General features: G+C 36.0%; 5 protein-coding genes across 7 annotated transcripts; 3 read left to right on the forward strand and 2 right to left on the reverse strand.

Moving 5' to 3' along the window:
• Positions 1-2,823: 2,823 nt before the first annotated feature.
• On the forward strand, positions 2,824-6,542 carry LOC110616011 (probable xyloglucan glycosyltransferase 12). Its single transcript, XM_021758308.2, has 5 exons — positions 2,824-4,224; positions 4,370-4,678; positions 4,836-5,126; positions 5,238-5,351; positions 5,449-6,542. Exons 1-5 carry the CDS (start codon positions 3,454-3,456, stop codon positions 6,067-6,069), a joined length of 2,106 nt encoding a protein of 701 aa, XP_021614000.1. The 5' UTR covers positions 2,824-3,453; the 3' UTR covers positions 6,070-6,542.
• A 7,427-nt stretch (positions 6,543-13,969) lies between these two features.
• On the forward strand, positions 13,970-17,563 carry LOC110615435 (CSC1-like protein RXW8). The gene is made up of 11 exons (XM_021757275.1): positions 13,970-14,250; positions 14,326-14,472; positions 14,663-14,726; positions 14,910-15,119; positions 15,384-15,560; positions 15,686-15,984; positions 16,079-16,355; positions 16,465-16,743; positions 16,856-17,089; positions 17,174-17,336; positions 17,451-17,563. Exons 1-11 carry the CDS (start codon positions 13,970-13,972, stop codon positions 17,561-17,563), a joined length of 2,244 nt encoding a protein of 747 aa, XP_021612967.1.
• Positions 17,564-20,312: 2,749 nt separating this feature from the next.
• LOC110615436 lies at positions 20,313-23,042 on the forward strand. Its single transcript, XM_043956441.1, has 3 exons — positions 20,313-20,605; positions 20,688-20,765; positions 20,895-23,042. Exons 1-3 carry the CDS (start codon positions 20,522-20,524, stop codon positions 23,040-23,042), a joined length of 2,310 nt encoding a protein of 769 aa, XP_043812376.1. The 5' UTR covers positions 20,313-20,521.
• Positions 23,043-23,132: 90 nt separating this feature from the next.
• On the reverse strand, positions 23,133-25,953 carry LOC110614661 (branched-chain-amino-acid aminotransferase 2, chloroplastic). 3 transcript variants are annotated; one of them, XM_021756270.2, is made up of 10 exons: positions 25,649-25,953; positions 25,295-25,368; positions 24,997-25,177; positions 24,683-24,859; positions 24,453-24,584; positions 24,262-24,360; positions 24,070-24,186; positions 23,893-23,988; positions 23,676-23,788; positions 23,133-23,591 (listed from the first exon to the last, which is right to left on the reverse strand). In XM_021756270.2, the coding sequence occupies exons 1-10, from the start codon at positions 25,712-25,714 to the stop codon at positions 23,456-23,458; spliced, it is 1,191 nt and encodes a 396-aa protein (XP_021611962.1). In that variant the 5' UTR covers positions 25,715-25,953; the 3' UTR covers positions 23,133-23,455. The 3 variants fall into 3 exon arrangements, with proteins under 3 accessions (XP_021611962.1, XP_021611963.1, XP_043812375.1); XM_021756271.2 differs by having other exon boundaries at positions 23,133-23,567; positions 25,649-25,930; XM_043956440.1 differs by lacking the exon at positions 24,262-24,360 and having other exon boundaries at positions 25,649-25,937.
• A 9,898-nt stretch (positions 25,954-35,851) lies between these two features.
• LOC110614665 (branched-chain-amino-acid aminotransferase 2, chloroplastic) lies at positions 35,852-38,437 on the reverse strand. Its single transcript, XM_021756275.2, has 10 exons — positions 38,221-38,437; positions 37,873-37,946; positions 37,601-37,772; positions 37,336-37,512; positions 37,104-37,235; positions 36,861-36,959; positions 36,674-36,790; positions 36,499-36,594; positions 36,315-36,427; positions 35,852-36,160 (listed from the first exon to the last, which is right to left on the reverse strand). The coding sequence occupies exons 1-10, from the start codon at positions 38,287-38,289 to the stop codon at positions 36,046-36,048; spliced, it is 1,164 nt and encodes a 387-aa protein (XP_021611967.1). The 5' UTR covers positions 38,290-38,437; the 3' UTR covers positions 35,852-36,045.
• Positions 38,438-71,432: the final 32,995 nt, after the last annotated feature.

Consider the following 71,432-nt stretch of genomic DNA (forward strand, 5'->3'; position numbering starts at 1 on the left):
ATCGTATTAAATTATTAGACACTATATTTTAGATTTTTAATTAATGATTATTTTTTAGTTTAAATGACTATTATAATATTTAATTTTTATCTGTTTAACTCGATACTCTCACCTTTTTATCTTTTTTAAATTTAATTTTTTCTTTTCTCTTTTGCATGAAAGATGATATGCCTCAATTGACTATCAATGAAGAAAATGTTGAGATTTATGCGGCAATCATCGAACAATTATACTATCCAATCAATTTTTAGAATATGCATATCTTTTTGACAGATTTATTACGGCAATTATCGAACAATTATTGTATTGAAATATTTGATTTATAGTTACAAGTTGGACATTTTATTTTTTATGGAAACAAAAGTTTTTAATTTTCATATAGAATTTTTTTATAATTTTTTATATTTTGATTGTTGTTTCTCAGTTAATAGATAATGATTGAAAGAAAACATTTTGTTAATATGAAATAGTCATGAGTCTGTTTCTGTGGTTGACTTTTATTTAAATTTTATTAATTCAGTTGTTTTAGAAGGTAATGGTCAATGGAAGTTTACTAATTATTATGAGTTTCTAAAATTACAACGACGATATCAGTTTTGAAACTTTATTCGAGTTTTATCTCATAGAAGTTCTTTTCTGTGATTTTGTTTGGGAGACTTTAATGATTTATGCTTGAAAGATAAGAAAGAATGAGGAGTATGTTTATCAAATTATTTTATGCAGGGATTTAGACAGACACGTAAGGAGATTTTTTGCAAATTATCTTATATGGAGATTTGATTTTAAATGATTGTAATAGATTGATTCATCTACTCTAACTGCTCATACTTTGATCATATAATTTATCAGATATAATCGGTTTGAGATGATATATCTCTTATTAATACAATAAGTAGTTTTGTTTTAAAAAATAAATTAATAATTATTTTTAACATAAAATTTAATTAATTGAATTAATTTATTGAGCTTTAAAATATAAATTAATAAGTGATTTAATATTTTAAACATATATAAAAAATTTAAATGTTATTGAACATGGCAAGAATAATTTAAATCAAGCAAGGAATAATTAAAATAAAGAAAGCTACAACAAATAAAAAAAATCAGATCGGTATTTTAAGGAAAATATTATCCTAAAAATAAAATTATTCAATTCTAATTTTATTTCAAAAGGAATCACTCCAATCAACCTATCTATTCTTTCTCCCTCTTATACCTCCTTTATTTTTAATTAATTAATTAATATTTATAAATAATATATTAATTTATTTTAATAAATATTGTGAAGCATTACCTAAAATTCTAATTTTTTTAGGTAGTACTTGTATTTCAATTTTTTTTTTTACAGTTTAAAGTTTATATAGCTAAAATTAAGGAGCTAATTATTAATCTATTTATTATAATTTTTTTGATAATTAACTATAAAATAATAAAAAACTACTATTTTTAATTAAAATAATTTTAGATATTCAATCCATAACTACTGTTTTTAAAGTAAAAATTATAAAAATTAATTATTAAGAAATTATTTTTCTCTTAAATAAAATTTTAATTTAATAAATTTATTAATTTTTCATAAGATTTAAGTTTTTGTTTTTGTTTTTCTATCAAAATTGAATTTAATACTTCTAATCGCGTAACAACAACGCTCCCCTCCCAGCGCATGATAAAACGCGCCGTTTTATAATTGAGAGATAATTAACGGCTCTCAACACTAGTAACACGGGGATCGGTGATCGTTGTTTCCGGTTAAAACCTTCCTGAACCAACCCAAACGGACCCAACCCCTCCATTTATTATCTAAACAATATTCTTAACAATAATAACGTATTTATAATATATTTCCTAAAATTATTTTTAATAATTTAAGTTCTACAATTTTAATATTAACATTATAATTTTTAATGATTAATTTAATAAAAAATATTTTATTGATATAATAAATTTATTTTGTGGCCGATTAATGATTAGTTTAAAATTTATGAAAAAATTTTATAAGTTGTTTTTTTAATTTTTAAAAATTTATTAAAATATTTTTAAAATTAAAAAATTAAATAATAATGATTTTTTATATATTAAATAATAAATATTTAAAGATTAAATTTTCATAAATTTATTAAGTACATCCTAAAATATTTTGCAAAACGCAGTATTCGGTTCAAACTAAAAAAACCGATCGAACCGAATCGATTTGAAAATTTGATTCGATTTTTTATATATTTCGATTCGGTTCGGTTTTTAATTTTAAAAATTTTGATTATTTCGGTTCGATTCAATTTTGATCAGAAAAAAATTAAAAAAACCGAACCGAATCGATTAGTGATAATAATATATTTTTTCAATAATATGGAGGAATTAAATCATATTAAAATAAAAATATTTTAATTAAATTTTAAAGTATTAAAAATAAAGTGTAAAAAATAAAATAATTATTAAAAATTGAAACCGATTAAACCGAACCGAAGCGAACCGAATCAGACCGGTTCGGTTCGATTCGGTTTCTGACCAAAATCGGTTCGATTCGATTTTCATAAACACTAAAATTTCGGTTTTCGGTTTATTCGGTTCGGTTCGGTTTTGAACCGAACCGACCGAATGCTCACCCGCTCTATATTAGGGGGGGGCTGAATAATAATTTTTTATAATTTTCGTTTTATTAAAAACGTAGATTGAATTGTATTTTTGTAACTGGCCTGTCTCTAACAAATATTTTGTTTCAGAAAGAAAAATTAGAAAAAAAAAAAAGGAAAATGCAGCTGTATTTGAAAGGAGTTATCTCTCCATTTTTGTAATCAGACGAAATGTAAAACCCATTTTTGTAATCTCATGAGCTTTAGTTTCCATAAATCTTTTGACAGAAAAAACAAGTTTCCATAAATCTGTGGGAAAGTATATTTCTTTAAAAAATAAAGTCTGAAAATATGTTAATCAAATATCAAGAATAGACGTGTTGAGCTGTTAAATCTCTCTTTACAGCATTCCTCTCTATATCTCTTCAACTTCTCATCGTCTTCGTTTACATTCCTGTATTGCGAGCTGTAATGGAATGAGAGGTTTTTGGACTCATCTCTCTGTCGTTGCTACAGTTTTCTTTAACCCATCTCTCTCTCTCTCTTGGAGGAACAGATCTCTGTCGCATAAATCCTGTCCCCTATGTCACCTTTGATTTAGAGACGCTTTGCTTTGTTGCTTCTGCTTCATCCTCCACGCGTCTTCTTTTCCCTTCCATTTGTTTGTCTGTTTCTTGCAACAATGGTATCAAAGTTATAGCCTTTCAGCCTTGAGAGGAAGGAGGGGAAAGGAAAAGAAAAGAAAAGAAAAGAAGACGAAGGAAAGAGTTTTTTGTGGGTGGAGTGTTTGATTGCTTGTTTTGTTGTTTTTCACTCGCTTTTCTTTTTGTTTGAGTCTGGTTTATTTTTATAGATCAGACCCAAAAGACTAAATTTAACGACAATGGCACTCTCGTTCAATTGGTGGGCTAAGGAGGGGCATAGAGGCACACCTGTGGTGGTCAAAATGGAGAACCCCAACTGGTCAATGGTTGAGCTCGAGGGTCCATCCGACGAAGATTTCCTCATCGGCGACTCGCCATCTCGTCCCATAGACAAGTCTCGTAACAAGAACGCCAGACAGCTTACCTGGGTTCTTTTTCTTAAAGCCCACAAGGCTGCTGGTTATTTAACCTCCATTGCCTCATCAACGGTCTCCATTGGCTCTGTCATCAAGCGTCGTCTCCGCTCTGGCCGCACCGACACCGACCCTGAAGTCGATGGGGACGTCGGTCTGGAAAATGAGAACCCGACAGTCAAAAGCCGGTTCTACTTCTGCATTAAGGTGTTTCTGTGGCTCTCAGTTTTACTCTTAGGGTTCGAGATGGCCGCCTATTTTAAGGGCTGGCATTTTGGTTCTCCACATCTCCAATTGCAGTATCTATTAGCGACTCCATTTGGGTTTAAGGACATTTTCGATTCCTTGTATTCTCGTTGGGTATTGATTCGTGTGGAGTACCTTGCTCCTCCATTGCAATTCCTCGCCAATGTGTGTATTGTGCTCTTCCTTGTCCAGAGTTTGGATAGGCTAGTTCTCTGTTTGGGCTGTTTCTGGATCCGATTTAAGAAGATAAAACCCATTCCCAAACAAGACGCAATTGCCGATCTTGAATCCGGCGAAGATGGCTTCTTCCCTATGGTTCTCGTCCAGATCCCTATGTGCAACGAGAAAGAGGTAAAACTCATATTCACATTTTGAACTTCAATTTTCATCTACTGGGTCACTGTTCATTTTAAGCTTGGCTTGAATTTCTAGCTGGCTACTTGATTTTCTTTGAAGTTTTAACTGTTCTTGACTTTTGTTTTTAATGTGACTTAAGGTTTATCAACAATCAATTGCTGCTGCGTGTAATTTAGACTGGCCGAAATCCAAGATTCTAGTTCAAGTTCTTGATGATTCTGACGATCCAACCACACAATTGTTGATTAAAGAAGAGGTAAACAAATGGCAGCAAGAGGGTGCGCACATTGTGTATAGACATCGAGTAGTCAGACAAGGGTATAAAGCTGGTAATCTCAAGTCTGCAATGAATTGCAGCTATGTCAAAGACTATGAATTTGTTGCCATTTTCGACGCTGATTTCCAGCCTGCACCCGACTTTCTTAAAAGAACAGTCCCTCATTTTAAGGTATTTCAATGTGATTCATTGTTATTGCTTGGACTAGGAACTATATTTATTGAAACACCAGTTTGTTTAGTGTTTTTGTTAAGTATATGAGCGTAATAGTAAAAAGAAATGCAAGGGTTGGAGTTGAATGTGGCATTTGTGTATGATGGAACTACAGGATAACGAAGAGTTGGCTCTTGTTCAAGCAAGATGGTCATTTGTGAACAGAGAGGAGAATTTGTTAACAAGGTTGCAGAATATTAACTTAGCATTTCATTTCGAAGTAGAGCAGCAGGTGAATGGTGTCTTCATTAACTTCTTTGGGTTCAATGGGACGGCTGGTGTGTGGAGGATAAAGGCTCTAGAGGATGCTGGTGGGTGGCTAGAGAGAACTACTGTTGAGGATATGGATATTGCTGTTCGTGCTCATCTTCATGGCTGGAAATTCATTTTCCTAAATGATGTTGAGGTATAATAGACAATCGTTCTTCAGTTTTAATTTATCACAGTGATTGTTTTAATCATTATAGTAGTAGTTGATGATTTTATATAATAATAGCTATTTCCTTCATATGTTCAGTGCCAGTGTGAGTTGCCGGAATCATACGAGGCGTATAGAAAGCAACAGCACAGATGGCATTCTGGACCTATGCAGTTGTTTAGGCTCTGTTTGCCAGACATTATACGATCAAAGGTATATAATTCAAGAGCTTCTATTTTATCTGTGATTGTTGAATTCCTGAATTCTATTGGCTCCAATTGGTGATTCTGGTACTACATGATTCTTGCAGATTAGCATATGGAAGAAGTTCAATATGATCTTTCTCTTCTTTCTACTCAGAAAGCTGATCCTACCCTTTTATTCTTTCACCCTATTCTGCATAATTTTGCCGATGACAATGTTCATACCAGAGGCTGAGCTACCAGCATGGATTGTCTGTTACGTTCCAGCCACCATGTCATTTCTTAATATCCTCCCAGCTCCGAAATCCTTCCCCTTCATTGTCCCGTACCTTCTATTTGAGAACACTATGTCAGTTACCAAGTTCAATGCCATGATATCGGGTCTATTCCAGCTAGGAAGCGCTTATGAGTGGGTTGTTACTAAGAAGTCTGGTCGGTCATCTGAGGGTGATCTTGTCTCCTTGGCCGCAAAGGAGCCAAATAATCAAAGAGTGGCTTCAGTGCCAAATCTTGTAGAGATGAAAGCAGATATTCAGCAGGAGCAAAAAGCACGAAAAAAGAAGCATAACAGGATCTATACAAAGGAGTTGGCACTGGCTTTTCTTCTATTAGCAGCTTCAGCAAGGAGTCTCCTGTCTGCTCAAGGGATCCATTTCTACTTCTTGCTGTTTCAAGGAATCTCATTCCTGCTGGTTGGTTTTGATTTGATAGGGGAACAGGTCCAGTGAAGGATATATATGATGGATTGTAGAGCCTATACAGCTGATGTTGATGAAGGCAACACGCCGCACACCAAATATGAATATCGCGGAGCAGGAACTTATATGGGGAGGAGCTTATCAGTGGGCTGAGAGTGCTTCCTTTTCTCCACCGGCCTCCTTCCTCCAGAACACCAATACACGATTCTGCCCCCAAAATGTGAGAAGAAACTGAGTTTCAAGTAGACAGAAGAATGACTGCAGTTGGGATACAGAAAAAGATTACATAATATTGATGGTCTTGATTATTTGTATGGTTTTCTTTGTTTTTTCATTCTTTCGTTTTTGCTTCATTCTTTTGTAAGAAAAAAAAATGGTCATTACATCATAGAACAGGGATTTTAGTTACATTTTTAAGGGAGGATTGACAGAACTTCCCCTTGGTGCCATATTTGACTGTGATCACTCTGGACATGTTTATTCAAAAGCAGTCAGTTTGTCAATAATGTTGCAAAGAAGAAATCTTCTCTGGATCTGAATCTCAAATCAGTCATGTCTTGTCCAAATCCTGAAGGTTTTCTTTTCTTGTTTCTCCAAGTTGCTATTTTATGATCATTTAGCTTTTTTAAGTCATCACCGACACCAAATTATAGGAACTCTAGTGCCAACTACCAAGTTGATGTCGACGTTTCATTCAAAGTTTGTCTGAATTGCTACTCTGTGGCCCAGTTACCTCTGGCACATCACCGACACCAAATTGTAGGAACTCTAGATTACTTGTTAGCCATTTTACTTTAATGTCTAGAACAGAATATTAACTAAAAAAAATAGTATAAATATTAAAAAAAATATAATTAATTATTACCAAATACTAAATATTTAAATATAAATAAATAGTTATTAAAAAATAAATAACAAAAATAATCTAAATACTACCGCTAAACACTACCACTGTATATTGTCAAAGTGTGGGAGTTTGCAATTAGAAACATTTACTTAAGAGTTATGTTCAGTGTTTGGCTGCAGAGGAATGGATGTACAAGGTTAGGTTATTGAGTAGGTGAAGGTAATTCATTAGATACAGAAGTTGCTTTCAAAGACCACAGAAAAATGTCGAAATCTATATTGGGATGCACATGGACATGGGGCTGTGTCTTGTATGGTCTATATTATGTGGCCTCCTCTGGGACCACGCCCCATCAATATGGACCCCTGAAATCTCATACTACTTGCCAATTTCCAGATACTCTTTCAGAAATTATTCTCTTCCTCACCCTTTAAAACCACGAGGACAATGAAGAGCAAATGGATCAGACTTTTACAGTTTTGAGTTGTGATGAGATAGTCTATTTTATTTTACTGTTTAACTTATTTCTAAATTTTAGTAAATATATTGAATTTCAGTTAGTTAAATTTTCATGTGAAATTATGTTTTTTGAGTTTACAGGAATCCGATTTATATATAATTTTTTTATTGTAATAAAATTATTCTGAATATTATTTGGTCAGTTATTTTATTTCTCTTTATATCAGTTATAGCAATTTTATATGATAATATTTATTTTTGTAATTTTAAAAATTATTTATTATATTTATATTTTTTAAAATTTTTTTATGAAAATTAAAATATTATATTTTTGATGTTTTAAATTATAAAAATAATATTTTATTATTAAAAATATTATTATTAAAAAATAATATTATATTAAATTAGAACCTATTTAGCCCTTAAAAAACATACAAGAATTTAATGGATTCAAAATTTTAAATTGAATTTATTTGAAACTTGAGTAAAAATAAAAGAGATTATTATTTTTTTTAAAGCGAATCACTTACCAGTGGCGAAATAATAAAAATAATTTATTAATACTTATTTCGCATATAGAATTGGCAAATTTTGACTTCAAAGATAATTATAAAAAAAATAAATTATATTTTAATTTTTAAATTTTAACAGATTAATTTCTGTATTTTAAAATTAAATATTTAAATTTAGTCTGTTCAAATTAAAAATCTTTCCATTCATTTTCGTAGTTAAAAGTATAGAAATGTCTTTGTTACTTTTTTTAAATGGATAAATAATATAATTAATGGATCGATTTCTATATTTTTAAAATTGTACAATTAAATTTTTCTATGATCAATCAAGAGAATTTATTATAATTTAAATATTTTAATCATTTATTTTTTATTTGAAAGAACACTTAAATCTCTATTAACTTTTGCCTATAATATCTTATCTAACTAATTTCTTAACACATTTATTTTTCAATTTCTATTAATTAAAATACTTTAATACTTATAATTTCAAATGAAAGAAATTATATTTTAGAATAAATTTGACCATTCATTAGTTTTGAACTAATGTCTAATGATGGATGAAAAACTACAATTTTAAACGAATTAAATATAAATAAATTTAAGGATTTAATTTTAAAAATATAATGTTTGATCCGTCAATTATATTAAAATTTAGAAATCAAAGTATAGTTGACATAATATAAAATTTTTACTTATATTAAAAAGGATTTAAGTGTTTATTAGGGTATTTTAGGTATTTGAAATGTTTATTCTCTTTTTCACTGGTAACTAACAAAATTATGAACGGAAAGTTCTTCGATTTGAATAGATTAATTATATAGAGATTTAAGTATTCGATTTTAAAAATACAAGAATCGATTTATTAATTAGGTTAAAATTCAAAAGTTAAAATATAAATTATCAAAATTTTTTTTTTCAAAAGTAATAAGGCATTGCATTTCATGAATAAGACTTAGCCTAAGACATGTATAACTCACTTTATAGATTCAGATTCACAAAGTTCTAAGCTCCAAATAGGTAAAATCTATATTTAAGTCTAAAATTTAGAATTCAAAACTTGATTCGAATGGCTAAAAACATACATTGAAGCACAATGAGAGAAAAAAAAAAAACCATAAGCCTCAACATGGATAACAAGAAGATCATATATCCAAACTCGCGGGAATCCACTCCCACTGCCACCAAATGAATTGGTAGACAATCAAGAGTAAAAACAATATATCTAGCACTAGAATTAAGTAGCCCACCACATATCGAGAGAAACGTATACGAAGGTGAAAAGAGTGTATTTTTTGACAATTTATTTGAGTCTTTCGATTTTTTTTCTATAAGCCACCGCCATCGCTAGTTTTGAATTAAGCCAAAAGGAGTCATCGTTGAAAAATAAAAAATACTGCATATAAATAAAACACAATTCAAAGAAATATAAATAAAACACAATTTAAAGAGAAGATAAATAAAAGATCTTCTCTAAATCTCTATAAAGGATAAAATAAAGAAACAACTAAAATAAATAAACTAATTATTTAGAAACAGAGAGACTTCTATCTAAAAGAGATAGAAAATAACAATGACTAAAAAAAATACTCGCAGAAAATGACTTTTTTCAGGAAGATTTTTGAGAGAAGATTCACAATAACATAACTATTTAAACCTTATGAAAAACTATTGTTATAGTATATAGTTTTTATTAGATAAAATTACCTTAATTGAACATCTATTCTGTATTTTTTGTGGAAAAATTTTATGTACAACGCCCTCAGTACTAATTGGTCCCTGGAGTAAATAGGAGATCAACTGGTCACTGGAGTTTGTGTAATTTATCTATCAAAAAGCTTCTAGCGAAGCCCAAAAAATCAAGCCTTTTGCTTAATGGTTTAAAAACTATTAATTAAAATATCATAATTCTTTCTAAAAATAATAATTTAAAATATTAAATTGCCATCATTTTTCCAATATAATTAAATAAACTTACACATTATATTTATTCTTTTTTCCAAGATAATTAAATAAATTTAAACATTATATTTATTTATTATTAGTTAAAATATTTCTAAAAAAATAGTTTTTGGGATATATATATATAATATAATATTTTTTAATAAAATTTTATTAGAATTTCATAATAAGCTGTCTCTCTCTCTATATATATAAGTTGGAGAAACTATATAATTTATTTTTCTAGAAACCAAACTAATTTATTTATAAAATTTTACTTTTAATAATATATAAAATTTGAGATGGACATAAAATATTTTTATTTAACTTCCTAAAGTATTAACAAGAAAATACCCCTAATTTATAATTATTATTTTAATATTTTAATGCACTATAACAATAATGACAAAATATCTTGATTATTATTTTTTAAATTAATTTCTTATTTAAAAGTATTTCAAACCTTAATTGTGATTAATATATATATATGTATTGTATTGTTAGGGCCCAAATGCCCTATGGTTGTTGGAACATTCATGAATGGGTTCTAAGACGGCTTGCACATATAGCACAATTCGTTTGCTTTTGGATCAAGAAATTAAATCCAGTGGGGAAATTTGTTTTTTGTTCCTTTGATTCGCTTGAGCTTGAGAATTTTGTATCCGGGGTCTAATGACACGTGGAGATCATCTTTAAGATAATTTTATGTAAAATTTCTCATTTCTTCCTGGGTGACGAGATGAAAGTCTTTTTCTTTGTGGTGGCACTATATTATTTCCACTATTTTTCTTTTTTTTTTTGCACATGAATCAAGTATAATAATAAATATATGATAAAAAACTATATTATTCTTCATCTAAAACTTTTTTTTCTTTGGAATTTAGTTCCTTTTCTTTCGAGAATTGTCGGTGTTCATGCCTCTTGGAGGCTTCCCTTCATCCTCCAGGCGGTCGTGAGTCTCCTCCTACCATGTGGGTTTTTCCTTCCCACAATTGAGTGGAAAGTAAATAGTTCTTTTTGGTGGTTGGCAATGGAATGAGAGTTTCTTTTGGGCCGCTGTGCTTTCTTGAGAGCAATTTTTTAAATTATGTATAATATAAATTTTAAAATTATACAAGATCTGAAAATATTTTTAGATTTTATGTGTCAATACAGTGTATTCGGCAGTATGACTACCAAACACGCTAGTTCGACACCCATGGTGTCGAACAAATGAAAGTTTGACACCATGGGTGTCAAATTCGGGCTAATTCAACTTGTTCGGTACTCATAGTGCTGAACAAGCTGTTCATTGCCACGAGAGTAGTTAAAAACTGCATGCTACCACAACTGCTCCTATAGTAGCACGCGTAAAAGAAGAAAACTCTTTGACACTATAGTTGATTAAAAGTCTGCAGGGTTTGCTGGCTTGCACGGCCCTGCATGCATGTAGCCGATGGCCCTACAAACATGCACCTGCATTCATTGCATGCATGCATATGCATGGATGCACATAAAAAAATAAAATTTAATATTACAATATATTTATAAAAATTTAAATATAAAATAAAATTAATACTAATTAATTTTTATATTTTGATAATGTGTTTATGCATGTTGGAACCATGGGTGTACATTTGGTTCCTGAGTTCGAGTTCTTCTTGTTTTGGTTTAGCTGATGTTAGGAGTTGCAGTAAGGGTCTCCTTTTTGGCCTCAATATACGTTTTAAGCCATTTTTTTTTTCTTTTTTTTTTGGAGTCTTTATTGTTGCTCCTCTTTCACCGGCCGGCGTAACTATGCAAGAAGCAGCTCCGGTTTTGTCCGGATCTTCATCGGGTCAAGTTCTTGGGTTTGGGTCTAGGGGTTCAAGATGGGCTTCAGTTGGTTTTCTTTTTTCTTTTTTTTCTTAGGCCTAGATGTTTTCTGGTTGTATACTGTGCTTATAATATTCTCTCTTTTCTTTTAGCAATCAATAACTTTCTGATTAAGAAAATTTTTTTTTCATCTAAAATCTTTATATAAAGGGTTTTTCTTTTATCAATTAAAATTTAATATTTAAAATTATTTTAATTATATTTTACCATTATTTATCTAATTAAAAAATTAATGAAATTGTTATTTCTATTAATTAATTTTTCGTATTAAAGTTATTGTAGATATTTTTATATATTAAAATTTTTTTAAATTTTTTTATAATATTTAACTGCAAAAATTAATTAATAGAGAATTTAAAATATTTTAATGCATTTTTTAAAATAATTTTTTTATAATATTTAATAATTAAAATTAATGAAAAAATTAAGTAATTGACTATTTAAAATATTAGAAATATTTTAATATATTTTTTAAAATGAATAATTTATGATATTTTAAATAGAATATTAATTAATTTTTTAATATTTTAATATGCATTGCAGATGTGTGCTTTGCAAATATGTCACTTAAGGACTTTGCAGAATCCGTCACCTGCTTTAATAGGAACAGAAAGATCACTATATACCATCAGATGATCTGTGATCAAAGATCACTGATCAACAAGTGGGTTTCCAAATTATATTCACATGATTGTGAATCAGATCGTTAGACACGAATCTGCAAGATAGGGCCAAAATGAAGACAATTTTTACATATATGAATAAAAGTAAGTTATTTAGTTGAAAAATATAAATTATTTTTTAAATATAAATTATTTTTCATAAATAAATAAATTCTAATATTAAGCTGCTACTGATTTTATGATTTTCCTACGAAGAAAAAGTAAATAAATTGTTAAAACAAAACTGCTAATTTTCTACATATGTAGCATTGAAACTTTTAGCAATTTCCTAATATTATAATAATATCATATTCAAACTTAAGTAATTCATATTTAATTTTTATTATTTTAACTAAATTTTATATATTAATATATATACTTATTATTAAAAAGGAACAATTCAAGTTAATAAAAATTTCCAAATAAAAACATAAGGCCAGCTAAGCCAAATGGTATAATTTTATCTTATGGGACTTATTAATAGGAAATCAAAAAAAAATTGAATGGTGGTTATATTTTAATAGAAATTATTTATAGATAAGTGTATAATTTTATTGATTTTTTTTTTCATTTAATATAAGATTATATCTATATAGTATAATGAATATTTAATATAATAACACGAGTATTTATTCGGTACTTAAATTATTAATTAGAATGGAAAAGAAAAAATTAATTAAAAAAGTATTTATTTTTTTCTTCTATAAAATTATCTAAAATGTTGACAACTCAACATAATTTATCATTTTCTCCCAAAATACTAATATTAATTTATTATTTCAATTAAAAATCAAATATATAATTTTTTTTTCAACAGCATTGACTGCTTGGTCTCACGACAAGAACAATTTCATTAATTTAGCATAAAATTTTCCTTCTTGTCTGCCATGAGGCGCTCTCATCGCTTTCTCCTGAATTTCCAAAAAACTGACCCTTTTCTTCCTTCCTTCTTCATTTCCTTCCTTCCTTTTGCTTTTCCTTCCAATACTGCAAATTAAATCCATTATTTTAATTTCAACTTTGCATGCACTAACCATTTTTTCTTTCAAATAATTCAATTTTCTTGAGATTATTTCCCTTTTTTTATTTTAATCCTATATCTTTTGATTTTTTTTATTTCTTTTTCTGTTCTAAAATTTACAATTTCTCCTTCTCTTCTCTTTTTTGATTGTTGAAGTTTTCTGGGTTATTTACATTTTTAATTTTATTTCTATGGCTTTTGATTTTTTGTCTTTCTTTTTCTTCCAAAATTGACGATTCCTCCTTCCTTTCTCTTTATTTATTGGTTATTCATGTAAAGTTGATGAAATAACGTGTCAATGGTATATAAGCTATTGACACAATTTTAATTTTTAGTTTTTGTTCTTCCTTTTAAAATTTAATCCTCCATTCTTTACCTTTGATTTGTATTTTAATCTCTTTATCCTTTGCTAATTTCTTATACAGATTACAACGATTTTCATAGGTAGGGTTTCATAATCTTTTCATCCCTCCTTTTTTTTTGCAATAATATTAATTGGGTTTTATTTAAAAATGAATAATTTTTTAAAAAAATTATCAAGAAGGATGAAGTGATTAGAGTGGAGTTTTAGTTTTTCCTTTTTTTTGTTTTCATGTTTAAATTTTGTATTTTTTTTATTGCAGATAATTAAGTTATGGAATTTGGTGCATTTTTAACTTCAGCTGGGATTAATATAGGGTTATGCATGGTTCTTTTTTCTTTATATTCAATATTGAGAAAACAGCCAAGCAATAGAGTTGTGTATTTTGGGAGGAGATTAGCTTCAGTACGTATAAGAAATGATGATTTCTTCTTCATAGATAGATTTGTACCTTCTCCTAATTGGATAGTGAAAGCTTGGGAAACAACTGAAGAGGAAATAATAAAAATTGGTGGCCTTGATGCATTGGCTTTTCAAAGGATGCTCATTTTCAGGTGACTAAGTATTTTAATTGCAAGCTTAATTAGGTTAGAGATGCCCCGTATGGTTATTTACTCTTCCTTTTGTAGTATTCGAATTTTTGCCATTGCTGCAATTGTTTGTCTTCTTCTGGTGCTTCCAATGAATTATTATGGCAAAGAGATGCAGCACAAGCAGATCCCAGCTGAATCTTTGGATGTTTTTACAATAGGAAATGTCAAAGAAGGTTCCAAATGGTATATACTTTATTTTTTTTATTATTTATTAAATAATCTTCACTGAAAATGAGAAGATGAAAAAAAATATATTTATATATATATATTTTTCCTGATAGAACTTCAATTTCTGGTTCTCGAAAATTTTCTGTTTTACAAAATAAAATTCGATCATTAATTAATTGATATATTTTGTTTGGATCATTGACAGGCTTTGGGCACATTGTCTTTCTTTATATGTCATATCCTTTACAACCTGTATTCTCCTTTTCTTGGTAAGGATATAAACCACATATTTAGTCTTTAGTCTTTATTTTTTATTTTTTTTTAAAAAAAATAAAATTGAAAGTTGATAGAGTAAAATCTGAGACTTTTTAAATTTATTCAGATATATTTACTACCAGACTAAAACCGTAAATGTGAATGCAACCTTTAACCTGCAATATTTTTTTTTATAGGAGTATAAAAGCATTACTGAAATGAGACTAGCACATATAACGAAAGCTCCACTTAATCCAAGTCATTTTACAATTCTTGTTCGATCAATACCATGGACTCCACACGAATCATATAGTGATTCAGTGAAGAAATTCTTTACAAATTATTATGCATCCAGCTACTTGTCACACCAAATGGTCTATCAACGTGGCATTCTTCAGAAATTAATGGTGCACATCTCACTCTTTTACATCTATATCAACATAATATTTTTCAATTTATTGCTTTTTGGAGATATATATTAGGCTACATAATATTATAATTGCTATTAAAATCAGTTATTTAGTATAATAGAGTTGTGTTCGACACGTCATAAATTCGAATAAAAAATTATTTAAATCAGTTTTAATCGAGCTGTTATATGATTTTTAGATATTTTTAATTTTTTATAGTATATTTTATTTAAGAAATTTGGCAACTTTTTTTATTTGTAGTTGGATGCAGGGGAAATGTGCAAAATGATTATTCCTAATTCTATTAGCGGGAAAAGTTTAAGGCCTTATTGTGTTTGTGTAACGAATACAACTTCCTTTAAGATCCTTACTAGTGAACCAGAAATTGTGAAGGAACCCATCAGCTACGCTGATATTGATCTAGTTACAAGAGAAAATGTAAGATTCTTTCATCTATGTTATCGTCCTTTTCTCATTATTTTACAAAAAGATTTCGTAATAAATGGAAAAATTGAATTAATATGGAAAATACATTAACTGGAATTTTTCTTTTTTTAATACAGGAGTGTGCTGCTGCTTTTGTTTTCTTCAAGACTCGTTATACTGCTGTGGTTGCTGCACAGATGCTTCAATCTTCAAATCCTATGTTATGGGTAACAGAATTGGCTCCAGAGCCACATGATGTTTTCTGGTCAAATCTCTCTATATCGTACAGACAGCTTTGGTTGCGTAAGATAGCAACGTTATTGGCTGCTATAGTCTTCATGTTTTTGTTTCTTATTCCTGTCACATTTGTTCAAGGCTTGACTCAACTAGATAAGTTATCAAAAACATTTCCATTTTTGAGAGGACTCCTAAAAAAGTAAGTTAATCTTCTTATGCTGATTGTTTTATATGGAAAATAAAATATAGTTAGTTGGTGAAATCTAAAATATAGAAAATTATTTTGTATGCAGGGACTACATGAGACGTGTAATAACTGGGTACTTGCCAAGTGTCATTTTAATGCTGTTTCTATATACTGTTCCACCTATGATGATGTTATTCTCATCAATGGAAGGACATGTTTCTCGAAGTGAAAGGAAAAGGAGTGCTGGCTTAAAAATCTTATATTTCACAATTTGGAATGTTTTTTTCGTTAACGTTCTCTCAGGCTCTGTTATCCGTCAATTGAATGTCTTCACTAGTTTCAGGGACATACCAAAGGAACTTGCAAAAGCCATACCTAAGCAGGTAATATTTTTGTGATTATGAATATATTATTTTACGAGTAATTTTTTTCTAAACTCGGTCTATATTTTCAGGCAAAGTAAAAGTAATTTTTTTACTTTTATATTTACAGGCAAGCTTCTTCATGACTTATGTTTTAACATCAGGTTGGGCAAGTCTAGCTTGTGAAGTAATGCAGTTGTTTCCTTTTAGCTATAACATGTTCAAAAAATTCATATTAAGAATTCAAGAAGATTCGTCCGAGGATCTCATGTCCTTTCCTTACCATACAGAAGTTCCTAGGGTTTTAGTTTTTGGTCTTATTGGCTTCACCTGTGCGATCATGGCTCCCTTAATTTTGCCCTTTATGCTCGTTCACTTTTTCTTGGCTTATCTTGTCTACCGTAATCAGGTAATTTTCCACTTTCTTTGATTTCTCTTTTCATTTGTGTGCATGGCTTGGCTTGCCTTCATTGAATTAATTCGATTTTCTCACTTATTATTTTTTCACTTTCATCTTATAGATTCTCAATGTGTACATACCAAAATATGAAGGTGAAGGACGCTTTTGGCCTATTTTTCACAATACAACAATCTTTTCATTGGTGTTGTCACAAATTATAGCAATTGGAGTGTTTGGAATGAAAGAATCACCAATTGCATCAAGCTTCATGTTTCCACTAGTTATTTGCACTATTTTATTCAACGAGTATTGCAGGCACCGATTCTCCCCTATTTTCCAAAAGGATGCTGTGGAGGTAGTCATGGAAATTGAAAATTTCTTTTCTTCTTTCTCACTTTCTGTCTCTTCACTTTCTAAGTTTTTTTGTTTAATTGATTAGGTTCTTATAGATATGGATCGGCGTGACGAACAGTCAGGGAAAATGAATGAAATCTATCAACAGTTACATTCTGCATATTGTCAGATTCCAATAGCGACTCAAAATTTTTGTGAATCTGTACATAAGTGTAATACATTTAATGATATTGAGAGCATACAGTCAGGTTTGTTTTAAATTCTCATTCTATATGAAATTTTTTTACTCGTATCAAGGTGTAGAAACACTCAACCAATAGTAAGCAAAAGAAATGACTAATTTTTTCTCTTTCACTTTTCAGGATTAGAACACAGTGAAGTTAGTGAAGTTGGTGGAGTAAGCCAAGTTAGTGAAGGTAGTGAACCATGGGCTATTGTCAATCTTGAAAGAGAATCACCTATCATAAGAATTTAATTTATTCACTTTGTATGTAAACTAAAAATTTATTTCATGCATTAAACCATCATCTTTAGGATGAGGCTTCATATATATACATGTTCAAGTTCCATTGAAGACATAGTATTGGGATGTTTAACCCTTGAAAAGAAAATTCATCGTTATGTAAATAGGTATCAATTGAGGCTATCAACTTCTTTGAGTTGTTTTAGAGGGTGGGGATGCTTGTATTATATGTTATGTAATTGATGGAGGAAAAGCAATTTTAATTTTGTATTTTCACTTAACATTTTAATTTCAACATTATGATCATCACTATTAATGTAGAATGGGTCAGACCTTTCATTTTAATTATTTTTTCTTACTTTTTTAAAAGTTATTTAAGCCAGTTTAACCGGTTATTATAATTAGTATCAAAGCCATCTTAAGACATTGTAAAATGTTTTTGAAAAATATATTCAAAGCCGGCTATTATAATTAGTATCAAAGCCATTCTAAAATATTGCAAAATGTTTTGGAAAATGTATTCAGAAGTTATTTAGACCAATTTTAATACAAGATCTAAGTAAAATGCTATACCAGCTATCAAGTTAGATAGCTATAGCTTTTTTTATTGGTTGTTTAGCTTAGAGCAATTGAGAAGCAGTAACAATCCATTATCTTTTCATTCTCAACAATATTGTCTCTCTCCTTTCCTTCTGATAACAAATCGTTCATAGAATCAAAGTCTTTGGCCTAGTGACCTGTATACTAAGATCTAATGGAAGGAGTTGCTGAAGTAAGAATCAAAGCTCCAACCAAAATTGTAGCTGGAAGAAATAGCTAAGAACAGAAAAATTGATGGCATGGAATCAGCCAAATATAACATATTTTTTTATTTTAGTTCAAGAATTTTGTAGATAAAGTGCATGAGTGTCAATCTCACAAAAACTTATAAATTTATTTATTTTAAATAGCAAGTGAGAAAAAAAAAGAAAAAAAAATGAAATGAAAAGAGAAGATAAGAAAATTTCAATAGAGAATTTTGTTTAAAGAAAAATAAAGAGAAAAAATAATAAATAATGTTGAATAATAAAATGAAACAAAAAAAAAAATAATTATAAGAACTCAGTTAAAGATAATCAATGAGTTTATCAATTGATTATTGATTCTAAAAATAATTCATTTAATTTTTTATTATTTGGTTAAAGTGTTTAAACAAGCGAATTTCACTAATTTTTTTAATATTAAATTAATTTGTAAAGTGCTAAATTAATAATCACAGTAAGCGTGTAGTTTAATTAATTTATTGTATTAAAAAAATATAAAATTAAACTTGATTAATAATTACAAATGGATTATTTAAATCAAGTGATTCAATTTCTTAACATAAATAGATATATTAATAGCTATTTGTATTAGCCTGATTAAACAATTACATATTTAATTGAGTTAATTAGAAATATTGTCTAATTAGAATATTTAATAGATCTCTTGAATACCTAAAAAGATAATAATTGGTGTTTCTCCAAAAAAAAAAATGAAAATAGAAATAAAGGTGGTTCATTGCTCTGAAGGGACTGATCCCGAGCGTCAATCTCTATGTACACGCCCAACGGCTATCAAGGAAAGGTAGCAAACAAAGTTAAGAAGAGTAAAAATAAAAACATATTTAAGGAAAGCATATGACTTACCATGAGGAGCATCTCTCTCAGGCTCTCTCTTAGGTCCTCCCGAGACCGTGAACGGAAGGTGCTGTTTAGTAGAGCAGGCCAGATGGCTGGCGAGAGCAAGTAAGCGGGGATCAAAGACATCGAAGACCCCCCAAACATCTTCTCACGCAGCATCTTAGCCACAGAAGCCATCATAGACTCGGAAGTCACCTCGGCAACATTGAGGGACTTGTTGTCAGGGCCAGAAGATAGCAGCTCTGCAACCTTTTTTCCTTTATCAGCGGGGGGAGGTACGGTCTTAGCAGGATCTATGGCCCGAGCTTTTTTTGCAGCTCTAACTTTAGAAGTTGGCTTGGAGGTTCGCGCCCGCTTGCCGATGGTCCCTCCAATCACGACGGCGACTACAGTCTGAAGGGGTTGGATGTCCAGAGGAGCAATCTCAATACCTCCTTGGGGACCGCCTTCGGCGGATTTGCTGATGGCGATGGGCTCTTTAGAGGTATGCTTGGGGGCTGCCGAGGATTTGGCCGAGGTCGGCACCTTACTAAAAGCAGAAGCCTTTGAGGCTGCATAAAGAGAGCCCTCCGGCAACAAGTGTCAATGCCCGGGCGGAGGCAAAAGCAGGAGTCCAGCTTGCAGAAGCAGGGGAAATAACTTGGAAGATTTTGAGTTAAATTTATATCAATTTTAAAGTTTTGAATTAAATTGTAAAAATAGCTAAAAATTTTAAATTTTTTATATTAATAGTATTTATCTATGTGGTATATGGATATAATAAAATAATTCCAATCATCAAGCAAAGTACATTTTTTCCATTTTTTTAAATTTAAGTTTTAATTTAGAATATAATTGAAATAAATTTATAATTTTAAAATTTTACAAAATAATAAAAAATTTTAAAATTTTCAGGCAAATAATCTTATGAAATATGAGCAAAATTAATAAATTTAATTTATTAAATAATGTTAGTTATTATTAACTTGAAACTAAAAATGATCAATACTATATTGGAAAATATTATATTTATATTTAAAATAGTATAATATGGCACAATGAAAATATTAAAAACATATTTTTTCATATTATCAACATAGAATTAGCCAAAAAAAACCGCTCTTAGAGAATGTTAATAAATATAATGTTGCACTTGTTGCAAAAAAAAAAAAAAAAAATTATGGAGAATAGTTTAACGGCCAGGCCCAAGATTCAATCTTGAAATCTAACGGCTATAAACGAACCACTCTCCCTCAACTACACCAACTGCTGTCACTGCATTCAAACGCCGTGTACCCTCTTGCAGTGATCGATTACAGGAGAAACGGAAATGGAAGAAGACTTGGAGAAGGATCTGCTTGCCTTGAGAAAATTGTACGGCCTCCTTCAAACCACCGGAGATGTAACTCTAACGGTAACGTCAACCCATCTCATCAAATGACGCAAACTTGTCCATCTCATTTCTATATTCATTATCAAGATTGTTCTGTGAATAGATGGACGAGGGAATGCGACTTCTGTTGAAGAATCTGTTAGACTCTGCAAGAGACAACTTATTAAACACCAAATCCCAGGTTTTTTTTTCGTTCTTTCATTTGTCTAATGTATTATGCTTCTCTTCATGGAGTTTTCTTTCTGGGTATTATTCTCTGAGTTATAATTATGCTGCAAATTCACAGTTTTTGTTTCTGATGTGATCGCAGATCATAGCTTCAACACAATTGCACTCCATGCAGAAAGAGAACTCGACAAATTTCCAACCAAGTATATCACCAAATACATGCAAGGCTTCTACTCCTGCACTTCATTCAAATTTCTATATGCATGATTCAGGACAATTACATGACCAGTCCCTCGCTGAGAATTCGCCTGAGCCCTCGTCTTCGCCGGCAGTTTCAGAGCATTCTGGACACGGTATTTCCTCGCGTAGACCTCAAAACAGAAAGAAAATTTGCCGAGTTTGTCAGCGAACCAATCTCAAGCGGCAGAACTTAACTGACGCTTGCACAGATGAACTCTACTCAAATTTCCATATGCATGATTCAAGAAAATTATGTGAGCAATCATTTGCTGAGAATTCGGACTCTGGGTTTGCTATATCCTCACGTAAACCTCAAAACAGGAAAAAAGTCTGCCGATTTTGTCAGCGAAAGGATCTCAAGCAGCAGAACTCAACTAACACGCTCAAAGATGAACCGGGGTTGATTGGACACGCAATAGGATTTTCCGAGAAATTGGTGGAGCAAAAGAATAAGGGGCTAAAATCAAAGACCGGAAATGAAAAGCAAAGACAGAGAGGAAAGTCGGAAATGCCACAACTTTCAAGTCCAGCCAGTTGTTACTCGAGTTCTTGTAAGGGGATTCAGATTAAGAATCCAGAGGATACAGAAGGTGATTTCTCTAAACAAGTGTCTAACTCAATCAAACTTATTGAATCTAGAATTTCGACTTTGCGCCTTTCTCCTAGTTGTGTGAATCCAAAAAAAATTTTCGATCGTGTAGTGCAATCAAATGACGGAGCTATTACGAGTGGATTTAATCATAATGGTGAGTCTAGTAAAGAGGATTGGTGGGCTGAGCAGAAGGGAAAGCTTCAAACAATGGGGACTACTGATACTCGCGAACAAATGCGAATGAGCAATCGCAATGCCAAGGTTGACCAAGTGGTTGAGTCGCCATCCTCAGGCCACTGTCAGAACCTGAAGTACATTGCGCCGCTAGAAAGAGCCATGCCACTTAGTAATGTAGCAAATCAGGATAACGAATCTCCAATGTATCGGTATGTTCATGGGTTACGGATCCCTATGAGTGAAGATGGCCCCGAAAGTCACACTATGAGGATGAGGAAGAAGCTATCCAGACAGATAACCCAAGAAAATCCCCTTCATGATTCAATGACTCGTGTAAAGGAAGGCATTGGCAAGTTGGGGAGATCCAAATCATCTATGCAATCTAAGCTAGAGGCCTCCACAGCACACAGCAGTAATAAAAACCTGGTTCATCTACTTCACAAACCAACTCTGCTGGATTATGAGTCTCCAACTTCGCAAAATGATGATCGCCGGATGAGCAGGAAGAGAGGGATCAGCAAGAGGCCATTTGTGGGCCTGCAGAAACAAAAGACAGTTACATATGAACAAGAATCAGACCAGTCTGCCATGTCAAGCTATACATCTTCCTACAGCTGGACTAGTCTACCCAACACCGAAATAAGCACCAGCAGTAGTAACAAGTCAAGGAGCCTTGCAAATGTGACATCTGAAAGTAGTATAGAGGATAGTAACTCTTCCTCATGTGAAAGCTCAGCAAGTTACAAGGATGTAGATGGAGATCCACATAGGGATGGTCCTAGCAAAATGAACAGATCAAGTTCTAGCAAAGCAATTGGAAGGCTGAGGAGGTTCAAGCACAAGTTAGGACTCATATTTCATCACCATCATCATCACCACCACCACCATCATAAAGAGATTGACACTGACCGTGATGACAGTAACAGTAATCGCAAAGGGCAGGCACAGTCCAGATCAATGTGGAAGCATCTAAACACAATTTTTCACCACGAATCCAAACACAAGGTATATGAGAAAAAAGCCGACGGGAAATTGAGAAAATCAGCAGTCGGTAAGAATCAGGTTGGACAATTTCAGGCACTTGTGCATGGTACAATGAGGCATGTTAAGAATTCAAAGAAGCAAAAGCTGTCCGAGGATGCAATTAGGCATGGTCATGACAAGAGTTGGTGGGAAATGCTTCAGCGCAGCCATGGGGTAAAGCTGAACAATACAGGGCGTGCCAGGCTCCAATTTGTGAGTAAGAAACCACAGCTAAGAGCACCTAAGAAAATTACTTAGCATACTTATCTATAATGACTTGGGTATAAAAATATATGCATCAAGCACTTTGTTGAAGTATAAATATCCATCAGCTTATAACATTATATCTTGAAAAACTTTGAGATAAAGTTATTCCACTTGTGACCAGAGGTCATGAGTTCGAGCCATGGAAACAACCTCTCTCCAAAGCATAGATAACATTTAGATGGTAATCTACAAAGCTTTGTGTCATGCTAAATTTAATCTCTAATCTTTTTAGTTTATTATAGGCAATCCGTTATTACAAGTCTACCACATTGATAAATCATTGTATCATTGTCCTCAGATAAATATACACACAAAAAAAAAGCTATCTACAAGGTTTCAGAAGTGCACATTGCACTTGTACATTGTATTTTTTTCAATGCATTTGAGGATGCATAGTGGCCCTGTTAGATCTCAATGATCCAACCTTTCTTATCTTCAATGAGACCCCTTTTAATTCCTTCAAGAGTTGAGTACAGCTCCTGAGCCACAGATTCAACTCTGATTTTGTATTCAACTCTGTACATGCACAAGTTTTTTGCACTAGCTCAAGTTTAGTAATTGGCAATGTTACCTTCAAGCATTCAGGAGCTCATGCTCTATGAAAGTTATGTAAAGCTGACTTACCTTCTATCCTGATATTTGATACTGCCTACTGGAGCAACACCAACTGCAGTTCCGGTGCAAAAGACTTCATCAGCATCCATCAGTTCATCTACTGAAATAGCTCGTTCTTCAACCTGATTCAATTTAATAGAAATTCATAAAAAATGCCAAACATCAGCAAAATGTTGGGTCGGCTTGTTTTAGGTTTGTTAAGGCCTTGAGGGGCAAAACTAATCACCTGGTAGCCATGATCGTGGGCGATTTCAATCACACTCCTTCGAGTGACACCTTGCAGAATAGTCCCATTTGCAGCTGGAGTGCAAATTACATTACCCTGGAAAGATTAAAGGAACATCACATCAGTAAGTTTCAACACCTGAATAAAAATTTTATGTCAGAGAATTTATCCGGATACCTTAACAATGAAAATATTGCAAGACGAGACTTCTTCTAGATATCTTTTATTCACCGAGTCAAGGTACAGAACATCAGAAAATCCTCTACTTTTTGCTCTGGCTATGGCTTTCAGAACCTACAACAGCAAACAACAAAGTCTTAATTCCATATAGTTGCATTCATTACCACTGCGTTAAAGGCATTCGCTTACAGGTGCATAATTGGTGATGGACTTAACACCGCCAGCACCTCCGCGAGAGGCACGATGAAACTCCTCCTCAATGTATAGGTTCAAGGGTGCCGAGCCCTCCTGTATAATGCAGCATGAGGAACATATAAACCATTCTATTAAAAACCCAAACAGCAAGTAATCAAGGCTCGCCAGCAAAAAGAAAGACCCACCTTGAAATAGTTGCCAACAGGAGAAGCATAAGTGAGGAATGTGTATTCAGGTGCTGGAGCCAAACCCAATACAGGACCACTTCCCATTAGCAAAGGTCTAATATATAAAGTCCCTTTCCCTGGAGGAGGAACCTTTATGTGCATAAATTTTGCATAAACTGGTTAAAAAATGAAATGGGAGACTAATAAACTATGTAGGAAAACAAGTTAAACAGGAGGATATCTATTACCCAACGCTTGTTGGCGAGAGCAACTCCTTTCACTGCATCAACAAATTGATCAATGGAGGGGCAAGGCATGCATAATCTATCAGCACCCATCTTCATGCGGATGGCATTTTGATCTGGGCGAAAGAGAAGTAAACGACCATCTTCTTTTCTATATGCTTTTGTGCCTTCATACAACCCCTGAACCCCAGATCTTACATTAGTTGAAGAGATGAAATAACAAATTTTCCAGGTAATTATGCAGCAACAAAATAAGTTCCCAAGATCTTGAATAGTTTTTGAAAAGAACTCAAATGAACTTGCAAATTGCTGCTTGCCTGGCCATAATTCAGGACGCCTGCAGAAGGGCTCAATTCAATATTTCCATAGCGAGTGAGTTGTCCTTGTTCAAAACATCCATCTTTAGAACATCTCATTGTGAACATGTAATCAGTTGGCATGATACCAAATCCAAGATTATCCCAATCCACATTAGCGAACTCACCCTCACCATCAGCGCTACCATCCAAACACAAAGCAGAAACCCATAACCATGAGATAGAAAAACAAGGAAGGAATATTTCACAAGAGCAAAAAGAAGAACATGTGAATGGAGTGGCTGGTGTAAGTGGGTACCAGTAAGGCAATGGTTTGTCCACTTGTTGCAGAGAAGATGCAGCTTGTGACGAGTAGCAAAGGAAAGCTCCAAGCTGCAATCATACAGGGGAAAAAAAAATCATACAGAAACGCATAACCCATCAAATTTAACAACATGGGTCACCGGAAAATTAACAGGTAATGGTCGAATCTTGAGCACAACTCTGTTTCTATAGCGGCAAAATACAAAACGCCCAACCCATGAAATTAAACACAAATCAGTACGTAAAGAAACAGGGTTCAGAAGCATATCTGATAAATTTTACGTCTAACACAGAACTCAGATACGATCCCTTCTCAACATGATAGTATACAGAGATTCAGAAAACTAACCTGAGATAAAGAACCCAGACGTACAGATTGAACCAAATTGTGTAAGCTTGAACTGCTCTGAATCATGGTTTCTGCTGTTTGTATGTTATGTTTGGAAGAAGAGAAATCCAACGTGCGCAAAGTGAGAAACACTGGAGAGAAATGATTGGGAGAGATTTTGATGAAACAGGAGAGCAGGAAGCCAGAACTGTGAAGAAAGATAGAACCGAGGGAGGGAAAAAGAGACGATTTTGGAGGCGAAGAAGAAAAGCGTGGGCCAAAGATATAGACTTATTTGTATTTGCTACATCTGATTTGGATGCCACGCAGTTTCACCTAACTGACCATTCTTATTTATTTATTTTAATATGCTCACATGTTTCTAAATTAGTTTAGTGGTATTTTCTGATTTATTTCCATAATTAGTTATGGATATGCATTATATATTAAAATATTGGAGGAAAAAATTTAAATATCTACCTCGATTCACGTTCTGAATATAATAAAATTATTTTTTTTTAACTTATCATAGCTAAGTTTAATTTTAAAAAATTCCTTAATCAAAAATAAATATATGTTATGATATATAATGAATATATTAGATATCATAAATATTTATTATAAATAAAGTAAAATAGCATAAAAATTTATATAATTAAAAATATCAAGCCCTATAATTTGATGATTGTGAATTTATTAGAGTGAAAAATGATTGATTTAAATAAACTTTTCAAATATTTTTTTGAAAAATTTTAAAAAATACTTAACAACAACTATACAGATAAACAAAAGAAGTAATGAAAAGAAAAATAGAAATTAAAATAACAAGTTAATTTTATAAAACTTTTATTAAACAGTAATTTTAATTTACAAACACATATACCATATCAATAAGTAAAGGTTAAAAGTAAAAAGAGAAAGATGAAAAAATCAAATATATAAATTTTACAGTAATTTGATAAATTTAGTTTACGCTCGCTCAATATTTTTACTTGAGTTTTCACCTACTAAACCTCTTTAACCAGTAAAAAAATAATTTTTCAAACAAATAGTAAACTTTTCATGTATTTATGAATCTTTACACACATTTAATTCATACTCAAATTTTCACTTAAATTTTTATAGGTGTTTAGGACCTCTATCAAATAGATAGATACTTAATCAATTTTATATAGATTTTGATTAAAAAAAAGACACTCTCAACAACTTTTATTAAATATAACAGAAATACTGTTGGAAAGAATCTTCTGCCATGATTGTAAATCAATCAGTTGTTGGAAAGAATCTTTTGTCATGATTGTAAATCAGTCAGTGATCAAATCTTACCATATTTAGTATAGCACGATTCTAGGACATAATTGAGGGCTCAATCAAAGGTCTAATTGTTCATATCATGTACTATATAAACTCTGTAACTTACTATACAAGAGGTAAGAAAATAAAAACAGTTTTCTTCCTATAATCTCAAGATGGTATCAGAGCAGGTTTCGGTCTAAAAATATAGCCATCCTGCAATAATCCTTTACCAGATACCCTTCCTAACTTCTTTCTCTCACCGAAACAACAATGGCCGACCTCCCCAGCCCGGTTGACCAATCCCAGGCAATAATTGATCCAATAGCAGACCTGTCACAAAAACTATTCCAGTTAATTCAGAATAGCCAAGATGGAAATCAGAAATCAGTGAACCAATTCACTCTTAATTCAGCAAAGATGATGGAGATGTTTATCACGGCACTACAAGGAGCCGCGAAAGGAGGAGGCACGGGTGTCCCTTATGATCGGAAAGGAGGTATTTTAGGGTTAGAAAGGAGGGCAAATGACCTTTCTACCCCTGTCTCTTTAAATAAATCTAAATGTGCCTCTGCTTGTTTTAATTCTAACAAGGTACAAAATACTAGTGGGTGGATATTTGATTCAGGAGCCACAGACACTATGACTAATGATTCTTCAAATTTTGTTGTGTCAGCCCCACCCTCAAAATCCAATATTCTAAACGCTACCGGTGGCTCTTTTCCGGTCATTGGTGGTGGTACCGTTTCTATAACCCCCACTTTAAATGTCTCCAACAGCCTCTATGTACCTTCCTTATCTTGCAAATTACTCTCTGTCAGTCAGATCACCAAACAGTTAAATTGCAGAGTACTCATGTATCCTCATTTTTGTGTTTTGCAGGATATTCATACGGGCACGGTACTGGGCCGTGGTACTGAGAAAGATGGACTGTACTATGTGGAGGAGATCTCAAGTACTGGGTCAGCTCATTTAGCTCAAGGGTCCTCAACCCGACAGTTATGGCTCTGGCACCGGCGCTACGGCCATCCCTCAAGTGATTATCTTCGTACTTTGTTTCCTGAGTTTAAATCCATTGACATTCCAGTTTGTTCTTCATGCGTGCTTGCTAAGAGTCATAAGAGTACTTTTCATATATCTACAAATAAATCTGATACTCCCTTCTCAATAATACATTCTGATGTATGGGGGCCTGCCCCGGAAACTGTCTCCCCTGATTATAGATACTTTGTGACTTTTATTGATGATTGCACTCGTGTTACTTGGGTTTACCTGTTAAGACAAAAAAGTGAAGTGGCTGAGAAATTTTGTGATTTTTTCCGCATGATTAAAACCCAATTTCACAAGACCATTCAAGTTCTCCGATCTGACAATGGGGGGGAATTTGTCAATAACCATCTCCAAACCTTTTTCCGGGATAATGGGATCCTTCACCAAACTGCTTGTCCTTATACACCACAGCAAAATGGGATTGCTGAAAGGAAAAATCGACATATCCTTGAGACTGCCCGAGTCCTAATGTTTGAAGCCCAAGTTCCTCCTAAGTTTTGGTCTGAAGCAGTTGCCACATCCATTTACCTCATCAATCAACTTCCGTCTCGCGTCCTTAATTTCCAATCTCCCTTGCATACCTTGTCCTCTCATCACACCATCCCTTCCTTTCTCAACCTTCCACCTAAAATCTTTGGCTGTACAGTTTATGTTCACATTACCACTAAACTTGATCCATGTGCCCTTAAGTGTGTTTTTTTTGGTTATGGTGTCCATAAAAAGGGCTATCAGTGTTTTGACCCAATCTCTAAACGGCTCTTCACTACCATGGACTGCACTTTTCTGGAAGAGGAATATTTTTTTCCCTCGCCAACTAGCAGTGAGGGGGAGACAACGGCACAATCACCACCACTGCCAAATTGGCTTAGTTAGGAGGGGCCAGAACTTGATCATTCTTCTCTTCCTGAGTCTACACCAGAACTGGGAGACACTGACCATCTAGTACAGTCCTCGGTCTCAACGTCACAACCAGAACCTGACACCGTAGAATATCCTGAGGAACACACAACTGAGGTATGTGAATCTGAACTTTCCTCTGGTTCTAATAACCTTACTATTAAACCCATTTCCCTTGAGATTTCTGAAATAGGCCAATATGTCCTACCCCCTCGGAATAATAGAGGAATTCCACCCAGGAGATATGATCCAGAATTCGAGGCAGCCAGGTCCAGATACCCTGTGGCAAATGTTATCAGAGGAGAAAGACTATCACCTCAGTTGGTCAACCTACAGAAAAACATTTGCTCAGAATGGATACCAAAGGATGCCACAGAGGCCCAGAAGGACAAAAGATGGGTTGAGGCGATGGAGACCGAGATGGATGCCCTGGAGAAAAACAAGACCTGGGAAAAATGCTGGCTACCCAAGGGAAAACGACCAGTGGGATGCAAATGGGTGTTTACCATAAAGTATAAGTCAGACGGAACGGTGGACATATATAAAGCTAGACTTGTAGCAAAAGGATATACTCAGACTTATGGAGTTGACTATTCTGAAACGTTCTCTCCAGTAGCAAAAATTGATACAATACGGGTCCTATTCTCTCTAGCTGCAAACCTAGACTAGCCACTTCACCAATTTGATGTGAAAAATGCTTTCTTACATGGTGATCTGGAGGAGGAAGTATACATGGATGCTCCACCAGGGTTCATGAGTGGGTATAGAAGGGGCGAAGTGTGTCGATTGAGGCGAGCTTTGTATGGGTTGAAACAGTCACCCAGAGCATGGTTTGGGAGATTTACTCAAGCAATGAAGAAAAATGGATATCGACAGAGTAACTCCGATCACACTCTATTCTTGAAGAGGCAAGGAAGGAAGATCACGTGTTTGATTATATACGTGGATGACATGATTATAACTGGAGATGATGTGGACGAAATCAAACAATTGAGGGACAACTTATTCCAAGAATTTGAGATGAAAGACCTGGGGATGCTAAAATATTTTCTTGGAATCGAAGTTCTCAGATCAAACCAGGGAATTCTAATATCACAGAGAAAGTACATTCTTGATCTGTTAACTGAAACAGGAATGATAGATTGCAAACCAGTCGATACTCCGGTAATGGTCAATCACGAGTTGAGCAAGGACTCAAAAGAAGGACCCACAGACAGGGGGAGGTACCAGAGACTGGTAGGAAAACTGATTTATTTATCACACACCAGACCAGACGTGGCATATGCTGTGAGTTTGGTAAGTCAGTTCATGCATGATCCAAAACAAGACCATATGGAGGCAGCATTAAGAATCGTTCGATATCTGAAAGGAACAGCTGGGATGGGCATGTTGTTCAAAAAGAATGGTCATTTCAGTATCAGTGGATATACGGACGCAAGTTGGGCAGGAGATCTCTCTGACAGACGATCTACTTCAGGATACTTTACCTTTGTCGGAGGAAATTTGGTAACGTGGAAAAGTAAGAAACAGAAGGTGGTGGCACTGTCAAGTGCTGAAGCAGAATTCAGGGGAATAGCAAAAGGATTGGCAGAGCTCCTATGGATCAGAAAGTTGATGTTTGAGCTTGGATTTCCATCAAAGGATGCAGCTGAACTCCGTTGTGACAACAAGGCGGCAATAAGCATTTCTGAAAATCCAGTTCAGCATGATCGAACAAAACATGTTGAAATAGACCGACATTTCATCAAAGAAAAGTTGGACAGTGGTTTGATATCTTTACCGTTTGTTCGATCAGAGGATCAATGGGCGGACATCCTAACCAAAGCAGTAGCTGGACGAATATTCCATGAGGTTTTGGGCAAGTTGGGTATGCTAGATCCACATGAACCAACTTGAGGGGGAGTGTTGGAAAGAATCCTCTGCCATGATTGTAAATCAATCAGTTATTGGAAAGAATCCTCTGTCATGATTGTAAATCAGTCAGTGATCAAATCTTACCATATTTAGCATAGCACGATTCTAGGACATAATTGAGGGCTCAATCAAAGGTCTAATTGTTCATATCATGTACTATATAAACTCTGTAACTTACTATACAAGAGGTAAGAAAATAAAAACAGTTTTCTTCCTATAATCTCAAGAAATACTATTAAGACGAATGAGTAGATTTATCAATAAAAATCAAATATGAGAATGAAAAATTTGAATGCGAAAGTTACAAATGCTCTCTTATATTCAGTATTTTTATTATACATATATTAAGAGATTTAACCTCTTAAATAGATATTTAAAAAACTTTTCTTTTAGTTGTAAAAATAGGTCAACGATAATAATTTTAAAAAAGTAGCCGTTAAACCGTTTGGAAATTGCGACAGACTGAAATTAGTTATTTTCACAGTATGAAAATAGTTAATTAAAATAAGCATATACAGAAATTAAATATTTAAATTTAAACCGTTTCTAAAATTAAATATTTAATTTTATGACCGTTTAAAAAAATGACTTAAAATATTATCTTAGCTTTTCAAGAAATAAATGAGATCGATAATTTCATTATTAACCTATCAACTCATTCATTTTTTTACAATAAATTCTAAAGATATTTTTTTATACTTTTTTCTTTGATTTATTTTGTGTTACCATATGAATTTTCATTTTGTCTTATATATAGAAATTCATTAAATTTTAGTAATATCAAAATCAAACTCTTTCATAACTTATGAAATCAACAAAAAAATAAATATAATTTAAAAGAATAAAAAATTATAAACATAATTACATTTTATAAAACTCACCATTATACTTTTGTTTATCATTTTATCATGAATTTATTTTTTTTACAAATAAATCTATATTATATATAAAAATAAGAAAATAAAGAATAATTAAGAATTTTAAAATTGCTCATAATAATTTTACTTAATTAATATGAAAGATTAAATTTAATTGACTATTCAAACTTAATTTATTTTATTTTTTATATTTAAATTATTTTAGAGTTGATATGATTTAAAATTCTTAGTCCAATTTGTAATAAAATTCATTTCATTATTATTCTAAATAAAACTTTATTATAAATAAGCCCATTAAAAATTGATATTATAAAAATTAATGGTGCTTATAATAAAAAATAATAAAAATAATTTTAATAGTAGTAAATTCAATTATATTTTTATTATAATAACAGTAATTTAAATATTTTGTTCTATTTATACTTAAATTCTATTTTATTATTATTCTAACTAAAAATTTATTATAATAAATAAGGTGAAAAAATAGATTCTCACCAATTTTCAATATAACGAAGAAAATATGAAAAATAATTATTTTAATTTATTTTAATTTTTTTTATAAAATTTATTAAAATAAAAAATTAAAATAAACATATTTTTTATTTTTTTAAAATAGAAAATATTTTTTAGAAAATAAGCCTGTTTTCTACGACTAAATATATGCTCAGAGATTTAGAACGTTTTTTCTTTTACATCTCTAGAAGATATCATCGTGGCATGCAATTCGTAGCTTACGTCTAAATCCAAAGATTATCCCGATCCACGTCAGCAGAGTCATCCGCAGTGGAGTTGCATGGCTGCCACTCCAAATGCTCCAATGAAAATTTTCCATTTTCTGAATAAAAAATAAATTCTTTGGAACTTATCTTGTTACGGACTATACCTGCACATAGAGATAAGCATTGTAAAAAATTATTTTCGGATTCAGCTTTATTCCTTTTTGTAAACTTTTTTTTTTTTAAGTTTTAATATTAAAAAAAAATTATTAAAAATTACATACACCCACATAGATATAAGCATTATATTTTAAAATAATAATTAAATAAATTTGGTAAGTTTTTTATAATAAAACTTTTCCAAATGGATAAGCATGCAATTTACGAACAATTATTTAAGGGTAGTCATATATTTTTTAATATTAAAATGTGATTTTAAAATTTTTAAAAGTGAAAAATAATTTTCAAAAAATCTTTAAACCACAGTTAATATGAAATTAAAATTTTCAATTAGAATGATTTATCGTAATATTATTTTAATTATTTATATTTTAATTAGCGAATTTATTAAATATGTAATTTCATATAAATGAATATTTAAAATTTAAAGAAACGTGATGGAATAATTCCGACAAACAATCTTGGGTAAAGACCAGAAGAACCCACGTAAGCTTCAACTCCGGCTGTTCATAATTTCTGAAGCTGATAACCAAAATCACCTGACGGATAAGATAGGGTTTACGCTTCCCAATACAGCAATTTCATTTATGAAATTTCATAATGTGCCCCATATTCCATCCAAAAAAACAAAATAGAAGTATTGATTCACGTTTAATAGAATTAAATGAAGTGATTAGGATAATTTTTTTATTAGAAAATATATTAAAAATACATTTTTACAGTATAATTAAAAAATTTCAATAATTTTCATGTACATGTCATTTAATTTTTGTTGCTCACTTTACAAGAAATTATATAATAAATTAATTAAGCTATGTTAAAATATAGAGATATTGAAATTTTTTTTTAAATATTTATGGTATTTTTCAATTAAATTAAATTTAAATAGTTAATAATAAATTATAATATAGTTTTTAAAATTTATATTATTGATAAAATATATAATTTTTTAATTTAAATTTTATATTAAAATTAAATATACCTTATATATGTAAAAAGAAATTAATAAAAGAAAATATGAATAAAAATTATAGGATAAAGGAGGAGGTATTACATTTGAAATAATAAAAAAATTTAATTAATTTTATAAACTAAAGATTTCTAAATTTTATAAACTACATTCCTAATAGAAATACAGAAAAAAAATTAAACATAAAATTATAACTTTAATTTCACAAAAATTAAAAAAATTGAAAATAAAAGCGGTATGACTAATTTTAATTTTGTAAATATTAAACAAATTAAAATTAAAAAGTTAAATTATTTCTGCATATTATTTTAATTTTTTTTAAAAATATGACTAATTTTAATTTTGGAGAATTAAAAAATTATTATATCTAAAATAATTACATAAAGTTAAAATAATATGTTTGTAAAATATATTGTAGGGGCACAAATATAGTTAATTTTATTTTTTAAAAAAATTAAATAAATAAAAATAAAAAATAAAATAATTAAATTGAAATATTACATTTCTAATAATAACAAAATATAAAATAATTTCATTAATATTATATTTAAACCAATAAAAAAATTAAAAATAATTTTTTCAAATTAATAAACTATGTTTAAACTATTTTAATAAAATTATAAAAGAATTTCTAATAATAAAAGCTCGTTTAAAAAAAACCACCTCATCTTAGTTTGCTGTAAAAGGTCTTCTAAATAAAATATAAAAAGTTCAGAAAGATGAAATTTTTAAAATTTTAAGCTTATCCAAATAATTATATATTAAAAATAAAAAATATCATTTTTATTTTTTTCTAATGCTATGCTCTCAAACAATTACTTCAGAAATGTTATCTTTGATATCATTCTTTTTTCTTTTTTTTTTTTAATTTGATGTGATTTATTTTATAAGAAAAAAATTTAAATAAATTCTTAAAAAATCGTATAAGATGTTTATAATTTTAAGTTAAAAAGAATTTAATTTTTTTATTTTAAATAAAAAATTATTAAAAAAATTAACTGAATTAAATTTTTTTATAAAATTTTTTATTCCAAAAGAGGGTTTATGCTAGGCTTTCACAAATTATCCAGCAAATCCCAAGGTAAATGTAACAATTACATATAGTATCAAAACATAAGATATTTTACAATAATTTGACATTATATATTTTTTTACATGAATCCTTAACCCTTAAATTTTCTAATATTCAATTTATAATAAAATGTTTTAGAGTAATTTTGTATTAAATATTTTTTAATTATTTTATAGTAATTTTATATTAAATGATATTATATAATATCCTCTTAAAATAAATTATGAAATATTATCATAAAATAATGTATTAAAAAATTGATAAGTAAAAAAAGCGGTTTCGTCATAAAAAAAAAGATTCGGACACTTTAACACTCGGATTAACGTTAAGATTCGTTTCTGATTGACAAAATCTTTATACAAAATTACTGTTATTAGATATAATCCAACATATCACTTATAATCGCGGAATCACCAATCTATTAGTTGGCGATATTTATTATCATGCAGTTGACCAGATCATCATAGGATTTTTAAAAAATATTATATTTATCTTTATTTTTTACAATATAAAAAAAAAATAATTACAGTGGTAAAAATACACTATCTCTAATATTATTAAAGTTCTAAATAGTCAATTACATTTTCTATTATTTTAAATATTAACTTGAGTGTTGGAATGATTGCTGTGAATACCCATCACCGCCTTCGATTTTTTCTCTCAGTTCTAACTAATCACAACACATTCCCGTTCAGACCACGTCATTAATTTAATTTCAACAATATCATTTTAACACCAACCGATAATTTTCGATTTACATCAAAATATTTTATAGCAATTTCATTTTAAATATCAAGTATTTTGGCAAATTAAATTTTTCATATTTTATAATAATATTGTATTAAATATTTTTCTATCATATTTAAATAAATAATTTAATTTAAATATTTTTTCATACATATGCTAATTATAATATATTTAATAAAAAATTAAATAAATTTTATAAAATTAATTAATTTATTTATATTAAAATTATTTATTTAACATAATTGATAATATAAAACCACAATAAAATGTCTTAATATAAATTAGATATTAAAAAATTTAGGGAAGTGAAGTTTCGGAGTTTATATAATAAATAAAATATTTAATTTAAAATAACTATAAAATATTCTAATATGAATTAGTGTTTAAAGAATTTAATAATTAAGAGTTTAAAGTTAATTAAAATTAATTGATCAACTATTAAGTTTTCTTAAAGATTAGTTAGTAATTTTTCCACATAAATACATAAAACTTTTATGCTGGACCTGAATTCAATACTTTGTACGTTGTCTTCATTTTTTCAGCTTCTTTTCTTTGTAAGATTACAAGCAGGTGAAGAGTCAAAAGAATATTGTCTAGGCCACATCACACATCATTGTAAAAAATAAATTGACATCAACGATATTCAATTGAAATTTTTTTTGTATTTATTGACAATGCATGTGTTGTTTCATTAAACTAGTTCAATGTATCTCCACAGTCCAGCCTTTCTTATCCTCAATCAAACCCATCTGAATTCCAATAAGAGTTGAGTGCAGCTTCCGAGACACAGAATGAGCACCTGTTCTATATTCGATTCTGCATGAATGATGAAAGATTTTGATTTATTAAGACAAGTTAAAAATAAGAAGGGAAACAACTTATTGCTTGTTTGTCTTTGTTGTCAGGATTTTCTCTTTAAAATTAAGGTCTTATAGGTGGATGTTAAGATAGAGAGTAGTGTCTTAATTACCTTTTATCTTGATATGTAATACTGCCAACAGAAGCAACGACTACAGCACTTCCAGTGCAAAAGACTTCATCCACGTTTGCCAATTCATCCACCGAAATTACACGTTCCTCAACCTGAAACATAGAAAAAAAATTCAAAATGTATTCATGTGGGGGTTTGGGGTTTAAGGGTATACGGTGGTCACCTCATAGCCAAGATCTTGAGCAATTTCTATGATGCTTTTTCGAGTGATCCCAGGAAGAATAGTACCCATTGTAGCAGGAGTTGATATAACATTACCCTGATAAGATTGAAAAATGAATACACGAAGCTAGTTATAAAATTCAGATTCTTGAACAGAAGACAGTTTAATCTAATACCTTCACGATGAAAATGTTGCAAGAAGAGACTTCCTCTAGATACTTCTTATTCACAGAGTCCAGGTACAGAACATCAGAAAATCCCCTGTTCTTTGCTCTGGTTATTGCTTTTAAAACCTGCAAATTCCAGGCATGAATATGCTATTAAATGAGAATAAGATCTTCAGAGGAGGCAGGAGTTTCTTACCGGAGCATAATTGCTAATTGTTTTCACTCCTCCAGCTCCGCCGCGAGAAGCGCGGTGGTACTCATCCTCAACATGTAAATTCAAAGGTGCCAGGCCCTCCTGTTTATGAAATGACAGCAACCAAATGAACCCTTCAATTTCAAGCAAATGCTAAGTTGTTTAAGAAGGGACCCAAGATATTGGACCACTTGTTTGTGTCTTTCGTACAATTATTCCTCGAACAAGAATAAAAAAAGCACCCACCTTGAAGTAGTTGCCGACAGGGGAAGCATATACGAGGAATGTGTATTCAGGCGCTGGTGCCAATCCCAATACAGGACCACTGCCCATTAGCAATGGCCTAATATATAATGACCCTTTCCCTGGAGGAGGAACCTGCTCACAAGAAACCATATAGTTATGGCAGAAAGTAAACAATTTTCTCAATTGGGTCATCATTATTTTTACCACTAATTTAAAAAATAAAAAGAATCACCCATCGCTTGTTGGCAACGGCAGTTTGTTTCACTGCGTCGACGAATTGATCGATGGAAGGAGAAGGCATGCACATTCTATCAGCACCAATCTTCATTCTGATGGCATTTTGATCGGGACGAAATAGAAGAAGGCCACCATCTTGCTTTCTATATGCTTTTGTGCCTTCAAAGAGTCCCTAAACCAGATTTACAAGTAAACAATCTCAGGAACATCCATGTTTTAGAAAATTGAATATATTAAAACTGAGATCAAACGCATCTTGCCTGGCCATAATTTAAGACTCCTGCAGAAGGGCTCAGCTCAATGTTTCCGTAGCGACTTAGTTGTCCTTTTTCAAACTTGCCATCCTTGGAACATTTCACCATGTACATGAAATCAGTTGGCAGGAGACGGAATCCAAGATTATCCCAATCCAGATCAGCATAGTTATCGTCACTGAATCACCAACAGTTCCACGAAGTTTCAAGGAATCGAGCCAAATATCTAAAAAATACAAAATAAAGAAGCAGAGCAGTGGCTTGGAGGAAAATTATACCTGTAAGTTGATGGTTCGCAAGCTTGTTGCAGAGAAGATGCAGCCCGAGATGCATAATTACAGTAAGCTCCAACCTGGAAACAGACAAGATAAAGGGTATGAGTTAAAGACTATGAATCATGGTATAAAGATTCCAGGTTGAAATCTCAGTAGATAAGTAGTCAGAATCGAATTTAAAACAGAATTTGGGCCAATCAGGACCCTCGATTTCTCAGCCATGTCTTAAAACTATTAGTTTTTGTACTGGTCGGCAATATAGAATGCAAGAAAATGTTAAATATTGTGATGCTTGTGCAAGACAATAAAATCTTAAAATAATAATAAGGTGTGTAAGCTTCCAAGACTAACCTTTGATTGAAAAGAAGCAAGTCCCAGAGACTGAAACAAACCTCGAAAACCTGCTCTTGTTTGAATCATGGTCGTTTCTTTTTTGTTCCTATCCAAGAATTGAATATGTTATACTAATAATTTCAATGGCGAGAAGTGTTTGTGTGGCAGAGGAGGACAGAGACTGATACAGAGTATCAAGAATTTCTATAGCGAGAAGTGTCTGTGTGGCGAGAAGTGTTTTTGTCAATTTATTTAAGTTAGATTTTTTAATATTTAAAATATTAAAAAATTTTAGTTAATAAAAAATATTTTTCATAGAAAAAATATTTTTTAAATTCAAATTATTTTTTAAAAATAAACAGAGTTTTAAATGCTTTTTTTTTCATATTTTATATATAATTTTCAATATAAGATCAGAATTCCACGCCAGCCCATTGAGTAATGATTTATCTTTAGGCATGGAGTGTTGTCCAAATGATAGAGTTTTATCTTGGGGCTGCAAGACAGCAATACAATACTTAAAACATGTTGAATGTTAGAAGATTATGTGTCGTTTTATATTCAACAAAAGCATGTTTGCTTTTATTATCATATTTAGCATAAATGAAATATTTTAACTAAAAATAATGTTGTACATGACATGCCCATTCCTCTTGCACGTGGCCTTTTTTTTCTTTTTCAAAATTAGGAAATGATCAAATCATTTACACAAAGTTAACGTGATAAGTTCAAAAGAATTTGAGATTAGCTTAAATGCCAGCCAATTAGGATCAAACAAGATAGGATAGACAGAGAGATGCCACCTTCCAAGGACTCTTGATTTTTAATTTCTAGTACATTATTTAATTTTAATTTTTAAACAAAATTTAATTTTTAAATTTCATTAAATTTAATAAAAATTAATTTTAATTATAATCAATTCTATTAAATTAAATTCTAAAAAATTTAAAAATTAAAATTGAACTAACTAACCTATTTTATCTATTACCAACGTTCAATAAGAAAGTACAAGTAGAAGAAAGTAAAAGAAGTAAACAATTGGATAACTAAGAACTATTGAATAAAATAAAATAAAATAAAACAAATATTTTTGTCTTCAATAATTACAACCTCAATTTGTGGTGCCTAACATTGTTAAAAGCAAGTGGGGAAGGCACCCAAGAGCAGTCCATCTCAGTTTGATGGTACTGATGGACTGCTCAAGATTCCAACTTGGAAACGGAACCTAAGTTGGAGATAGATACATCCCAAGGCTTGGGTACTTGAACCAACCCCAACTCTTAAGTTGGGAAATAGGCGTGGCTCCATTAATTGATTAAGTTTCCGGAATTGACACAGCTGTTGCTGTCTCCCATTTCTTGTCTTACATAAAAAGTGAAAAAGTTTAGCTGTCCAAGCTGTCAGGAATTTACACGTTCTTTTTTTCCTCGAAGATGTTGTGTTACAAGTGTTTGACAGGGTCATCATGCCCCCTTCATTGGTGTGAGTTTTCGTGAATAGTGACAATAACCCTTATCAGAAAAGTCTTTATGGTATTCAACGGAGGCAAACAAATAAACACAGCATAAAAAAATATTAAATTTTATTTTTTAATTTAAATTTATTTATAAATTATTATTAAAATATTAAACAAAAATTATTATTAGTGAGAATTTTAAAACGTGTACTACACTTTATTTAATTTTTTAATCGATTAAAAACTTAAAATCAATTTTAAAATCTAAATACGAAAGTTGGCAAGGTTAATGGGATATAGAAGGATTAATGGAATATAAAATAGACTGATAAAACTATGTTAACGGTTTTAATCAATAATATTTAATTAATATGAAATTTAAAAAATAAAATATTAAAAAATAAAATTTTTTATTAAATTTTTAAAAAATTAAAAAAATATTTCAAATAATTAAAAAAAACTATTTATAATAGTAAAATTTTAATATAAAAAATTATAAAAAAAGCTTAAAAAATTAATTAAAATGTAAAATTGATCATCTAAATGATAAAATTTTCACTTTGAACTTTATGACAGATCTGCGGCCTTTGTTACACTTTTAAAAGATGTGTGTCTCAAATTTCTCTTTTCGAAAAATTATTGTGAACCTCCAATAGATGTCAGCAGTATAAATTAAGTCTGCTCTAAGTCTGGTATAAAATCCAAAATTAATTGTTTCGCATCGTTCCCTTCAACTTATAAATAACTCGACCTCGAGTTGTCATCAACAAGATAATATTGAAATAGTTCCGCCATATTAAACGTTTTGAAAATTTTCATATAATTTGGGAGGTCAAGAATATAGATATTGCCATTCATCTTCTGAATAATCCGAAATGGACCAATTTTCTTTAGATCAAGCTTTTTCTGTCCTCCACCACATTCTTTGTACAAATATACCATAACTTGATCACCGACATTGAAGCACTTGAAATGCCTATGTTTACCAGCTGTAACTTTATACTTGTCATTGACTTTCGTAAGGCATTGTTGTATCTATTTGAAAACTTTCACATACTGATTTGCCAAGTTGTTTGCTGCAATATTATTATGAAAATCTATAGGAAGGGCAATAAGATCAACTGTATATGTAGGAATTTTCCTGTACACAACTGCAAAAAGTGACATCTTTGTAGAGGTATGGACAGAATTGTTGTAAGCAAATTTTGGTTGGGCAAGAGCAAGATTTCAAGAAATTTTCTTATCATTGCAGATGGAATGTAAAAGATTGCCAAGAGTGTGGTTCACCACCTCAGTTTAGCCATCAGTTTGGGGATGGACAGTACTATTGTATCCAAATTCAATCCCCAAACGCTTCCATAAAGCCACCAAAAAATAAGCTAGAAACTTCACATCTCTATTAGAAGTAATGGTCTTAAGAATACTATATAAATGAACAACCTCCTGAAAAAAATAATTTTGCAATATGAGAAGCATAATTAGTTTTCTTGCAAGTAATGAAATGCGCCATTTTGGAGAACCTGTCAATGACAACAAAAATGGAATCAGATCCACGTTGAGTGCGTGGAAGATCAAGAATAAAATCCATAGACAAGTCCTTCTAAGGATATACTGAAATAGATAATAGAGTGTATAAGTCTGTATTTTGTAAATGACCCTTCTGAAATTGATAAAGTGAAAGCTTTTGGACCATCTGACCTATATCATTTTTCAATTGTGGCCAACAAAAATGCTCATGTAAACTAATAATAATCTTATTATGTGCCAAATGACCACTCAAACCTCTTCCATGGACCTTTCGAGTCAATTTTTTTCGCAGAGAAGAGCGAGAAATGCATAATCTGGTCTTCTTAAAAAGAAAGCCATTATGTATCAAAAATCCATCAGCAGGCTGGCGAGTCTGAACCTTCACCCATATACCAGCAAAATCATTATTTGCAACATACAAATCCTTCAGAAATTTAAAATCGACAACCTCATGACTAACTGTAATAAACAAAACAACTCTCTTATATAAAACGTCTGCTACCTTATTATTATGACCAATCTTATATTTTATGATATAATGAAAAACTCCAAAATAAAATGCCTATCGAGCATGCATTTTATTCATGTGTTTTTTAGTCTTAAAGTGAATAAAAAATTGATGATTTGTATGAAAAATAAACTCTTGCCTCATTAGATATCATTTCTAAGTTTTAAAGGTCTGAAATATTGCATATAATTTCTGCTCATAAGTAGACCACTTTTTTTTAGTATCATTTAATTTCTCATTAAAAAAAGCAATAGACCTATTAGATTAACATATCGCCAATCCCAACTCTACAAGTATTACATTTAACCTTAAACAATTTAACAAAATCAAGTAGAGTAAGAATAGGGATAGAAGTAAACTTATCTTTAATCTTCTCAAAACTCTTGTAGACAGTGTTGATTCAAATAAATTTTTATACTCTTTTTCTTTAAATAATCTGTAATAAGAGCAATGATATTACTGAAATTTTTAATAAATCATAAATAAAAAATAATAAATTTATAAAAATTATAAATTTTTAGTATATTTTAAAAAATAGACCAATCCAATACTTAAGTTAGAAAATAGGCGTGGCTCCATTAATTGATTAAGTTTCGGGAGTTGACACACCTGTTGCTGTCTCCCATTTCTTGTCAGACGTAAAGAGTGAAAAAGTTAGCTGTCCAAGCTGTCAGGAATTTACAGGTTTTTTTTTTTCCTCCAAGATGTTATGTGACAAGTGTTTGACAGGGTCATCATGCCCCCTTCATGGGTGTGAGTTTTTGTGAATAGTGACAAATAACCCTTATCAGAAAAGTCTACATGTTATTTAATGGAGGCAAACAAATAAACATCGAACTATGCACAGCATCAAAAAATATTAAATTTTATTTTTTAATTTAAATTTATTTATAAATTATTATTAAAATGTTAAATAAAAATTATTATTAATAAGAATTTTAAAATGTTAACTATACTTTAGTTAATTTTTTAATCGATTAAAAATTTAAAACCAATTTTAAAATCTAAATACTAAAGTTGGCAAGGTTAATGGGATATAAAAGGTTTTAGTGTGAAATAGGACTTATTAAATTCTCTTAACAATTTTAACTAATAACGTTTAATTAGTATGAAATTTAGAAATTAAAATATTAAAAACTGAAATTTTTTATTAAATTTTCAAAAATATAAAAGGTATATCAAATAGTTAAAGAAAACACTATTTATAATAGTAAAATTCTAATATAAAAAATTATAAAAAAATTAAAAAATTAATTAAAATATAAAATTAACTACTTAAACGATGAAATTTTTACCTCGAACTTTCTAATAAACTTGTGGCATTCGTTACACTTTTAAAAGACGTGTATATCGAAATTTTCTTTTTGAAAAGTTACTGTAGGCTTCCAACGGATGTCGACAGTAGAAGTTAAGACCGATCTAAATTTGCCTTAAAATTCAAGACTAATTACTTCATATCATTCCATTCCACTTGTAAAGAACTCGACTTCGAGTTGTCATTAGCAAGATAATATTGAAATAGATCCGCCACGTTAAACGTTTTAAAAATTTTCATAAAATTTGGGATGTCAAGAATATAGACATTGTCATTTATCTTCTAAATAATCCAGAATAGACCAATCTTCTTTGGGTCAACCTTTTTCTGTCCTCCACCACGTTTCTTGCACAAATACACCATAACTTGATCACCGACATTGAAGAACTTGAAACGCCTATGTTTATCAGTTGCAACTGCAGCTTTATATTTATCATTGGTTTTCGTAAAGCATTGTTGTACCTATTTGAAAACTTTCACATGCTGATTTGCCAAATTGTTTGCCATGTTTCTTATCACTGCAGATACAACATAAAAGATTGCCAAGAGTGTGGTTCACCACCTCAGTTTATCCATCAGTTTGGGGATGGGCAGTACTACTGTATTGAAGTTCAGTTCCAAAACGCTTCCACAAAGTGATCAAGCATAAATTATTATCTTCAACCTCATTTTTATTATCTTTTTTATTGTTTATTTACACATTTTTTAGTTTAATTTATGGTTTTTATCTTGTTTTTACAGAAAAGGAAGAAATTGGGAAATTGGAGAAAAAGTGCAGAAAATTGACAGAAAAGTGATTGGATCAGTGATTTGCCCAGTGATCTGCCCAGATCAAGCCAAAGCAGAAACCTGGAGGCAACAGGCAGAAGTGATATGTGCAGTGATTTGCCCAGGACACTCGAGGACACTGGCCAAATCACTCGCAGAAGACAGAGAGAACTGACTGGCAGAAACGTGATCAGGTCTGTGATTTGCCCAATCCCTTGAAGAAACTGGTCAAATCGCCGGGCAAATCACTTCGACAGCAGAAAATACAGCAGAGCGGGAAATTGTTCAGGAAACCGAATTTCAAGTTTTCAGAAGTCCAAATCCAACTCAATCACTACCAAAACAATTCCAAGAGCCACGAAAGAGTTTCTCACCTAAGGAATTCCAGTTGCAATTAAATTCAACATCAAAAGAGGAGTCACAAGCCAAATTAAAAAGGGAATTCAAAACCCTAGAAGGATGAAACTCTTCAACTATAAAAGGGCAACCTCCAAACCAGCAAAGGCATCTTCTGCTGAGGAATTGAACTCGCCAAAAACTCTCCAGCATCTTCCTTTTTCTTTTCCTTTCATCTTTTTGTGTATTTAGTCCACCATGAGTGGCTAAACTCTTTTCTTTTCTAGTTGAAGTTGAGAATATTCAGATTTGTGATGAATTGGGAGGTTTAATACTCCATTGTTGAACTCTTGTTTGTTTCAATATTTATGCAAACTGATCTTTTCCATAATTATTACTTTGCTTTTAGAATCAATAAGGGCCCATTGCTTTTAAATTGCTTAAGTAATATTGTTTGAATGATTTAGGTCCGTAATTGCTTAGGTTGTTCAAATACACATTTAATCAAGTTGCATAATCTAAACTTGACCACGCGGTTGGCAAGGATAGAATTGGGTTTTTCTAAGTCTTAATGCAATCAACAGTTGTTCGATGCTACAATGCCCCAAGGACGTTCCTTGGCAACTTGTTGATTAGTGTTTGATTAGCGAACGTTTCCTAATCAAACTAGAACTAAGGAAAAATTTGGATTGTGAGAAGCGTCTTCCACAACCAAAACTGATTTATTGAAATCAAATAGGAGTCTTTAATAATCAATGATCAATTCTGAACAAACTGAATTAGACTCACACTTCAGCTAGAATCTCTTTCTCATTGAAATTCTCATCTATTTAAATTATTGCTTTCTTTTGCTATTTAATTTTAATCATCAAATCAAACCTCCATCTTTTAATTATTTGTTATTTACTCATCTTGGTTATTATTAGGAAAATCTTTAGTGTCAATTCCCTGTGGTTCGACCCTATTGCCACTATCTACAAGTTTATTGTTGATTGTTTAATAGGTTTATTTTTGACGGCTTCGACAACCGCCTATCAAAAATTGGCGCCATTGCCGGGGAATTGATTTAAACTAACGTATTTTCCCTTTATGACCAGGTCTGGCCGTAAAGACACTCTTCTTTACGACCCCGAGATTGAAAAAACTGCCAAGAGCTTAAGGAAGCAAGCAAATTTGAGGAACCAAGCCTCAAGACCATCTTCATCAACAACACCACCTCACAGACCACCTACTGCCCCTGCTGAAGAAATTTCTGCACCAGCAAAAACTTCCATCACCGCACCTGCTACAGCAGAATTTTTACCAGAAACTGAATTTCTGGTCATGGCAGAAAATCCAGCAATGGCAGCACCACCTGCTGCACATATGTAGAAGCTGAAATTCAAGCTGGAAACGTGCCCATCCAAGCACCTCAGCCACGGGAAAGAACTCTCGGAGAGTTGGCTGAACCAGCAGGAGATCAAGCACCCTTATGCATTGAATATCCCCTATTGACAGCACCATTCGAGCTAAGGACAGGTCTGATTCATCTCCTTCCTAAATTTAGAGGCCTAGAAAATGAAGATCCTCACAAGCATTTGAAGGCATTCCACGTTGTGTGCTCAACTATGAGACCTCAAGGCATTCCAGAAGATGATATCAAGCTTAGAGCTTTCCCTTTTTCCCTTGAAGACTATGCCAAAGAATGGCTATTCTACTTGCCACCCGGATCCATCACATCATGGGCTGATATGGTAAGAGCATTCTTGAGAAAATTCTTTCCAACCTCAAAAGCCATTGGCATCCGTCGAGAAATAAGTGGCATAAAGCAAAAGCACTCTGAAGGTTTGTATGAGTACTGGGAGAGGTTCAAAAAGTTGTGCACAAGCTGCCCTCGGCATGATATTTCTGACCAATCTCTCATTGAGTACTTCTATGGAGGTTTGCTACCCTCAGAGAGAAAATTTATTGACGCAGCATGTGGAGGAACAATTGAAAAAAAATCACCTCGGGAGATGAGGGACTTGATTTCCTCCATGGCTGCAGCTTCTCAACAATTTGGAGACCAAGAGCTGCCAACAAGGAATGTGAATGAGGTGAGTAATTCCATTTTATCATCCCAACTTTCTGAACTCACCAATGCTGTCCGTAGCCTTGTTGTGAGTCAAACCCAACAAGTCCAGCAGATTCAGCAGCCCAAGACATGTGGAATATGTGCCAACAACCACCCAACTGATCTATGTCCTTCCCTTCAAGAGGAGGACCAGCAAGTCAATGCGGTTGGAGGCTTTAATGGGCAAAGAAGGTATGATCCCTATGCAAATACTTACAATCCAGGTTGGAGGGACCATCCAAATTTCAGTTATGCAAGGGGACAGCAATATCCAAGTTACCAGCAAAGAAACCAAGCTCAAGCTGCACCTCAAAATTCTAATGCATCTCTTGAAGAGATTGTGAAAAATTTGGCAAATACTGTGCAGAATCTTGAGAAGCAAATGGGGCAAATGGCTTCATCCTTAAACAAAATTGAATCACAAGGAAAGCTACCCTCCCAAACTGAGATAAATCCAAGGCAAAATGCTAGTGCCATCACATTGAGGAGTGGAAAGGAGTTGCAAGACAATAGGGCTGAAAAAGTGCAAAAACAGGGCATGGAAGAAATTCTGCCAGAAAGTGATCAGGGCAGTGATTTGTCCAGTTTGCTTGTAGAAACTAACCCGATCGCTGGGCAAACTAAGCTGTCCAGCAGTGATTTGCCCAATTCTCCAGAGAAGGCAGAAAGTGATTTGCCCAAATCAACAGACCAGGCAGAATCCAGCCAAAGGCAGAAACAACAACCTATGGAGAAATTCAAGGTACCTCCTCCCTTCCCAAAGAGATTTGCAAGGTCCCAAAAGGAGAAAGAAGAAAAAGAGATACTTGAGACACTCCGCAAAGTGGAAATCAACATTTACCTACTTGATGCTGTGAAGCAAATTCCAAGGTATGCCAAGTTTCTCAAAGAGCTATGTACCAACCGAAGGAAACTTGCTGAACGTGAAAAGGTAAGTGTGGGGGAGTGCGTTTCAGCTGTCATCCAAAGGAAACTACCAGTCAAATGCAAAGATAGAGGAATGTTTGCGGTTTCATGCAAAATAGGCAATGTGGGAATAAAGAAGGCCATGTGTGACCTTGGAGCCTCAATAAATGTCATGCCACTTTCTATTTTTAACTTGTTAAATGCAGGTACACTCAAAGGCACCAGCATTATGATCCAATTGGCTGACCGATCCATTGTCTACCCCAAGGGAGTGCTAGAAGATGTGTTGGTACAAGTGGACCAATTAGTCTTTCCAGCAGATTTTTATGTTATTGACATGGAGGAAGACAAGAGCAACACCACCTCTGATATCTTACTTGGGAGACCATTCTTGAGCACAGCAAGAACAAAAATTGATGTGCATGATGGCACATTGACTATGGAGTTTGAAGGGGAAGTTATCAAATTTAATGTTTATGATGCCATGAAATTCCCCAATGATGTTTCTCATATTTATGGACTTGATGTTATTGATAATTTAAGTCAAGAAGTTTTTGATTTTGATCAAGAAAACTTACTTTATGAAAGTCTTTGCAGGAGAGGAGAAGTGGACAGCAACATCTCTGAAGCAGACAAAACAGCAGACTGTTGTAACTTGCTGGATGTGGGTGATTTGCCCAGTGATTTGCCCAGAACACCAGAAAATCTGCTCAAATCACAGCTCAAATCAGACAGCAGGCAGACAGAAAACCAGCAGACAGAAAATGCACCAGAACTGAAACCCTTGCCTAACCACCTCAAATATGCCTACTTGGGAGCTGGAAATACACTTCCAGTAATCATCTCCAACCAGCTCAGCCAAGAAGAAGAGGAAAAGCTCCTGGATGTGTTGAGGAGACACAAGAAGGCAATTGGGTGGACATTGGAGGACATAAAGGGTATCTCACCCTCAACATGCATGCATCGGATACTTATGGAGGATGAGTGCAAACCTGTTCGTGAGGCACAAAGAAGGCTGAATCCACCTATGATGGAGGTTGTAAAGAAGGAGATTGTGAATGTAACGACCTCAAAATGGACCGTCACCGGCGCTAGGATTCAGGTCGGCTTAAGGCCGCCAGAACCCGTAGCAAGCCTGCTATACTCTCTGTGTACCTGTAAATCTCATACATGATCATACATTTTCTGTGAAAATGAAAACTCTTTTCTGGCCCAAGGCTTAACCTGTACATGCACTATCTCTGTACTCTGTACTCTGTACTCTGTACTCTGTACCCCTGACTAGAGCTTGCTCTAGATGGGTTCATTCATACCTGTTAAGCCTGGTAGTCCACATACAGTAAAACATATACATATACCGATCATGTACAACACAATAGATTTACAACTACTAAGTCAAGCACATATATAACTATTACATCTCTTTAACAGTACATGTCCACTCTAGACTATTACATTTCTCTTTATTCTTTCTCTGAACCCTGCTGGACTGTCCCTGTACACGGTATACTGAACCTGCAAAACTGGGGTTAAGGGAGTGGGATGAGCTCTATAGCCCAGTGAGTAGAACAGTAAAACAATTCATTAACAGATGCTCTCATGGAATGCGTCATAACACAAACATTTCACATCAAGAGTAAACCTGTCACCACATAGTCCCAGTAACTCTGTGCCAGGGCGTAGTCAAAGGCTCCTGGACTTCCTGTCATATATGTATATGTGTATATAACACCATTGTACTTACCATTGCCAGGGCGTAGTCAAAGGCTCCTGGACTTTACTATATACCTGCCAGGGCGTAGTCAAAGGCTCCTGGTCTTTGCTATACTTGCCAGGGCGTAGTCAAAGGCTCCTGGTCTTCCTGTCTGTGACTATGGGATCATTCAGCATTTACCCACATCAACAAATAACAATGCAATGCAACATATTCGTGGATACTAATGCAATCAACTTATGGCATAATCATGATGCATGAGATATGCTAAAACATGTCTTTGATCAATTCAAAAAGCATTAAGTTTAGTTCCACTCACCTCTGGCTATCTGGACTGACTGACTCTGCAGGCTCTGAAAACTCTGGAGCAGTACTCACTGCTGCTCTCTCTGGTTCCTCTGCTCTGTGCCTACACAGATAGACTCAAATGAGGGACCAAACATACTCGGACATACCGCTAAACATCTCCCCTTAAAACCCCTTAAAACACCTTAGACCAAACATAGAAAACATGCAAAGGAAGGCTGGACAGGGCACTTTCGGGGGCACCTTCGGCGGCCGAATGTCCCTTCCAGAGACGAAAGTCAGGCATGTTCGGCGGCCTAACTTGGACTTTCGGGGGCCGAACCTGAGTTCATCCAGAACTCAGTTTCGTGCACAAGGACGCCTGCCAATCCCTCCATCACCTGCTCAGACCTCAACACATGCATTTAACCCTTCTAGAACATGCATAAACACTTCAATAAGCATAAAGGAGCTTCAAATAAATTAAACTCCAACAAACAACACACAACAACCATACACAAAGCATAGGATCCATACACCCTAATATGGACAACTTATGCATACTCAAGCACAACTCCCCTTTCCCATCATCAAACTCATTTAAAACATGATAAAAACAAAGGATTCACTCTTACCCTTTGAAGAACAAAGGCTGGCGTGACCCCAAACTTGAAGAAATGAAGATTCAAGCTTCACAAGTTCTCAAACTCCACAACTTCTCAAAACTAGTTAAAACTCACCATAAACTTATTTTTCTTTGAAAGATTTGATTAGAAACTCAAGAAAATCACCAAGGGGAAACATGTGCTTGTTCCTGACCCAAAGGAGAGCTTAAGCACCTCCATAGTCGGCCATATCCACTTAAAAAAAGTGAACCACCGCTTCACGTTCGGTGGCCAAAGCTACATGTAACACCTCATCACGTTCGGGGGCCGAACATTGAGTTTAGGGGGCCGAACATGAGCTACTTTAGGCGGCCGAACTTACACTTTAGGGGGCCGAAAGTGGCAAAACTTTCCTTAGCCTTTTTTCTTCAAAACTTATTCCTTTGCTAAAACAAAAGCTTAAAACATCTAAAAACATTTTAGAAAACCTCCACTCTCCCTTCAGGGATGCTCTGACATCCTCGATTCCACCGAACGATAGGAATTCTGATGTCTGAACATGCCGGGTATTACATTCTCCCCCCCTTAAGAACATTCGTCCTCGGATGTTCCTAAAACAAATTAGAAACATACAAAAAGGAGGAAACGAACCTCAAAACAGATATGGATACTGCTGGAGCATAGACTCCCGCGTCTCCCATGTGCACTCTTCTACATTATGGTGGTTCCATAGGACTTTCACCATCGGAATCTCCTTGTTCCTTAGCTGTCTGAGCTGTGTGTCCACAATCCGCACTGGCTGCTCTACATAGGTGAGATCTGTGTGAATCTCCACCTCAGGTTCACTCAGAACCTGAGTCGGATCTGACACAAACTGCCGTAGCATAGAAACATGAAAGACCGGGTGAATTCTCTCCATCGAAGCAGGTAAATCTAGCTTATATGATACATTTCCGATCCGCTGCACAATCTCAAAAGGTCCAATGTACCGTGGAGCTAATTTACCCTTCTTCCCAAAACGAACCACACCTTTCATCGGAGACACTTTCAGCAATACCCAATTACCCTCCTGAAATTCTAACTGCTTTCTGCGAACGTCTGCATAACTTTTCTGTCTACTTTGAGCTGTTCTGATTCTATCTCTGATCATGGGCACCACTCTACTAGTAATCTCGACTAACTCTGGCCCTGCCAGAGCCTTCTCTCCTATCTCTTCCCAACAAACAGGGGATCTGCATTTCCTCCCATACAACGCTTCATACGGAGCCATCCCTATGCTAGCATGATGGCTGTTATTGTAGGCAAACTCCACCAAAGGTAGATGCTGCCTCCAAGAACCGCCAAAGTCTAACACACACAATCGAAGCATATCCTCTATGGTCTGGATGGTCCTCTCTGACTGTCCATCAGTTTGTGGATGGAAAGCAGTGCTAAACTCTAATCTTGTGCCCATCGCACTCTGCAGACTTCGCCAAAATCTAGAGGTAAACTGAGGTCCTCTATCTGAGACTATTGATACTGGAACACCATGTAATCTCACTATCTCATCTAGATAGACCTGAGCCAACTTATCCACAGAATAGGTACTCCGAACTGGAAGAAAATGAGCAGATTTCGTGAGTCTGTCCACAATCACCCATATCGAGTCTATTCTGTTGGACGCTGCTGGTAAACCCACTACAAAATCCATAGCTATGTTTTCCCATTTCCATTCGGGAATCGGTAATGGGTTAAGCATTCCTGCTGGTTTCTGATGCTCTAGTTTCACCCTCTGACAAACCTCACAGGTTGTCACAAACTGCGCTACTTCTTTCTTCATAGCTGGCCACCAATAGACCTTTTTTAGATCCTGGTACATCTTGGTGGCTCCTGGGTGAACACTATATCTCGCATTATGAGCTTCCCTCATAATGTCTTCCTTCACACTGCCACGATCGGGTACACAAAGTCGACTCCCATAACGAAGGATCCCTTTACTGTCAAATCTGAACTCTGCACTGTTGCCTGACTGAACAGTCCTGGCAATTTTCATTAATTCAGGGTCCTCGTGCTGTCTCTGAGCTATCTGCTCCAGAAACACAGGTGTCACTCTCATCTGTGCTATCAATGCACCTGTACCAGACAACTCGAGCTGTAGTCCCTCTTCTAAGAGTTTGTAAAGCTCCATCACAACTGGTCTTCGCTCTGCTGATATATGGGATAAACTGCCTAGTGATTTCCGGCTGAGGGCGTCTGCCACCACATTCGCCTTACCCGGATGATACTGGATCTTACAATCATAATCACTGAGCAATTCGACCCATCGTCTTTGCCTCAAATTCAGCTCTCTCTGACTCAAGATGTACTGTAAACTCTTGTGATCAGTAAAGATCTCGCATTTAACCCCGTAGAGGTAATGCCGCCACATCTTAAGTGCAAAGATAACTGCTGCCATCTCTAGGTCATGGGTGGGGTAATTCAACTCATGTTTCTTCAACTGTCTAGAAGCATAAGCTATTACCCGATCACTCTGCATCAATACACAGCCCAATCCCACTCGGGATGCATCACAGAACACTGTGAAATCCTCATGACTTACAGGCAGAGCTAAGACTGGTGCTGTAGTCAATCTCTTTTTGAGCTCCTCAAAGCTCTCTTCACACTGGGCTGACCAGACAAACTTCTGGTTCTTTTGAGTCAATTTGGTCATAGGAGCCGCTATCTTTGAAAAGTCCTGAACGAACCTCCTGTAGTAACCTGCCAGTCCCAGAAAGCTTTTAATCTCAGTCACTGTCGTGGGTCTGGGCCAGTTAGCTACAGCTTCTATCTTCTTGGGATCTACCTCAATACCCTCTGCTGATACCACATGTCCCAAGAAGGAAATGCTCCTTAACCAAAACTCACACTTCGAGAACTTGGCATACAAACCATGCTCTCTCAGTGTCTGCAGAACTATCCTCAGATGCTGGGCATGCTCCTCTGCATCTCTGGAATACACTAATATATCATCGATGAAAACAATGACAAAGTGATCCAGAAACTCACTGAAAACTCTGTTCATGAGATCCATGAATGCTGCAGGGGCGTTAGTCAACCCGAACGGCATCACTAAGAACTCATAATGCCCATATCTAGTTCTGAAAGCTGTCTTAGGCACATCTGCCTCTCGGACTCGCAACTGATGATACCCGGATCTCAGATCTATTTTCGAGAAACAACCTGCTCCAGCTAGCTGGTCAAACAGATCATCAATCCTAGGTAGAGGATACCTATTCTTGGTAGTGACCTTGTTCAACTGTCTGTAGTCGATACAAAGTCTGAGGGATCCATCATTCTTTCTGACGAAGAGCACTGGAGCACCCCAAGGTGAGGTACTAGGGCGGATGAACCCTTTATCTACCAAGTCCTGCAACTGTTCTTTCAACTCTTTTAACTCTGCTGGCGCCATCCTGTAGGGAGGAATAGAGATAGGGTTGGTACCTGGCAGCAATTCAATTTCAAACCCTATCTCCCTATCAGGTGGTAGTCCTGGTAAATCGTCTGGAAACACATCAAGAAACTCTCGGACTACTGGTACTGCGGCTGGTTCCCTCACCTGACTGTCTAGCTCTCTCACATGAGCTAGAAACCCCTGACAACCCCTCCTAAGCAAACGACGAGCCTGAAGGGTTGAAATCATACCTCTGGGTGTACCTCTCCTGTCTCCTCTGAAGACACACTCTGACCCATCCTGGTCTCTGAGACTCACTATCTTCTCTCTACAGTCCAAAGTCGCACTATATGTAGATAACCAATCCATCCCTAGAATGACATCAAAATCCGTCAAATCTAGAACCACAAGGTCAGCTGGAAGGTATCTACCCTCTATGAACACTGGACTGAAACGACAGACTGACACTGCCACTGATGGGTCACATTTAGGTCCACTGACCCAGAGAGGATACTCTAACTCAGAACTGATCAAACCCAATCTCTCTATGGCTCTCGAAGCAATAAAGGAATGAGAAGCATCGGGGTCCATCAAAGCATACACATCTGAACACCCAATGATGAGATTACCTGACACCACTGTGTTCGACGTGTTAGCCTCCTCCTGTGTCACAGTGAAAATCCGTGCTGGGGCTACCGGATTTCCACCTCGGGAACCTGCTGCTGAAGTAGAGGCTGCCCCTCTCCCTCTACCTCTACCGCTACTCTGAGGCATGACTGAAGCTGCTGGCCGAACACCTGGCTGTACCACACTGCCTGAACTCATCTGCTGGGATGGTGCAAAAGTCATCTGAGGACAATCCCGAGCAATATGCCCTTCCTGTCCACATTTAAAACAAGCTGTAGATCCCAACCGACAAACTCCGCCATGTGGTTTTCCGCATCTTCTGCAGACTGTAGCTATGCCAGAGCTTGAGCCACTACCTATTCCCAGACCTGACTTCACTTTACTCCAGAACTTACTCTTTGTTCCTTTTGCTCGATCCCATCTCTTGCCACCTGCGGCTGCTGCACTAGGGGCCTTAGAACTCGAAGCCTGTGCCTTTGACTGTTTCTGAATATTGGCACTAGCCTCCATTTTCCTGGCTGCATCTACTATCGTATGAAAACTCTCCTTTTCTGCTGGAAGAATCAAGGAAGAATACCTGGGATGCAATCTCATAGTATATCTCCTTGCCTTCTTCTGGTCAGTATCATAGGCTTGACCCACATACTGAAGCAAATCCAGGAACTTATCTGTAAATTCATCAACACTCATCTCATCTGTCTGTCGCAACTGTTCAAACTCTATGACTTTCATCTCCCTGGAGCTATCAGGAAAAGCCCACCCTGCAAATTCATTGGCGAACTCTTCCCAAGACATATTATCCATCCTGGGTTCCACATAATTCTTGAACCATTCTCTGGCCTTCTTGCATTTTAACGTGAAACCTGCCATCTCAATGGCTCGACTATCATCAGCTCCCAACTCACTGGTTATCATCCTAACTGACCTGAGGTATTCAAATGGATCATCTCCCGTGTTATACTTAGGAGCATCCAATTTCAAGTACTCCGTCATTTGTACCTTACCTCCAGATGAGCTAGGTTGATGTCTGTCAACAACAGGGGCTACTGGTTCTGGTGGTAATACTGGCTCATTTGGTTCTGGGTGTGCTGCACTTGGATGAGTAGGGGAAGATGGATACATAGGATATGGTGGGTAATAAGAAGGATAAGGCATATATGGCATATAAGGAGGATAGGGGACAAAACTCGAGTACTCCGACATACCTCCCATCTGATACTCTGGGTAGCCGAAGCCTGACGTCTGAGCGCCTCCCTGCGACTCTCCCATACCTTCCTCAAATCTGCCTATACCCATACTGTCATCCCTCGACTGCTCAATCTCCTCCTCTGATCTTCCTCCTCTTGCTGTACCTCTTCTGCTCTCGTCCACAGACCTTCTAGGGTCTATTGACGTACCTTCCCTGCTAGATCGCTGAGACCTTGCCCTCGGCAATGCAGGAGGACGAGCAGTTGGTCTCTCACTATCTGGTGGGACTCCAGTCAATCGAGCTGATCGACGAGTTCCTCGCATCTTTATTCTATCTGGAAAACAATACATAACATAACACTTAGCACATAAACATCACATATCAATACAGCACATGCATAACTTATGGCATGAAACAGATAGGACGCAACACCCTATCCTAGTGGACATGATTTCCTATTGTGCTTGACCATCCTCTATGAGCCCGACACTAGCGCTATAGGTCCGATCATGTGAACCTAGGGCTCTGATACCAATCTGTAACGACCTCAAAATGGACCGTCACCGGCGCTAGGATTCAGGTCGGCTTAAGGCCGCCAGAACCCGTAGCAAGCCTGCTATACTCTCTGTGTACCTGTAAATCTCATACATGATCATACATTTTCTGTGAAAATGAAAACTCTTTTCTGGCCCAAGGCTTAACCTGTACATGCACTATCTCTGTACTCTGTACTCTGTACTCTGTACTCTGTACCCCTGACTAGAGCTTGCTCTAGATGGGTTCATTCATACCTGTTAAGCCTGGTAGTCCACATACAGTAAAACATATACATATACCGATCATGTACAACACAATAGATTTACAACTACTAAGTCAAGCACATATATAACTATTACATCTCTTTAACAGTACATGTCCACTCTAGACTATTACATTTCTCTTTATTCTTTCTCTGAACCCTGCTGGACTGTCCCTGTACACGGTATACTGAACCTGCAAAACTGGGGTTAAGGGAGTGGGATGAGCTCTATAGCCCAGTGAGTAGAACAGTAAAACAATTCATTAACAGATGCTCTCATGGAATGCGTCATAACACAAACATTTCACATCAAGAGTAAACCTGTCACCACATAGTCCCAGTAACTCTGTGCCAGGGCGTAGTCAAAGGCTCCTGGACTTCCTGTCATATATGTATATGTGTATATAACACCATTGTACTTACCATTGCCAGGGCGTAGTCAAAGGCTCCTGGACTTTACTATATACCTGCCAGGGCGTAGTCAAAGGCTCCTGGTCTTTGCTATACTTGCCAGGACGTAGTCAAAGGCTCCTGGTCTTCCTGTCTGTGACTATGGGATCATTCAGCATTTACCCACATCAACAAATAACAATGCAATGCAACATATTCGTGGATACTAATGCAATCAACTTATGGCATAATCATGATGCATGAGATATGCTAAAACATGTCTTTGATCAATTCAAAAAGCATTAAGTTTAGTTCCACTCACCTCTGGCTATCTGGACTGACTGACTCTGCAGGCTCTGAAAACTCTGGAGCAGTACTCACTGCTGCTCTCTCTGGTTCCTCTGCTCTGTGCCTACACAGATAGACTCAAATGAGGGACCAAACATACTCGGACATACCGCTAAACATCTCCCCTTAAAACCCCTTAAAACACCTTAGACCAAACATAGAAAACATGCAAAGGAAGGCTGGACAGGGCACTTTCGGGGGCACCTTCGGCGGCCGAATGTCCCTTCCAGAGACGAAAGTCAGGCATGTTCGGCGGCCTAACTTGGACTTTCGGGGGCCGAACCTGAGTTCATCCAGAACTCAGTTTCGTGCACAAGGACGCCTGCCAATCCCTCCATCACCTGCTCAGACCTCAACACATGCATTTAACCCTTCTAGAACATGCATAAACACTTCAATAAGCATAAAGGAGCTTCAAATAAATTAAACTCCAACAAACAACACACAACAACCATACACAAAGCATAGGATCCATACACCCTAATATGGACAACTTATGCATACTCAAGCACAACTCCCCTTTCCCATCATCAAACTCATTTAAAACATGATAAAAACAAAGGATTCACTCTTACCCTTTGAAGAACAAAGGCTGGCGTGACCCCAAACTTGAAGAAATGAAGATTCAAGCTTCACAAGTTCTCAAACTCCACAACTTCTCAAAACTAGTTAAAACTCACCATAAACTTATTTTTCTTTGAAAGATTTGATTAGAAACTCAAGAAAATCACCAAGGGGAAACATGTGCTTGTTCCTGACCCAAAGGAGAGCTTAAGCACCTCCATAGTCGGCCATATCCACTTAAAAAAAGTGAACCACCGCTTCACGTTCGGTGGCCAAAGCTACATGTAACACCTCATCACGTTCGGGGGCCGAACATTGAGTTTAGGGGGCCGAACATGAGCTACTTTAGGCGGCCGAACTTACACTTTAGGGGGCCGAAAGTGGCAAAACTTTCCTTAGCCTTTTTTCTTCAAAACTTATTCCTTTGCTAAAACAAAAGCTTAAAACATCTAAAAACATTTTAGAAAACCTCCACTCTCCCTTCAGGGATGCTCTGACATCCTCGATTCCACCGAACGATAGGAATTCTGATGTCTGAACATGCCGGGTATTACAGTGAAGCTCCTAGACATTGGGGTAATCTACCCCATTTCTGACAGTAAGTGGGTGAGTCCCATCCATGTGGTACCAAAGAAGACCGGGATTACCATTGTCCCTAATTCTGAAGGAGAGCTAGTACCCACTCGTGTACAAAATGGGTGGAGAGTTTGCATGGACTACAGGAAGCTCAACACAGCCACAAGGAAGGACCACTTTCCCTTGCCCTTCATGGACCAAATGCTTGAGAGACTTGCTGGAAAAAGCCATTACTGCCTCCTTGATGGATATTCTGGATTTTATCAAATCCCCGTTGCACCAGAAGACCAAGAGAAGACCACTTTCACATGCCCATTTGGCACATTCGCATTTAGGAGGATGCCCTTCGGTCTTTGCAATGCACCAGCCACCTTCCAAAGGTGCATGATGAGCATTTTTTCTGACTATGTGGAGAAAATCATTGAAGTCTTCATGGATGACTTTACGGTGTATGGCAACTCATTCCATGAATGCCTAGCCAACTTGGAGAAGATACTTCAAAGGTGTTTGGAGACAAACTTGGTTCTCAACTATGAGAAGTGCCACTTCATGGTCAGCCATGGCTTAATCTTAGGCCATATTGTTTCAGCAAAAGGGATTGAGGTGGACAAAGCCAAAATTGACACCATCAAGAATCTGCCCTACCCAACCAGCATTAGGGAGATTCGATCATTCCTTGGACATGCTGGTTTTTACAGGAGGTTTATCAAGGATTTTTCTAAAATAACTCAGCCTCTTTGCAGATTGTTACAGCAGGATGTACCATTCAACTTTGATGACAGCTGCAAATCAGCCTTTGATTTGATCAAATCACTCCTAATTTCTGCCCTCGTCATCCAGCCACCTGATTGGACCCTTCCATTTGAGATCATGTGTGATGCCAGCAACTTTGCTATAGGTGCAGTATTGGGACAGCGCATAGGTAACTCTCCTCATGTCATTCACTATGCCTCACGCACCCTAGATGCTGCACAATGCAATTATTCCACCACGGAAAAAGAGTTGCTGGCTGTTGTGTTTGCATTGGAGAAGTTTAGACCCTACCTACTTGGTACAAAGGTGATTATATACTCAGATCATGCTGCACTAAGGTATTTAATCAAGAAAAAGGAGTCCAAACCTAGGCTGGTGAGATGGATATTGCTGTTACAAGAGTTTGACTTGGAGATCCGTGACAAGAAAGGCAAGGAGAACCTTGTGGCTGATCACCTCAGCAGAATTCTGACCGAGATGGAGACATGCCCCATCAATGAGACCTTCCCTGATGAGCACCTCTTTGCTGTCCAAGAAGAGGAACCATGGTATGCTGATATTGTTAACTTCCTTGCCATAGGTGATTTGCCCACTGATTTGCCCAAACACATAAGAGACAAGATCAAGAAGGAAGCAAGGTATTATGTGTGGGATGAGCCTTACCTATGGAAGCATTGTGCAGACCAAGTCATAAGGAGATGCATCCCAAATCATGAAATCACTTCTGTTCTGACTTTCTGCCACTCCTACAGCTGTGGAGGTCACTTTGGGCCACGCAAGACAGCCTTGAAAGTCCTTGAAAGTGGATTATTTTGGCCTAACATATTTAGAGATGCTTATTTATTTTGTAGGTCATGTGCAAGATGCCAACAAACGGGAAACCTTGGCAAAAGAAGTGAAATGCCACAAGCACCCATTATGGTGTGTGAAATCTTTGACATATGGGGCATTGACTTCATGGGACCATTCCCACCTTCCTTTGGCAACACCTACATACTACTTGCTGTGGATTATATGTCTAAGTGGATTGAGGCCAAAGCAACAAGAGCTGATGATGCAAAAACAGTGGGTGATTTTGTAAAATCCCACATTTTCTCAAGATTTGGACTGCCCAAAGCCATAATCAGTGACCGAGGCACCCATTTTTGCAACAAGGTAGTAGAAACTCTCCTCAAAAAGCACCATGTCATCCATAGAACATCTACTGCCTATCATCCTCAAACAAATGGGCTGGTTGAAGTATCAAATAGGGAGATCAAGTCCATCTTGGAGAAAACGGTCTGCCCAAATCGCAAAGACTGGAGTACACGCCTCAATGATGCCTTATGGGCATATAGAACAGCATATAAAACTCCAATTGGGATGTCTCCATATAGGCTGATTTATGGGAAAGCATGCCATCTACCTGTGGAACTTGAACATAAAGCCTATTGGGCTGTGAAGAGCTGTAATCTTGATGAAAAAGAAGCTGGAGTTAACAGAAAATTACAGATTCAAGAGCTTGAGGAGATCCGGCGTGATGCCTATGAAGCTTCATGGGATTACAAAACAAAGACTAAAGCCTTCCATGATAAGAATATCTCCAGAAAACACTTCCAGGTTGGTGATAAAGTCTTGCTTTTTGATTCCAGATTCAAATTATTCCCTGGGAAGCTTCGGTCTAGGTGGATTGGACCATTCTTAGTTGAACATATCTATCCACATGGAGCTGTTGACATTAGGAGCTCACAAACTAGCAAAGTTTTCAAAGTTAATGGGCATCATTTGAAGAGATTCTATGAAGGTTTTACTGTCCATGTTGTGGAGGAGGTTCCCTTGGATCCCCCTTCCCAAGACTGCTGAGCAAGACACTGAAGTCCAGCCCAAGACAGAAAACAGGGCACTACTCGGAGGCAGCCCAGATGTAGTGATTTGCCCAGTGATTTGCCCACTGCTTGCCCAAATCGCCGGGCAAATCGACTGAATGTACCATAATCACAAGTGATCAGGGCAGTGATTTGCCCAGTTGCCAAGATAAAGTAACCAGATCACCGGTCCCATCGCAAAACCAAGCACATCATCAGCAAAGGGCGTGAACAGTACCAGCCCAGCAACTGCAAAGGAGAAGCGATCTGGCCAAGTGATTTGCCCACTGCTTACCCAAATCACTGGTCAAATCACCCTGTCAAGAATCCAGAGGGCCAGCAATAAATGATCAGGGCAGATCACATACCCTAATTACTTTAAATAGTCTTTTCTTTTATTTTTAATTTTTATGCTAAACTACTGTTTTTATCTCTTCTACTTCTTCAAGCTTTCCCCTCTCCGACCACCACTCACCCACCGGCGAACTCAAGACCACCATGGTCCGAATCAAGATGAAGGCCACCGGCGGACCGTTCATGTGGAAGAAACTAGGGCTGCCGAAACCCATCCCCTATGACAGTGACGATGAAGCGTGGGATACCACTCCACCAGCCACCACCAGCACCGAAACGCCACCGGCTACTGAACCAGCGACCGGACGCACCGACTCACCGGCCGCCCAGACATATCGCCGGCAAAAGAAACGGCAAAGAACGCCGCCACCACCATCCACAATAGACCCGAAGACAAACCCTGCGGGCGAAATGCTACCTGAAGCCACCACTCCCACCGGCCACAGCCACAAACGACCAAGAACACAGTCGCCACCAAGATCAGAGCTGGAACCCACAATTGCCATACATCCCGCAGGACTCAAAGAAAGTACGCCCACTGATTCCACCAACGCTGTGCCCAGCGATGTGCCTAGCGATGTGCCTAGCGATACACTCAGTGATATGCCCAGCAATTTGCCCAGCGATTTGCCCAGGCCAGCATACCCAGATCACATCGTCAAATCACTGACATTCAACAAAATTTCTGAGCGCACCAGGCTGCTTAAAGTTTCATCCCTACCATATCACCCAGGTAAATATATCCACCATGCCACCCTTGGAGCACTGAGACTCCATTCCCAGGTACGTTCTCTAATTTCTGCTATTGGCTGGGACACCTTTTTCCTCCTGCGCATGCCCTCCTTCCTTGAACTCACACATGAGTTCTTCACCACGTTCTATTTTGATAAACCTGCCATGCATAACATACACACACCAGGCACTATTGGATTTAGGTTATTGGGGAAGCGATTTCGCTTATCCCTGCAGGAATTCGGCATAGCCATGGGCTGTGAATGCCCTCAGTCCACCTGGGACTTCCCTGCTGAGTTTGATCCAAGCTCTGTGTACTTGGAATTAAGTGACAATCCACCAGACTCCTACTCACCAACAAGGTCCAAGGACCTTTACCTCAAGAACCCCAGCCTGAAATACCTCCACAGATTCCTGGCTTACACATTTTCTGGGAGGAAGGATGCCTCCAACATCCTGACCAGAACTGAGTTATATATTCTTTGGTGTATGCACACACATAGGAAAATACATCTGGGATACTGGGTTGCCACCCAACTATCTAGCATCATTCAGTATAACAGGCCACTGATTTTTGGCCCCTTGATCACTGCCATTGCAGTGAATCTCAAATTATTGCACCCAGCATATACTGACCTTTCCCCCACCCCCAAAACAACCCCCTTGGACCTACGCACATTGGATGATATGGGGTTACTTTGTAAGGTGGGGGATGTTTTTTCCATTGCACCTGCAGGTCCAGTAACGCCACGCCATGAGCGTGTTTTCAGAAGGAAGAAAGCCACCATAAGCACCACCACCCAGCAGCCAGCCACTATAGCAGATACTGCAGATGAGGCAACACAAGCAATAGGGCAGGAACCAGCAAATGAGCCACCTCCAGCAGCCCCCCAGCAGAATGCTCCTCAGCCACCTGAAGACGAAGCCCCCAACCAGACAGTAGAGGCTCGTCTCAGAAGGATTGAAGATCGAATGCAAAGGATGGAGCACTTGTTGGACCTGCTGGTGGACCATTTTCTGCCCCAGCACCGTGACAGATAGCGATCTGCCCAGTGATTTGCCCAGTGCTTGCCCAAGTCACTGGTCAAATCACTCACAGGCCAGGGAGTCCCTTTCCCTTTTCTCCTTAATTTTTTCTATATGTTTATTCACACATTGAGGACAATATGTGGGATAGGTGTGGGGGTACTGGAGAGTATTTATTCATTAATTACACCATCTTTTTGCTTCTTATTGTTTCTTTTTGTTTCTTTTTGCATTGTTCTCAACCCTTTTTGCACACACCAGAATTTTTTTTCACACTCCTAGCACACACACACAGAATTTTGTAGCTAATTGCTCTACTCAACATAGATAACAAAGTTGAAAGAGTGCCCTTATCTCATGACCCCATTAATTTGCCACCCCTTTAAGCCTAAATTGAATCATTCACAGTATGTTACCTTCACTTAGGGAGTTTTCTCTTGAATTGAATCCTTAAATTTGCTAAGGTCAAGGGAAATAAAAAGACAAATACATGCAAACACAAAGTTAGTGTAACTCCCTATGAGCTGATTTGCCCAAATTATCATGAAAAACCAGCACAAAGCACTAATCACAAACTTGTTCCAATGGTCTAAGACTATGAACTGAGCCTAATAGCCACTTGGAGAAGTAACTGACTAAGTAATCGGGGGTGTATCACCCATGTACACAATCGCGTAAAAAGGTCAGTAACTTTTTCAAGCAAATAAGTTTCGATGGTCTAGACTATGAACAGAGCTAGTAGCCACTTGAACAAGTGACTAACTGAGTAACCGGGGGTGTATCACCCATGTACACAATCGCGTAAAAAGGTTAGTGACTTTTTCAGGCAAGGATAAGAATAAGTGCTGATGAAAATAAAAACAAAAATAAAAAGAAATAGAGAAGAGAAAAGGGGCAAGTCACTCCTAGGGGTTGCATTAAAACTAACATAAAGGATTAAGCATAATTGATTCAAAAACCTTTCTCTTGACCATGGTAGGTGAAAGGAAACAAGGAAAGGAGAGGATGACCTTAGTGCATGTACTCTATACTGTGATAATTCAGATTAGGAGTCTAGGAGGAGCTGATTAAGTGGTATTTAGGCTCTAAGGAAAAAGGGGGCTTGATTGGCTAAGTTATTTGTTGCTTGAGGACAAGCAAAAAGCTAGGTGTGGGGGTATTTGATCAAACATAAATTAGCCACATTTTTATTATCTTTTTTATTGTTTATTTACACATTTTTTAGTTTAATTTATGGTTTTTATCTTGTTTTTACAGAAAAGGAAGAAATTGGGAAATTGGAGAAAAAGTGCAGAAAATTGACAGAAAAGTGATTGGATCAGTGATTTGCCCAGTGATCTGCCCAGATCAAGCCAAAGCAGAAACCTGGAGGCAACAAGCAGAAGTGATATGGGCAGTGATTTGCCCAGGACACTCGAGGACACTGGCCAAATCACTCGCAGAAGACAGAGAGAACTGACTGGCAGAAACGTGATCAGGTCTATGATTTGCCCAATCCCTTGAAGAAACTGGTCAAATCGCCGGGCAAATCACTTCGACAGCAGAAAATACAGCAGAGCGGGAAATTGTTCAGGAAACCGAATTTCAAGTTTTCAGAAGTCCAAATCCAACTCAATCACTACCAAAACAATTCCAAGAGCCACGAAAGAGTTTCTCACCTAAGGAATTCCAGTTGCAATTAAATTCAACATCAAAAGAGGAGTCACAAGCCAAATTAAAAAGGGAATTCAAAACCCTAGAAGGATGGAACTCTTCAACTATAAAAGGGCAACCTCCAAACCAGCAAAGGCATCTTCTGCTGAGGAATTGAACTCGCCAAAAACTCTCCAGCATCTTCCTTTTTCTTTTCCTTTCATCTTTTTGTGTATTTAGTCCACCATGAGTGGCTAAACTCTTTTCTTTTCTAGTTGAAGTTGAGAATATTCAGATTTGTGATGAATTGGGAGGTTTAATACTCCATTGTTGAACTCTTGTTTGTTTCAATATTTATGCAAACTGATCTTTTCCATAATTATTACTTTGCTTTTAGAATCAATAAGGGCCCATTGCTTTTAAATTGCTTAAGTAATATTATTTGAATGATTTAGGTCCGTAATTGCTTAGGTTGTTCAAATACACATTTAATCAAGTTGCATAATCTAAACTTGACCACGCGGTTGGCAAGGATAGAATTGGGTTTTTCTAAGTCTTAATGCAATCAACAGTTGTTCGATGCTACAATGCCCCAAGGACGTTCCTTGGCAACTTGTTGATTAGTGTTTGATTAGCGAACGTTTCCTAATCAAACTAGAACTAAGGAAAAATTTGGATTGTGAGAAGCGTCTTCCACAACCAAAACTGATTTATTGAAATCAAATAGGAGTCTTTAATAATCAATGATCAATTCTGAACAAACTGAATTAGACTCACACTTCAGCTAGAATCTCTTTCTCATTGAAATTCTCATCTATTTAAATTATTGCTTTCTTTTGCTATTTAATTTTAATCATCAAATCAAACCCCCATCTTTTAATTATTTGTTATTTACTCATCTTGGTTATTATTAGGAAAATCTTTAGTGTCAATTCCCTGTGGTTCGACCCTATTGCCACTATCTACAAGTTTATTGTTTATTGTTTAATAGGTTTATTTTTGACGGCTTCGACAACCGCCTATCACAAAGTCACCAAAAAATGAGCTAAAAACTTCATATCTCTGTTAGAAGTAATGGTATTAGGAATGCCATGTAAATGAATAGCCTCCTGTAAAAATAATTTTGCAATATGAGAAGCATCATTAGTTTTCTCACAAGGAATGAAATGCGCCATTTTGGAGAATCTGTCAACAACAAAAATGAAATCAGATCCACGTTGATTGCATGGAAGACTAAGAATAATATCCATAGACAATTCCTTCTAAGGATATTCTGGAATAGGTAATAGAGTATATAAGCTCGTATTTTGCGAATGACCCTTCTGAGTTTGATAAACTGGAAGCTTCCGGACCATCCGACCTGTATTATTTTTCAATTGTGACCAATAAAAATACTCCTCTAAACCAACAATAGTCTTATTATGCCCTAAATGACCACTCAAACCTCTTCTATGGACCTCTCAAATTAATTTTTTCCATAGAAAAAAGCGAGGAATGGATAACCTGGTCTCCTTAAAAAGAAAGCCATTATGTATGATAAACCCATCAACAGGTTGGCGAGTCTGGACTTTCGCCCACATATCAGCAAAATCATCATCTGCAACATACAAATTGATCAAACATAATTTAGCCACATTTTTATTATCTTTATTACTGTTTAATTACACATTTTTCTAGCTTAATTTATATTTTTGTGATGTTTTTGCAGAAAAGGAAGAAAATATAAAGTTGGTGAAAAACTGCAGAAAAAGCTGAAAAATTGATTTGGCCGAAGTAATTTAGCCAAATCGCTCGCAGAAAACTGAAATAAAAGGCTGAAGCAGAAACCTGAGACTGACTTGCAGAAACGATTTAGGCAAATCAACTGCCCAAATCAAACTCACGCCAGAAAATTTCAATAGCGCGGGAAGAAAGAGAGTTTCAAATTTCAAAAGTATTGAAGTCCTATCCTACTTCAAACACTACAAGATCCATCCTATGACAACTCCAAAAGCCACACCAAATAAAATCCTTCACCAAAAGAATTTTATTCATTATAAAATACAAAAGCAAGGAGGAATTAAAAGACCATCAAGAGACCAAGTTAAAGTAGGATTCCAAGTCCTAATTGTAATACCCGGCTAGACTCCGGTATCGGAATTCCTACCGTCCGGTGGAATCTCGGATGTCGGAGACCTCTAGAAGGGTAGAGGCATGTTTTATAAAATGTTTTCATGTATTTTAATGTTTTAAAGTATGAAACTAAATGAGTTTTTGCATGAAAATAGCATTGGAGGAAAACCCAGGTTCGGCCGCCGAAAGTCAAGTTCGGCCGCCGAACATGCATGCGTTTTGGAGGCACGTTAGGCCCCCGAAAGCATGAGTTAGGGAAGTTCAGGTTCGGCCGCCGAAAGTCAAGTTCGGCCGCCGAACATTTGCATGGATGCGGAGGCACATTCGGCCCCCGAACGTGGCCTGGCCAGCCACTATATAAGGGGCACTTAGCCGAAATGGGCGAGCTTTCTCCCATTTTCGGCCACAGCAAGCTTCCGACTTTCCCTTTGCAAACCTAGTGTTCTTCCTCCAAATCCCCACCATTTTTCTTGAGTTTTAAACTCACATTGCAAGTTTTGAACGTTTAAACCAAGTTTTGGAGCTTTGGGAACTCAGGAGCTCATTTTCGTGGATCTCCAAGTTTAGGTCGTCTCCCTCTCAATCTTCAAGAGGTAAGAGCCGATCTTAAGCTCCTTATGTGTTTTCAATAAGTTTTATGCTAGATCGATGGGTAGAAATGCATGTTAGGTTATATGTGGAGTTATGGGTTAACCTTGATGTCTTGGACAATGTATGTTGTTTTTGTGTGTTTGAAGTGTTGTAGTTGGGGTATTTGATGTTTTGAGGCCCCTAGGAACTTGTATGCATATTTTAACTGAGGTATATGCATGATTGGTGAGTTTGGAGGCGAAAATGCATTTGGGAGCCAAGTTTCTGCCCTTCGGCAGAAACCAGGTTCGGCAGCCGAAGGCACTTTCGGCCGCCGAACATGGCTGGTGAGGCAGGCCTTTCGGCTGCCGAAGTTGCCCCCGAAGGGAGACTTTCGTCTCTGTCTGGGACTTTCGGCCGCCGAAGGTGCCGCCGAACATGCATGAGTTTCGTCTCTGTCTGGGAGTTTCGGCCGCCGAAGGTGCCGCCGAACCTGCCTGACTTTCGGCTCTGGAGGGACTTTCGGCCGCCGAACCTGCCGCCGAAAGTGCCCTGTCCAGCCATTTCTTGCATGTTGTTATGTGATTGTTTCATGATGTTTTAGGGGGTTTTTGGGGAGTATATTAGAGTTATGTTCATGTATGTTTGGTCCCTCATTGGAGTCCACCTGTGTAGGTTCGGACCCGAGGAACCGAGGACCCCAGCAGTGAGCCAGCTGCTACAGAGTTTGTCAGAGCTAGCCAGAGGTGAGTGGAATAAACCTTAAGTTTTAAATAAATGAAATATGAATTTTGAGCATGATCCATGCATCATGAATGCCATGAGATATAATAGGTTGCTTGCATTAGTATTCACGAATATGTTGCATTGCATTTATGATGTTAATGTTGATGTGGATTGGTTATTGGATGATCCTTTAGTCCTCCTATGATATGATTGATGTTATGGCACGTTATGGTATGGAAGTCCAGGTTGTACCCATTCTACGTCCCTGGCACGATGTAAGAGAAAGTCCAGGTTGTACCCATTCTACGTCCCTGGCACAGTTGGTCCATATGATATGTTATGATAAGGGAAAGACCGGTTGACCCATTCTACGTCCCGGCACAGTTGGACCTATGTAGAGGACTATAGGTGACAATACCATCCGAGATGTGATTTGTTGTGATGTGTTGCATTCCATGAAAGCATAAAATTTTAATATAATGTTTTATACTATTCTGCTCACTGGGCTTTGTAGCTCACCCCTCTCCCCTAACCCCAGATGTGCAGGTACAGGGTAGATCAGAAGGTTAGCCAGAGTTTTGAAGTATGTCTTATGTATGTAATAGTTAGTATGTGGACATGACAATTGATGAAATGTAAAAATATTCAGAATGTTATGTAATGAGGTTATTGAGGATAGAGTTGTGCTTGACCATAATGTATTGTTAATCCCTTTTGTCTATACATGATCTTATGTTATGATGTTTATGTAAACTAACTCAACACAGGCTGTTTGCCTTTAAGGCTTGATGAGATCCCACAGAGGGACTATGTTATGTATATGTTCAGGGTATGCACAGGTTGAGTTAGTTGATGACAGTATGTATGAGGAAAAGTTTTAATTTTTATGTATGACTGTTGATCATGTATGGGATTAAACAGGTTTACAGGTTACATGTCAGGCTTGCTATGGGTCCCGGCGGCCTTAAGTCGACCCGGATCCTAGCGCCGGTAACGGTCCGATTTTCGGGGCGTTACAGAATGGTATCAGAGCCCTAGGTTCATATGGTCGGACCTAGAGTGTCGGGCTCATAGATGTTATAGAAGGTCAAGAACAATAGGAAGGTCATGTCCACTAGGATAGGATGTTGAGTCCTGTCTTGCATGATGATGTGAAATGTCATGACTTTATGCATGTGCATTAATGATATGATATACTATGTGATGTATGTGATGAGGGTTCATGTGTGCTCACATGAACCATATGATGCTAATGTTTGTATGTTGTGTACTGTTTTCAGAAAACAGGATGAAAGGAACTCGTCGATCTGCACGGTTGACTGGAGTGCCACCTGAGGATGAGGGCACGAGCGCCCGTCCTCCTACATTGCCTAGGGCAATGTCTTGTAGAGCCAACAGAGAAAGAGTGTCAAGGGACCCTAGAAGGTCTTTTGATGCTAGCAGAAGGGGGACTGATAGAGGAGGAAGTTCTTCAGATGTGAGGGAGGTTATGGAAGAGGATCAGAGGAGGGATGGGAACCTGGATGTGAGCATGCAGGAAGAAGGGACAGGGGAGTCACAGGGAGGCGTTCAGGCCTCGGGGTATGGTTTTCCACCCCATTATCCACCCTTCCCACAGGGTTCAGGGTATCCGATGGGAGGTACATCGGATTACTCCAGCTTTCACCCCTATCCTACCTACATGCCTTATCCACCTTTCTATCCACCCTACACACAGTACCCAGCTTATCCACCCTCACCCTTCTATCCAAACCCGGCAAACCCCACCTCGGGGAATGCTGCACCTCCACCTCCGCCACCTACAGAACCAGCAGGCCCAGTTACTCAACCTCCTAGACCTAGCTCAGTTGATGGGAGCAAGGTAAAGATGACAGACTACCTCAAGTTAGATGCTCCCAAATACAAGTCAGGGGATGACCCCTTTGAGTATCTGAGAGTGGTGAAGACGATAACTGATGAGCTAGGGGCAAGTGACAGTAGGGCCATTCAGATGGCAGGATTCACTTTAAAGTGCAAGAAGGCACGGGAATGGTTCAAATGTTATGTGGACCCGAGACTAGACGGTATGACGTGGGAAGAATTTGCGAATGAGTTCGCTAGATGGGCTTTTCCGGACAGTTCTAGAGAACTGAAAATGATTGAGTTTGAGCAACTGAGGCAGTCAGAGCACATGAGTGTAGAGGAGTTCACGGATAAATTCTTGGAGCTATTGCCTTTTTCAGGGCAAGCTCTAGATTCAGATACGAAGAAAGCCAAGAAATATGTTATGAAGCTGCATTCCAGGTACTCCTCGTTGGTTCAGTCAGCTGAGAGAGAAAGTTTCCACACTGTGGTGGATATGGCTCGAAGAATGGAGGCAAGTGCTATAGTTGAGGGGTCAGTGAAGCAGTCAGTGACCCAGTCTTCAGGGGTTAAGACCCCAGGCAGAGGAGGACCAGGGTTCTCTTCTCAGAGTTCAGGCAAGAAGAGGTGGGATAACACCACCAGGAAGTCGAAGAAGAATAAGTTTTGGAACAAGTTGAAATCCGGTTTGGGATTCGGCGGTGGCTCGAGCTCAGGCTCAGATGGTACAGAATGTCAGAGATGTGGAAGACCGCACATGGGAGTGTGTCGAGCTGGGACTAACACATGTTTCAGATGTGGACAGGAGGGACACATGGCTCGGGATTGTCCTAGAGCACCTTTTATGGGCCAGCCCCAGCAGACAGCTTCTGGTAGTGTGGCACAGCCAGCAGTTCCAGCCACAACTCCGGGCAGTGGCAGAGGTAGAGGGAGAGGGGCAGCCTCTTCTTCTGGTTCCCGAGGTGAAGGTCCATCAGCTCCAGCCAGGATCTTCACCATGACACAGCAGGAGGCTAACACATCCAACACCGTGGTGTCAGGTAATCTCGTCATTGGGTGTTCTGATGTGTATGCATTAATGGACCCGGGTGCATCTCATTCATTTATTGCTCCGAGAGCCGTTGAGAGGTTGGGTCTGATAGTCTCTGGGTTAGAGTGTCCCCTATGGGTCAGTGGACCCAAGTGTGACCCGTCAGTGGCAGTGTCAGTCTGCCAGTACAGTCCAGTTTTTGTTGAGGGAAGATGCCTCTCCGCCTTGTGGTTCTAGATTTGACAGACTTTGACGTCATTCTAGGGATGGATTGGCTATCTACCCATGGTGCTACCTTGGACTGCAGGGACAAGGTAGTCAAGTTCAGAGATCAGGACGGGTCAGAGGTCGTCTTCAGAAGAGACAAGAGGGGTACACCTAGAGGTCTGATATCAGCTCTTCAGGCTCGTAGGTTGCTTAGGAAGGGATGTCAGGGGTACTTAGCTCATGTGAGAGAGCTAGACAGTCAGGTCAGGGAGCCAGCCTCGGTGCCAGTTGTCAGAGAGTTTCAGGATGTCTTTCCTGATGAACTTCCAGGTTTACCACCTGCTAGGGAGATAGAGTTCGAGATAGAGTTGGTACCTGGAGCTAGACCGATCTCTATCCCTCCCTACAGGATGGCCCCAGCAGAGTTAAAGGAGTTAAAAGAGCAATTGCAGGAGCTGGTAGAAAAGGGTTTCATCCGACAGAGTACCTCACCTTGGGGTGCTCCGGTCTTGTTTGTGAGGAAGAAGGATGGATCCCTTAGACTTTGTATCGACTACAGGCAGTTGAACAAAGTCACTACCAAGAATAGGTACCCATTGCCAAGGATCGATGATCTATTCGACCAGCTAGCCGGAGCAGGTTGTTTCTCCAAAATAGATCTAAGATCGGGGTACCATCAGCTAAGGATAAGGGATGAGGATGTGCCGAAGACAGCCTTCAGGACCAGATATGGGCATTTTTGTAATGTCGTTCGGGTTAACCAACGCCCCTGCAGCATTCATGGATCTCATGAACAGAGTATTTAATCAATACCTGGATCACTTTGTTATTGTCTTTATAGATGATATCTTAGTGTATTCCAGGAATGCAGAGGAGCATGCCCATCATCTGCGGTTGGTCTTGCAGACTTTGAGGGAACATGGCTTGTATGCCAAGTTCTCTAAATGTGAGTTCTGGCTGAGGAGCATTTCGTTCTTGGGGCATGTAG

The sequence above is a fragment of the Manihot esculenta genome, chromosome 5, assembly GCF_001659605.2.
Source record: "Manihot esculenta cultivar AM560-2 chromosome 5, M.esculenta_v8, whole genome shotgun sequence".
In the NCBI taxonomy this organism is placed as follows: domain Eukaryota; kingdom Viridiplantae; phylum Streptophyta; class Magnoliopsida; order Malpighiales; family Euphorbiaceae; genus Manihot; species Manihot esculenta.

What these genes read in the sequence shown, in the direction of transcription:
- LOC110616011 (XM_021758308.2), top strand. Translation starts at nt 3,454, where the DNA reads ATGGCACTCTCGTTCAATTGGTGGGCTAAGGAGGGGCATAGAGGCACA. An exon ending in CTATGTGCAACGAGAAAGAG is followed by an intron (nt 4,225 to 4,369) that starts GTAAAACTCATA and finishes ATGTGACTTAAG; the next exon opens with GTTTATCAACAATCAATTGC. An exon ending in CAGACATTATACGATCAAAG is followed by an intron (nt 5,352 to 5,448) that starts GTATATAATTCA and finishes TGATTCTTGCAG; the next exon opens with ATTAGCATATGGAAGAAGTT.
- LOC110615435 (XM_021757275.1), top strand. Translation starts at nt 13,970, where the DNA reads ATGGAATTTGGTGCATTTTTAACTTCAGCTGGGATTAATATAGGGTTA. An exon ending in GCATTCTTCAGAAATTAATG is followed by an intron (nt 15,120 to 15,383) that starts GTGCACATCTCA and finishes TTTTATTTGTAG; the next exon opens with TTGGATGCAGGGGAAATGTG. An exon ending in ATCTTGTCTACCGTAATCAG is followed by an intron (nt 16,744 to 16,855) that starts GTAATTTTCCAC and finishes TTCATCTTATAG; the next exon opens with ATTCTCAATGTGTACATACC.
- LOC110615436 (XM_043956441.1), top strand. Translation starts at nt 20,522, where the DNA reads ATGGAAGAAGACTTGGAGAAGGATCTGCTTGCCTTGAGAAAATTGTAC. An exon ending in CCGGAGATGTAACTCTAACG is followed by an intron (nt 20,606 to 20,687) that starts GTAACGTCAACC and finishes TTCTGTGAATAG; the next exon opens with ATGGACGAGGGAATGCGACT. An exon ending in TATTAAACACCAAATCCCAG is followed by an intron (nt 20,766 to 20,894) that starts GTTTTTTTTTCG and finishes ATGTGATCGCAG; the next exon opens with ATCATAGCTTCAACACAATT.
- LOC110614661 (XM_021756270.2), bottom strand. Translation starts at nt 25,714, where the DNA reads ATGATTCAGAGCAGTTCAAGCTTACACAATTTGGTTCAATCTGTACGT. An exon ending in GCGTCCTGAATTATGGCCAG is followed by an intron (nt 24,860 to 24,996) that starts GCAAGCAGCAAT and finishes TCTGGGGTTCAG; the next exon opens with GGGTTGTATGAAGGCACAAA. An exon ending in ATCAAATATCAGGATAGAAG is followed by an intron (nt 23,592 to 23,675) that starts GTAAGTCAGCTT and finishes AACTTGAGCTAG; the next exon opens with TGCAAAAAACTTGTGCATGT.
- LOC110614665 (XM_021756275.2), bottom strand. Translation starts at nt 38,289, where the DNA reads ATGATTCAAACAAGAGCAGGTTTTCGAGGTTTGTTTCAGTCTCTGGGA. An exon ending in TTGCTTCTTTTCAATCAAAG is followed by an intron (nt 37,947 to 38,220) that starts GTTAGTCTTGGA and finishes GTCTGTTTCCAG; the next exon opens with GTTGGAGCTTACTGTAATTA. An exon ending in CCGTTGCCAACAAGCGATGG is followed by an intron (nt 37,236 to 37,335) that starts GTGATTCTTTTT and finishes TCTTGTGAGCAG; the next exon opens with GTTCCTCCTCCAGGGAAAGG.